Here is a 71,921-nt window from a genome sequence, read left to right as displayed (position 1 = left end):
TTTATGGTGCTATTAAATTCAGTGACACTGGCTAATGTCAACTGATGAGTCCAACTATAAAATTATGGTAATGTAAGAGAAGAGACAGCAGAAGAGACGGCAAAATTCAGCATATTGAGCCAGGAGAGCAGAACTGCCACCATCCTCCAGCCTGTGCTCTTTTGTGGCATATAAAAAACCCCACCTTGCCCCATCATTTTCCCATTGTAAGCAACACGAGTTCTGTGCAAATATCTGTTTTACAACATGTTTATCACAAAGCAGTGTGGGCTGTACACCAGGTAATGTTCCTTCTCTGATTGCTAAACAAACACTTGAATTGTTGCTCTCTCTATCTAAAGGCAATCAGGGGCTTTCTGTTGCCCTCAGTGGGGTCAGGATTTCATGATGGGACTATTTTATGCCTCTGCTCTGCACTTGGAGCATTTGTTTATGATGACTTTACAGTGTCTCTGTATGATTCTGGTTGTCTTCTTTGGTCAAACTCTGACATCTCCAATATGCTAGAGGTACCTCCTCTACTCTCAAAGATTTACCAGACATCCCTTAGTAGTTTATTCCTATCATTTCCAGCTGCTTTCAATTTTAGGTAAAGACATCTCAGAGTCAAAATGTATCAAAGTTCACAAACTCAACTTTTATATTGCATTCTTCTGAAATGCCCTTCATTTTTTCTCTCTTAAAAGTGCTGTTTTCCACACATCAGCCCTCAGTTTTCCCCTCGGAATTTAGCATCAGAAAACAGCCTTCACTTTTGCCTCTGCATTGTCTCTGTGCCACAAACCCTATTCCATGTGTCTATCTCTCTATACTCCATGTCTACTAGCAGGCTTGTCCCTGTGACAGAGCTTTATGGAGGAAAAATTATGTGACAGAATTCCCTTTCCTGAAGCAATGAAAGAGATCCTACTGACCTCCAGAAACCAAGTCCTCTAAAGCATAGCCAATCTGTCACTTGGTAGAAGTGTGTGCTCAGCTGAGCCCTGAATATGGACTTAGGCTTCATGTCCTGTTCTTCCAAGTACATGACTTGTACACACCAAGACATGAAGTATCCAGAAAAGTACAATTTTCAATGAATCAGCTGGTCTTCTCTTGAGTGGTGCTCTGAAAAGATGTTTCAACCCAAATCTTTCAAAGAAAAATATAAATATGTCAGTTTATATTTCTAAGGCTGGACTTCTACAGAATAGGATGCCAGCTCCATGTGGAGTTGATGACCATGGCCACACTTGGTTTACAGCAGCATTGCTATACTAACTGCAGTGAAATGGCATCAGCCAACAGCAAACCCAACCCTACATCTGAATTTTGGAGGCTTCAGAGAAGCAGATTTGACTCTAATGTTTAAACTATTGTTAGAGTACTCCATTTTAGAAATTATTTTCTAAATGAGAAGCTGGCAAAAACCCACTCTCCCAGTATATATGTATTACATACAAGTTTAAGTAAAAAATGAGGGAGAGAGAAGCAGACCTGGAGGAGGTCCCAGAAAATGCTGTGAATGTAGGACCACAGGGGTAGTCCCATCCCAGTTTCCATCCCAGGAGTGAGCCTTAAGCCCCTGCCATGGGGTCTGCCCCCTTCCCACTCTTGCCTTCTTCCCTGAATGCAGCCTTTCCTTCTAAATGAAGAAAGTAATTGGACGCAATCAGACTTAAGTAGCTTCGTTGACTAAGTACAATATATACCAGTGTGGTGGTCTCCTGCTGCGGGGGCTCAAAGGGCCATGCTGTGCCCCGCGGCTCCCTCAAACACCCCCTTGTTCTAAATGAAACAGCAGCAGCCATTGCTTAGCTGCCCTCCATTGCTGCTTGGCTGGGGGAACTCCATGGGAGAGCAGAAGGTCTGGTTGCGGTCGTTCCCCACCCCAAATTGTTGCATTTTGAAGGGAGGGGCTGGCTGGTGGCACGTGGTGCTTTGGGACAGGCGAACAAGGCGATGTCAATATCAGACCAGCTCTGCAGCCTCCTGGGGACTCTACCCAGAAACAGCTAAATATATTTTTCCTAGTATATGATTTCACCACACCAGCAGAGAGATATCATCTTGCCCTTTGTGTTTCGGCTGGATGGCATTTTCTTCTTTCCCAAGAGGCAGGCAGCACAGCCCTGTCTCATCTGGCAGGGAGGAGTGGCACAGCCCTCTGCTGCTGCCCGGCAGCTTGCCCAGATCTCTGCCTGATAAGAAACAGGGAGCTGGGAAACACCAGCCTGATTTTCTGTTTCAGTGCCCAAGCTGGTGGTGTAGGTATGATGTTCTGGATTCAAGCTTGAAAGGGATTATTTTTGAGTACCAACTGTAGTGTTTATGGAATAGCACTTGACTTTGCTTTTCTTCCCTGTGAGCGTTAGGTAACAGGCATTTCTGTCAGTACTAATTTTTGTTTATTTTACTCATTATTAAATGTGAGCAAACATTCAGGTTCATGGATGTGCATGGATATATATATATATACTGAGCTTATACCTACACACACAGAAACTGCTGCTGTAATTAGTTCACTACTTGGGAGCCATGAGTGCTTGAGAAGAGAGGCAGGAGGAAGGGCAAGCAGCTGGGTGCCCCATGTCTGGAAAGGTCTGAGGTCACTTATGTCCTTCTGAGTGCACCTCATATCACAAGCTGATTTACAGATACGCTAATTTGAAAAGAATATAACTTTGAGTATTTGCAAGGTTTTTGTTTTATCGTCTTTGTCCCAGCTGAATCCGAGGTCTGCAGCAAGGTCAGGTCTAGTGGCTGGATTTACACCTGCATAGGCTTGGTCTTTACATGGCAGGTTGGGGCTCCTGTGTGCAACCTTGTCATAAAGTTTCCCTCATCCAAAGGCTCCATTGGTTGCTTAAATACTTCATTTGCATAGAAAATATCACAGAATTTAGTATATGAATGGAATCAGTGTCTCATAACTGTTAAGTTTTGGAGGATCAAATACCCACTGATTGTAACTCTAATCTCCCCAAAGATTTGACATATCTTGGCACAGTATTTTTGCAGGTGTTGATAATTAATAAAATTAAACAAATAAGATGCTATCTGAAGCAGTGATATGCCCCAGAAAAGAAGGGGCATGAAATGCTCCAAAGCATTAATTATTTCCAAATGTATGTGAGAGTGGTACAGCTGGCATTTGTACAGAGGCACCGTTAAAACCAAAGGGTATCATTTTAGGATTGGACCAAGTCATTTATTTTGGGGGAAGTCTTAAGAAGAATCTACACATTTGTGGGGTTTAAAGAGTTTGGTTCACTTCTTTATTTTGGATTTTTGTGTTCATTTTCATCCCCTTTTGTACTTCCTTGGATGAAATCCAAATAGGCAGAATAACTACAGAAAAGCTGTTCTCACCATAGGGAAATAATGTATTATGCTAATTCCAATTAAAGGAAATTTCTCAAACTGCAAATATAGGCTTCAAGAGAGAAATTAATAGTGTGGAAATTAACATTCTTGCCAGATTTCCAGCTCAATTCTGCATACTCAGGGGGTTTCGATCAGGCTCAGATAAGCATCCAAAATTTGGGGATGTTTATCCAAACCTTATTTCTGAACCTTCTGAGTTCACTCCTGACTAATCATAATGGATTTAGTGGTGGCAAGATATGAATGTAGAACGTTTAGCTTAGAAATTGGCAGCTCCTCATCATTTCACAGCTAGGAGCCTTTGACCAAATATCAACTCTGCTAACCAAAACAAAATAAAATAATGCCTTGACTTGGTCTCCAGCCATACCACCTTGTGCTACAGCCCTACAAGATATTCCAAGCAAGGCTGAGCCAAGGCAAGCTTTGGCTGGGGGACCTCGTGGGAAAATATTGATGTTACTGGAGGCATCCCCCATGATTCAGGAGGTGACTCTTTCCCTGGGTCAGTGTTGAACCTGCATGATGGTGACATGTACCGGAGTTGTTTTTCAAATTTTGGAAGTTTCAAAGGGCTGGAGGGTCATTAAATATCTTTTCTGAGAGGCTCAGATGTTAATCCCACATTCACCTGAAATGCTAATGCAGTAACCAACTACATTACACAGCCAATGATTTCCCAGCTGGAGGTGGTACTTCACTGGCTCTGGGCTCCATCCCTAGGCTGTTTGCCTGTGCAGTCATGAAGGATGTGAGCTCCCTGTAGAGTTTAATGTTGAAAGTGTTTGGAATATTTTTTCAATGAAATGAGTGGAAGATGACTGAGGTTTATGAATTAGCTCCTGAAGAAGCAGGGTTTTTTCTCTTTTTGTCACTACTTTTGCCATCACACCTTTCACTTCAAATATAGGAGAGGGGAGCAGCATCTTGCTGCCCTGCTATAGGCACCTCCCAACCCAATGTACGCTTTACGATAACGTAGCAAGCCATAATATTAGCTCAGGAGATAACATAGATCTATCCTCCATGGATATCACCCTTCTAAACACCAACAGGTTACCGCCCAACCACTCACCTATCTTTTTTCCCCATACATTTTATTTTAGTGAAGGGGTGTTACTCTAAGTAGCTGTATCTGATTTTTATTCTGGCATTGAAATTCATGTCAGGAATAAATCCATCCAAGTGCAAATTCTTCCCAAGTAAAGAAGCACTGAAGTGTTCAGTGAAACTATACCAGGAATGAATCTGACCACAGGAACTTGGATTGCAGATACATACTCTAGCACCTAAAACCCCTTCAGATTTGCTTAGATTTATCTCTGAATTACAGATATTAAACCTATAGGATTGCAATTGAAGACATCTCATTGAAACTTCTCTTTTAAAGAAGAAAACTGTTAATTGAGAGTAACAACAGGCATCATAAAACCACATTAAGAAATGTTCAAAACATAGTTAAATATAGTCCTTGTGGCTATACTAGAAAATACTAGGATTTTTTAAAGTTCAATGATTACTCATTCAAGACATTTTGTGAATACATTTTATAAAGCATTGCTTATATTCTTGCTGTTTCTCTTGCATTTTCCTCCTGAAATAATTCCTTTCTTTCTACCAAACCCTGTGTTCACCAATAGCATAGACGTACAACTGCAGAAGATTTTTACAGTAGCAATATAACAGTTTAAGCACCTGTTTCCGTCTAATGATTTGGTAAGCTGCTAGCTTTGATGTAGCTTATGCCACTCAGATGTCAATTTTTAATTCGTTAAGCCAATATATTAGCGAACTACTCCATGCTTTAAATTTCACATTTATCTCCCATGATGTTTACTCTTCTTTTTTTGTCCTTACCTTCTCCTTCCAAGGGAAATGATCAGCTCTTCATACATAGCTTTCCTTTCTTCCTTCCCAACATGAATTGATGCATAGCTTCTGTTTGAATTTGAAGTGGATATTCAGGTTGGAAAGTGGATTTTGTGTATATGTGTACACTTTAGCATCGGTGACCCACAGCAGTTGCATCACAATCATTCTGGCATCCTGCAGGATGGAAGCTTGCAGGGATCACTGCCCCATACACTCATTGAGAGGTCTGTAATGATGTGACCAAGGATTTTTGGAAGGAACAGAGAGAATATCTGTATTGGCTGATGCTTGCAGAAATAGTTCTTGGGAGTCATAGTTGTAGCTGGTTTTGGTTTTAGAAAAAGCAGAAACAGGAGAAAAACTGTTCCAAACAGTCATGAAGATGTGATGGCCTTCTGTAATTTCACGGAGAAAAATCGGAAAATCATATAACGTATGATTGTTGATAGCTGCAAGAGGAACAAATGCTTTCCATCCCAAAACACATTGTACTATCAGTGTTGCAACTGCTCCTATTTAGACATTAAAAAGAGGCCATTTTTTATTATGATTTCTGCTTTGGGCTCTGATCAGCAATGTAGAAAAAAGCAAGAAGGAGCATGTATGGTTGCTTATCCTTCCTTCTTGTTTCCTTTTACTCTAAGTTCTTGAAAGGTCATAAAATAGAGAAATAAAAAAGCTACTGAAGTGTGGTTTTGTTAACGTTATCTTTTGAACATTAAACATTGTTTCAAATTTCTTATGGTACATAAAATGTTTTGCCTTGCTGTATCATGTATACAGAACTTCAAAAAGTACATGAGACAGCTCAGAAAACGTAATGGATGTGTAGTAACAGCTCTTTAGATCTCTTGGTTTTAGCATAGCATCTTTTTGTTCCTAAAGGTGCTTTTAACATGATATCTGAAGCTATTTATGGAGTCATTTATTTTTGCATGGTGATCGGTCTTATTTTGTAGTTAGCCTACGCTTTCTATGTTGCTGTAGTGTGTGAGCCACCCTGAAATGCTGTTTAGCCTTCACCAACCCTTTTTGTTTTCCTTCCAGAAGGCATTCACCCTAATAACTTCCATTTCATGGATGCAGTACATCCTAGCTCCCTTTAGCACCTTCTGTAAAAATATTTTGAAATCGCTGCATCAGAACAGAGTTCAGTTCTTTTTGTTGGGCATTTTCAGCATAAAGAAGTTTTCCTGTTTGCCTTAAATTCATTCATCATATCAATTTCAGCTGATGGTTTTTAACCACTTTTGCTCCACATCCTGTTACCACTGCCGCACTGGTGCTGTGTAAGGGCTGCTAGCAGGAATGCAGCATGCCAGCAGCAGGCACATCTGTAGAGACCTGGTTTGCCCCATCTAGCTGGAGCTTTAGGCAGAACTGAATTGCTAAATCATTATTTAGCCTATCTGGGACATCTCCAGTGCATCCAGGCACAATTTATTCTGATGCAAACTGGTGTGAGCTCAGTGGGAACAGCAGGTTCACTAACACTCTCTAATTCACTATCATTTGCATATATGCAATCCAGTGAAGTTAACAGGATTTCCCTGATATGCTTGCCAGCAGTAGCAATGGCATTGGTTTCCTCTAGTATGTCAAGCAGGTCGTTCTTAATCAGTCACCGTCGGTCTTTTCGTGCCAGCTGCTCATTCTGTTGCTGTGTGTGGGAGCAGCTGCAGCGGGGAAGGTCTTCACGTGCCAGCATGGGTCCTGAAAATCTCCAACGGTAAAAAGAACAAATTTCAATATTCAGCACAAAATTTTGTCCATCCTATATCTTCATAGGCCAGCACGGAGAGAAATTTGAAGTTATGGCCACTGCGTGAGAAATACCCAGCTGCATTGTCTGCACTCAGTCCCTTGCAGTGGCAAAGCCTCCTTGAAAAGTTGGAGCAATGGGGTTACAGCTTTAACGAAGGAGGTTTATGAACTTTATCCTCATGTATTAACAACCCTGTGTATCCTGTGGCAGTTTTTTGCACACTAAATTCCTTGGGACACAACTAAGCATGAGCCCACTGAAATTGTGTGCAGGGGCCAAAGTGGGTGGTTCTGGTGGGACCCTGCTCAAGTGGCCCAGAAGCACCGGGAAGCTTGGAAGCAAAGGTACAGAGAAGAGCTTGATAAATAAGATGATGTGAAACTGAATCACTGCATAGAGATGAATCAAAATTATAAAATCAATAGGTATTGATCTATATATATCACACAAATAACTGTGCCTGAAGAGATGCCCAGATTTAACACGCTGATTATACAGCAGTCAGTAGAAATAACCTGAGATCTGAAGAGCTATTACACATTAGTTTTTCAGTGCTGCAGCTGGCGCTGGTAATACCTTAGTTAAAGTTTCTTTTCAGTTTTTTTTCCTGCATGGAGTTCATGGTAACAAGTATATTTAATCAACAAACTGAAACCGAAGAACAGATTTTTGGCTTACTCTTAAGCCATCCAAAGCTGGAGTCCAAATGCTACAAATTCTTCTAAAAATATACACCTTTCATTTTAACTTCCATTTGCTCTTACTATTGGCCTCGCGCACGCAAGCCAAGGTCACTGCACTTCAGATGTGTCTGCTGGACACTCAGCTACTGAAAGGAGTTGAAATGAATCACTTGGAACAACATCATCCATGGCCACCAAACCCTTCATGTGGCTGCTTAGAAATCAGGACAACAAAGTCTTTGTTATATTCCATTCATATATATCCCATTTATATCTTATTCTTTTAGTACCTCTTAAACTGGTGGATCTGTACTGTATCAAAAAAGAACAAGGTTTTACTGGAGTTTTTGGATTTCTGGTCAGGCTTTGCATCTGGCATTGACATTCCTCCCTCTTTCCCATCAGTAAATGTACTAATGGAGGAAGGATACACTTAACTCTTAGTGTGGTGAGTGGCTATCGTTATCATTGCTTTCTTCATGATTATCATGGTGCTCCTTGTTCCCACATTTTGCCTGCTAAACTCAGGTAAAAGCAAATGTGTAAAAAGGCTTCAGATCAGTTACTTGTCATACATGGGCAAGCACAGTCTGAAACTGCTGCAGAATTACTTCCCATCTTAATTCATGGATTGCTGGTGTTCATTTTCCTTCGCTGGATTAGATTTGCTGAGTAGATTTCTGGGCGTATAAGTGATATTTTGGAATGAAACCCTCACATTTTATAAATCATTCAAGCCAATTTAGTTTCTTCTTTCTGTAGAAATATTTCCTGGTTCACAACAACCCACAACTGATTTCCGTTTGAGAAAAAATTAATGAATTAACTTAGAGAATTAAATAACAATTAAATAATTCTGAAGTGCTAATGAGCACTCACAACTCCCACTTTTATCTTTTATAGCATTGTTAAATATACCACAAGCACTAGGGAAAATTGTGGTCATTCATATTGTGACATATATTCGTACTTTATCGCCCAAACTCACAGATTTCCTTCATGCAGTGCATGACTGATTTGAGCTACCGTTCACAGTGCCTGGCAGGAGAGCTTCTACCTTCAGTTTATTTCTGGAGGTGTCACAAGTATCACATTTAAATGACAGGATGCACAAATTTCTGGCATATCCTGTGGTCCTGCAGGTTCCCAGAGCACCATGCTTTGGTTTGATCCAGACCTTGTCCAGGAGTGCAGCCCTGACGTGCTCCAGCATGCCAAGTGCCAGCACTATGCCCCAGCCCCCTGGTCCTGGAGCTGAAGGCAGTGGGGCGATCTAGGACTGGCTTTCATCTGGAGATGAATCAGTTCCTCCATCTACAGCCCCAGGGCAGCCCAAGTCTGGTCTGAACATTCTGTTCGATCCTGGGACTACACAGTAATTTCAGGTGGAAACTGCACTCTCTCTGGGCTTGATCAGTGCTTCTGGCCACCAGTTCAGCTCATAGGTAGCCAGCTGTCTTCTGTCAATGCTGTCTTCAGCATTTTGAGCTGCTGGTGAATATGGGACCACCTTCCCAGGCCCAAATCTTACTATAACTCCTTGAAAAGCCAAAAGAGGTTACCACCTTTCTCAGTCAATACATCCTACAAAATAGCTCCCTTAACCTCAGCAAATCTCCTGTTTTGCCCCCTGTGAAGATCTGGCCTGAAGGATGAAAAGGGAAGAGTTTTATAATGGGAAAGAAATCATATTAAGTACTATATTTATTATACTGGATTATCAGCTATACAAGTCATACAGTATCCAAAATTCTTTCTGGTGTAAAGATATCTATTCTTAACACATTACCTCATTTTGCTTCTCTGGACGCAAAAAATTGCAACCTATCTTGAGCCATGCCTGCCTACATTTTGCAGTCACTTAGTAAGGTTTAGCAAGGGCCAGTGTTGTGGCTGCGGCACTCTCTCCCACACTCTGCCTGGTGGGGATTGTGATCCATCTCATGTTCAGCACTTGCATGATTGCTAGGTGACTCCTAGCAACAAGACTCGACATCATGAGCTCCGTTTCACATTTCTCCCACAAAAGTTAAAGGCAGGGTTTTATGTATCCTCCCGAAAACTGCTTCTATAGGAGGAGCTTTCATTTATGCTACCAATCAGCACAATGTGCTTATGTTTGAAGATCTGTTCCAAAGCATCAGCTGTCCATTTCCAAAGCTTAAAATACTTTCCTAGCTAAAAAAGAGTCATAAAGTACAATTTCTGCAACAGATGAGCCATATTAAAGCATACAGAGCTGTTTTAACTGGCAAAGACCAGGCAGACTCCCCCTATTTATGCATGAGAAGACTTAAACATCCGTGGGCAGATAGGAGTTTCTGTTCATTGCAATTAAAGGAAAGAAGTAAAAAGCAACTTCTCAGTGAATGAAAGTTATGGGAAAATATTGCACGAGGCTCCTTCCCAGCCCACCACCGATTTTCTCCATAAGCAAATCTCTATATTCCATCTGTCAAAACAAAATTATAATCTTCCCGTCCAGCACACTTTTTACCCTGTCCATGCCAACTGTAAGCATTTCAGGGCAGAGACTCTTGTTTATTATTTTTCTACCTACAAAGAGCCCTAGTTTCAACTGGAGCCTCTAGGTGCTGCTGTAATACTAATACTCATAATTCTGCTAGTGGCAAATTTAGTCCAATATCTTAGGCTTAAATAAATAATATGGAAAAATGGTTATAAACCAGTCTCCATCCTCCTTCAAATTCTGCAGGTCATTTTGCATCTGCAAAACTGAGTTCATGGATTGATATGCATCTTAATGTATTGTATCTTGGGAATGTTTTCTCTATGAATCTCGCAGAAAATCTGCAGCATGACTTGTGGATAAAAAAGCTACAGGAAAAAAATGCCTGGAGCTGTACCACTTACTTCCCTCCTCTTTCACATGCACACATGCCCAACTGCCTTTTTTTTTCCCCCTTTTGTTTTATCAGTGTTGTGCTAAATTACCAAGTTTGAAATTTCTTCAGCAAATAAGGGATGCATGCCAGAACACAAGTGCCCTGAGGGATCTGAGTCTTAGGGGAAAAAGCCCTTAATCTCCAAGTTTATAGGTAGCAGCACTTTCTTTGAAATTGGAAAATGTTCAACTCATTTAGGAAAGAAATCTGCCACAAGGATATGCTCATGTTCACAGCTATTTCATTAATAACCCATTGTGATCAATGGGTTATAGGACAGGTTTATTTTGACATCTGTATCAAATACATTTTGCCCCCTGCCCTAGAGATTTTCCCAGTGAGCAAAACCTCCTTGTTGTGCAAAATCTCTTTAGTGTAAACCAGGTAGCTCTCAGAGTAAGAATTTTCAAAATTAATCGGGCATCTTTACCCATGTGTGACAAATTTATGTGGAGCAGCACTTCAAATATATGCCCAGGTGGGCTGCTGTGCACACCCAGGGCTAGTTAAGCATTTACTGTTTGGGACTCTGGTTTGCACACCCAAAGTGGGTGCACACACGTTGCTCTGCCTGCTGATGGGGGGGAATCTGGCCCACACACATGCCACCTATGGTCCAAATACTTTGTGATTTAATCCCAGGGAGATCACCAGAGTACAGGGTAAAGATCAACCTTGCATGTTCCTCCACCAGCTGCATAAAGTAGGATTCCTGAATTCCAGTCCTCAGATTTATCTACCAAGGATGACTCAAACTGTTGACGGGGATTTTAACCTATTTATAGTTTCATAACAAGCCCATAACAAAAAAAAAAAAAAAAATCTCTCTTCTACCCACATGTAAATAATATCTAATGCTACTGTCAGGGTTTGGCAGGGCAGTGATGTTTCTGAGGCAGTTTGGATCCTTACCTTGCCTTTAGCAGGGTATCTCTCTGCTCGTAGGCAAGTGCCTTGCAATAGGAGGAGGATTAATCATCACTATTAGAGCCCCTGCTTGCTTCTGCAACCTTCTCTTTCTAGGGATGATGAGTTAATTCAGCTGGAACAATGTTAGTTCATCAAGGTTTGTGGTTTATCTGAAAATCGAATTGCAGTAATTTCATATGCCAGCTGACTTAATGCCTGTTTGGTTCAAGTTTTAGACAACTCTGGTCGATGATCACAATGAGTTTAATACAAAACATAGATGGAATGAAACTGTAACATAGATGCTTTCAGGCAGGTTTTTCTTCTCCTGTTGGCTGTCTGCGTGTGTTTCTGCATGTAGGATGTGTATGCATCTCTTCTGAGCCTCCCCTAGAACCATCCACACATGCACATTTAAAAGCAAATGCAAACCTGAAAATTTTAAAATGAGTGTTTGACTTTTTATTGGGTGATAAATTGCTTCTTACTCTTATAAAGTCCGCAGGTGTTTATGTCCACTCCTGTATGCCTAGTTAAAACTTTGGCTACAATAGGAATGCTTTGAAAATAGCCAGTCACTCCTAAAATTGATTATTAAAATAGAATTACCTGTTATGCATCACATTAATCCTTGTAGTGTAAAGTTCTGTTGCTTAACCCTTCCAACCCCTTTTGGCTTGGCATTTTCCCTGCTTTGGTATCTTCTTTTACATCTTCTTGCTTTGCAGATTCTGTTGTCAAATTCTGGATAGTGCTGAGACCCAAATGGTGCCTCAGATCTTGCCGCCACAAACCCTTCCTGCGGGCTTTTCCTGACCCCAGGAAGGGTTCTGGGGCTGGAAAAAGTCTTCCAAAGCAGGCCCTCAGCCTATTCAGCAAATGAGAAGGCTTAAAAATTAAAAATTTGGAAGAAGTGAAGAGTTAATGAATCCCTGTTGAATTCTCATGCATGTACATACAAAGGAAGTCTGCAAAATCCTTTTACTGTTTCCTACCTCCCGGGTATGGTGCCTTCTCAGGGACTGTTTTTTAGAGTTCTTCCATTTAACAGCAGCTTCTGCAAAAAGTTGTATTTCCAGGCAGAGAAGCAGTGTCTATATCAGGGGGGATCCTCTGACCCCCCCCATGTAAAACCTCCATCTGCAGGGTACCACTGATCGACCTCTGGATGAGCAAACTATGGGAAGCAGGAGTGGGCACAAAACTGATACAGATTTATTCGGTTGTATTTCAGCAAGGATGAATGAAAGAGTGCTAAAAACCCAAATCAGACTTTTTTTGGTTATGTTGGTAGGTTGTAGAGGGCCATGCTTAATGTCTTTGAGTGGTTAACAGAGAAAAGAAGCCTTCCAGGCTTCCCAGCAGATGATGGGAGATGCAGAATAAGGGCTTCGCCAATGGAGTTTCCCAGATTCTCCAGTATTTTGGCTTTCTTTTAAAATATGAGTAAGGTAAAGCACAGGAAAACACACAGTTTCTAGATGAACAGAAGGCGAGCACCCACATCAGTCAGTCACTGCCCTAAATTGCCCTGTCTCTAGTAGGTGTTGAAACAAGCTGGCTAACGTGAGTTTCTACCCCAGCTTTTATCTTACCACACACTTGTGCCATACTCACCCAGAAGGGACTGTCTTGCCCTTCAAGTGCCGTAACCCTGAGCACAAGAAGGGCCTGGGCTGGATTTGTAGGCTTCCAGACTCTTCTGTAATGGAAGTAATGAACACTACAAAGGAAAACAGCAACAGTCCTTCCACATCCAGCACCAGAGTGCACTCCCTGGCAGGGAAACCTGGGGGAAGATTTGGAGGAAGAAATCAAGTTTTTCTCCTGTTGCAAGGAGTGTGCTCACAGCTGGGGGTGGACAAGCAGCATCGCATCCCTCAGGATCAAATTTTGGGGTTGGCTGTGAGGGACATGGTTTATTTGTAGTAAAGCATTATAACCAGTCTTCCTGCTGCGAGGAAAGGCAGTTTCTACAGAGTTTCCAAGCGTTGCTTTTCAAGGCATGAGCAGAGTCACTCAGGCAGCTGGATACCAGTCACTGGCCCATTTTTACACCTTCCTTATTGATGGAGAAGCTGAGTCAACTGTGATTTCCCTTCTGCTGGTATGCAATAATGCCTGAGGTACACAAAGATTCAGGCTTGAACCTCGCAGCATGGCTTGGTGCCTGCCAGAATACTCCTTCCCACCAGGCAGCCCCTGCACGGGAAGTTTCCGCATCAATCAGCTGTGGTGGTGCCCACACCTCACATGTGGATGCTTGCTCTGGTGCTTGGCACACCACCAGGTTTGCATGTGTGAGAGCTAGGCAGCACATGAGGGCAATGGGTCTGCTGGGATAATGGATACACCAGGATAAAGGGAGATGAGAAAGCAGGGTTGGGCTGTCAAGCTCTGATTGGAGTAAGAAGGAATGTGCTGTTTTAGAGCACAGATTTTAATAGGAGAGAAAAAGTGGAGCCTTTCTGCTCAGTACTTGGGTAACGGTTTGGCTTCTGCCAGTAGTAGCATCACAGCTGCTCCAGACCATGAGAGGATGCAGGCAGGCAGCAGCACCCATGGGAGCATGGGGACAGCTTCACCCACACCCGGGCCCTACCCATGCTGGGGCACCACTCGCACGTGCCTGCCGTGCATCTGCTCTGCATGAGCTCTGTGCATTCGCTGTACGTATTTATTTATCCCAGCAATAATTTATTTATCCCTGCTCTGTGCCAGCGGGGGTTCATGCAGCCATAGGAGGAGAGCAGACCTAAACATGTGCTGCCTCTGTGCACAGCTGGGGACTCTGTGTGCTCTGCAGTTCCCCCAGCACAGCCCTTCTTTCCCCGCAGGAGTTGCAGAGGTCCTTCAACTTTTTTATCACCTGCGCATGCAACACTAACTTTTTTTGCAAGGATATGGGGTCGTTTATTTTTCTTCCCCGAAGGCAGTCAGTATTTTCAGCAGGGGGTGTGTGTTCTTTTGAACACTCCTCATTTCAGACTGGTAAATGCCCCTCGCTGCCTGCCTGTAGGTGGGGAACAGCCCCGCTGGGTGTCCTTGCTGTAGCTGAAGGGTTTGGGCTTTGCACCCTGCAGCTGCTGAAAGAGGACCCCCTCCGCTGGTGGGGTGAGCCCCGGGGGTCCCCAGATCCCCACACTGCCCTGGGGAAGGAGGTGCTGGGTGCAACAGAGCACTGATCCCTCCACATCCCACAGCCAGGCTGGGGAGAGGAAACCCACCCTCCAGCAGCGCCGGCAAAACCAGCCTGACCCGAGCAAATGAAAATAATCAAAAGTAATTAGAAGCGTGCTGGACTGCTCCTCAGAGATCTGTGTGAGAGAATAAACATGCCGGAGCCCTCCGAGCCACTGCAAAGGCCCATGTCTGAGCTGTTAGGTGCCCTGACCTTGTCCACATAAAGACGTGATTTATGAAGTGCAGGGCACAGCAGCAGGGCTTCTGTCTTCTCCAGAAGAACCAAATTACTGAGGTGGAGATTAACATGCTTTCAGTTGGGCCCATTTCCAGACCAAGGGAAATTTTTTATTTACATTTTTGTACCTTTAATTTTCTCCTCCTCTGCCTTACTCAAAACCTGCCGTTTGGCTAGGAGGGATAAGCAGTGTGTGAGGGCAGGAGGGGTGACTGGGACAGGGCACCAGCACAGGGAGCTATGGCAGCACTGCGATGCCCACCACTGCTCCTTCACACAAGGACTTGCAGCTTGTCCCGCTGAAACAAGCAGCAACACTTACAGTTTTGCTTGATTTTACTTTTTTTTCTTCTTTTTTTAAGTTGCTATCCACAGCACAGGGTGGGAGGAATTAGTAAGAAATTGTGTCGCCTTTCCTGCTTGTTGCCCTTTCCCAGGTCTGTCCTGGAGGGTTTGGATATGTTGGAGGGCTGTTGTTTTCTGCGTGTTTGTTTTGCTTTGCTTTTCCTTTCTCTGTCCCTGCACAATACACTTGCCCAGTATTTTAAACACTCACGGTAGTGTTAGTCAGGATGCTCAATATTATGTTTAGTCACCTTGAGAAATATAACATTAAACCCCACTTAAAAATGCGGTTATGAGGTGGCTTGCTCTATAAACGTAAGGATAATATTAAGCCTAATATGAACATTTATGGTATTTTAAAAAATCACCAGCGACTTGTCTGATTTTTCACCATTGTCCTCTGCAGTGTTTGTCCACAGGAAGCCCATTAAAAGTGGACAGTGCAGTTATTTTATCTGGCTTTGGCTGAGCTGCTTTGCTTTGCTTTAATGATGTGCTGGAATGCACGATGCCCATAGGGTCTCCATTATGAGAACTTTTACTTCGGGGACGACCATGAAGTTAAAGGCTTAAAAGAGGCATCAGTTTACAGCCTGGTGGGAATTACTAGCAGACTCAAGTACTAACTCCTTACTGCCTCCACTAATATAGCGACTTATTTTAAATAAACAATTGCAAAAGGGACCCTGTGGAAATATTCGGGCTTCTTGAAGCGCCTACTAAACCCTCCAAGGGGAGAGAGAAAAGGCTACAGATACATTTAAAAGATTCTTGCTTGAAAGAAGGAAAATATATGTATGTGCGCGGAGCTCCAACGTCCCCTTACGTGACCGGCGGCGAGGCGAGGCTCGACCTCCCTCGCTGCCCTGCCACGAACCCTCCGGCTCGGGGGCATGTACCTTCCTGCTCCTCCTCGGCCCGCGCTCCCCTCTGCCCGGCTGGGTACAGCCGAGCCGCCGGGACCAGTGCGTGAAGGGGAATTCCCAAAAATGTTCCCCCCCCTTCCCAAACGGGCACCTCCGGCCCCGCTCCCGCTTCGGGCGCGTCCCGCGGCGGCCCCGGCCTGTGTCCCGGCGGCGAGCGCCACCTAGCGGCTGCGGGCCTTGCCGTGGCGGCGGCGGAGCCACGGTGCCGGCCAGCCCCGCTTCGCCGGTACCGGGAGGCCCTTTTGTTTATCCACCGGCGTTTCCTCCTTTTGTGGCAAAGCTAGGAGGGGGGAAGGGGGGGGCTCCAGCTCCTATCGGGGCCTCTGATCAGGCCTATGGGCTCGAGCAATCAGTTTCCCAGATTACTTGTATTTAATACACAATGCATCATAAAACAAATCCCTCATCCTGACAGGAAGAAAATAGAACAGCTCATAGCTCGAGCTGGTCCAATTTATGGCTAAATTAAAAAAAAAAAAAGGGGGGGGGGAGAGAGGGGGGGGGGGGGAAAGAAGGAAAAAAAGCTCCCACAATGGGCGGGCAGGAAATCACTGGTCCGGCAAACCGGGCGGTTCTCAGGCCTGGGCGCTACGGGAATCTCCCACCAGGTTTTTCGAGGTTATTGACAAAGGGGTTTTTTTTTTTCCTGTCCTACCTACCACCACTGCGTGCGGGGTTTCCCCCCCCCCTTCTCTCTCCCCTCCCCGCCTCGAACAATAGCTATTATCTGAAATAACAGTTCAATGTCACAGATAACAGGCCGCTGAGACGAATTAATCATCATCTCTTGTCACCTGGCTTCTCGCCCTCACCCTGCCCTCCTTCCCCGTCCCCCTCCGCGGCCCCCCGGGAAAAAAAAATCGACTTTTAGTCTGAGAAATATATCTGCACTTCAGAAAAAAAAAGGGGGGGGGAAGTGGGTGGCACTTCTGGATGGTGCAATAAAACACACGGTTCAGCCCTCTTCTCTTTTTTCTCCTGCTCTCCTCCCCAGAATACACCTCTATACGTGTATCTGGCCGTAGTTGGCCCGGCTGGTCGCGGCTTTCCGTCGCGGGGGGATGCTGGGCCGGTTTGACGGAGACCTGGAGCCTCGCGGGCAGGAGCGGGCCCGGCCACCGCCGCGGCCCCCTCCGGCAGGTAGAGCCCAGCCTCCCGCCGGCTCCATTCATGGGATTCGTTACCAAATAAATGCGGGGTGGGTGTGTGTATGTGTGTGTGTTAAAAAATAACAATCGTTTAGGAAGCGCCGGAAAAGGGTGGTTCCGCGACCCCAACCAGGGTTGTCGGGCAAAAAACAACCCAAAAAACCCAAGAAGTTGCATTTCATTTAAAATTATTATTAATAACCGCAGTGGCGGCGATGACGAAAACAACTCGGATAACAAGCCGGGCTTGCTGGCTGCCGGAGCGCCGGGAGAAGCCGTCGGGGCGAGAGCTGCGCGGCTCCCGCTCGCCGCAGTCCCGCTGCGGGGCCGCCGCGACGGCGCTCCTGGCCGCGGGGAGCGGGGGGCGAGCGGCGTATAAATAGAGGCGAGCGGCGAGGGCCCGAGGCACCGCGTACCGCCGTGGAGCCCCTGCCGGCCCCGGGAGGGGGATGCGGGCGGGGGGGAGCCGGCTGCCGGTGTGCCCCCGCGGCGGGGCCGCTCCTCCACGACCTGGCGGTGACCCCCGGCCGCGGGGCCGCTGTCGCTTTAAGCGCGCCGGGAGCGCCGCCGCCGCCCGGGACGGAGGAAAGGGGGGGGACGGCCGCCGACGCGGCCAGGGCTGCCCCGCTTTAAAGAGACAGTGCCCGAAAGGGGAGCGGCGGGCTGGCAGGACCCGACGGGGTGGGCGGGGAGGGGGGGCGGGCAGGGCCGCGCCGGGCCGGGCGCTGCCCGGGGGTGCGGCGGGGAAGAAGCGCCGCGGGCAGGCGGCGGGCGTGAGGAGGGGGAGAGCCGCCCTTCCACCACACACACACACACACACACACACACACACACACACACACACACACACACACACACACACACACACACACACTTTTTTCCCATCCCCGGCGGAGAAGTGAAAGAAGTTTGTTTTGCTGAGCGGTGTGCGGTGGGGTTTTTTGTTGTTGTTTTTTTTCTTTTTTTTTTTTTTTTTCCCTTTCCCCTCTTGAAACGGGTTGTGTGGTTTTTGGTGTTTTGGTTTTGGTTTTTCTTTTTCCTTTTTTACCCCTTTCCTCCCTCCTCTCTCGATAACTTTCTTTGCACACACACACACCCCAAGCCAGCCGATAAGACCAGGAGGGGCCGAAAGGGGAAGGTGATGGCGAGCCGGCAGGAACCCGCCGAGCTCTGCCGCTGCTGAGCCCTCCGGGGCGGGCAAGCCCCTTCCCGCCGGCCCGGGCCCCCGCCGCCCCCCGACTAACCGTGGAGCGCACCGCGACCGCGCAGCGCACGCCGCAGCCCAAGACCCCGACGGCCGCGGCCTCCGCCCGCGTTTGACGCCAAGATGCTGCTTCCAGCCGCCTGAAGCATATTTTTCTCTCTCCCCCCTCCTCCTTGCCCCCGCGGGCTCCCGGCGACACAAGGTAAGATCGGCGACGGCGGCGCTGCCCACGGCCCCGCGGGACGGGCCCGCGCTGCCCCGTCGGTGCCCGCCGTGCCGCCGGCCCCGGGCCGACCTTCCTTCGCCGCCCCTGGCGTTGAGGGCTTAGTCGTCCCCCCCCATCCCGAAGCAGAGCGGGGATTGCTTTGAAAGGGAAAATGAAATGCTCTCTCTTCCAAAAATTAGTCGGCGGGGCAGCGCGCGCGCCCATGGGGAATGGAACTCCCTTTGCGCGGCCGCGGGGCCTCGGGTTTGGGGTGGTGGGGTTCGGGATTGGGCTTTCCCCCCTGGTTTTTTTTGGGGAAAGCTGCTCGAGAGGAGAAGCTCGGCAATGCCCGGCGGGCCTGATCCCGGCTCCGGGGGGGCGGTGACCCGGGCAGCGGCCGCCGTACAGGGGCTGCCCCCGGCCCCCCCCTGGGGAGAGCAGCTCTCCGCGGGGCTCGTTTAATTAATGAACGTGCGCGGGCTTAGGCTGTCTTGTCAGCCCATGATAGGAAACTTCCGCGGGTTTTCATTAACCCAGTGACACACCGCGCCGGTGTTCCCGTCCGCTCGGCGCGGAAGGCAGAAGTGATCTGGGGCTGGACGGGGATCCGGACGCTTGCCACCGGGAAACAACCTCCCTTTCCCTTGGCTTTTCCTTCGGGGCGTGTGTTTTGAGGTGTTTGTTTATTTTGTTGTTTGTTTTGGTTTTTTTTTTCTAATAAACCCTGGTGGTTTGCAGCCGGTGCCCAGCCGGAGAAGTTACAAATGTAGCAGTGAGTTTCCTGGGATGCTGGAGAAAGTTTAGGATAGGCCGGTGGTAAAGCTTGCAAATAAGTAATGATACTCAGTGGTATGTAACGATTAGCAACTTGTCATAATATTAGAATAGAACATCCTCTTTAGCTTGTCCACAAGCAATCTCATTACATTTGTTTATTGTCTGCATAATTGGAACCATTTATTGGTATGTATTGAATCCTGCTATGTTTTGCATGAGTGTTTACATTGTTTTTTATTTATTTTCTTTAGTTTGGCATAAGGACTTCCATTATTTGCTTCAATTAAGGGGAAGGATTTAAGTGTTGCACAAAATGGGTTGTTTGGGAAGCATACTACTAAAACAAGATAAATAACTCTGCCTTTCCAATAAAGTTAGATTCAGAACAACAAATATGAAGAGTAAATGGTGCTACAAACAATGTAAATCCTGAAACAAAACAGAAGCTTCAAATGAAGCCAACATCACCTGTTTTAATGCTTTTGTTATAATCCTTGACAAAGTCATATTTAATTAAAATCATAATTTCAAATATAGTCAGTGATGAATGCAAGGAAAATCAGATCCCTTTTGAATTAACATAGTGTTTCTTAGGAATAATTAGTCAACATCTCAATTATGTTTAAACACTTGTCAAGACATTTTTCAGGACATTTTTTGTCCTTTTATTATTGTGTATGTATTCTGACTGTTCCTAAAGAAAAAAAAAAGGTCTCACTAGAAAAGCATATTTCTGAATAAACACGCCCTGATGATGATGATTATTATTATTATTATTATCCGTTTGTTTATCTGGAAGCCTGTGATTTATCTTTTGACTAGTATGGCCAGACAGTGACAGAAAGATTTACTCTTTCATATTCTTCCTTTTAGATCTTGGATGAGTTTTGCAATGTGAAGTTCTGCGTAGATGCCAGTCAACCAGATGTAGGAAACTGGCTCAAATATATCAAGTTTGCTGGATGCTACAATCAGCACAACCTTGTTGCATGTCAGATAAGTGACCAGGTATGTGGTGTTCACTTTCTGGACTTATTTTTGTAAGGAACTTCAAGGTGTCAATGTTAAAAAAAAAAAAAAAAAAGGGAAAAAAGCAGCAGCAAGTCGCAACAGATTTTGGCCCATTTGCTGTTACGGTACAAGATAAGGCACAGATGTGAGATGCAGAATGGAATAATTTTGATTATGAGCTATAGGTAATATGAATTTTTTATTTTTCCACATTGTTGTTCAATTAATAAATTTTATATATATAATTTTTTTTTTTTAATTTATTTTTTTTTTTAATGTTGTACCTGGTAAACACTGGGAGTGCTTTCTTGGGAATACAAAGCCAGTAGTTGCGGATTGTGAATTAGCAGCATTTTCTGGCTCCTGGTCCAGTCTAAGTTGGACTGTTACGTTAAACCATTGAGTTGATCAGAAGCTGTAATGTGAAATTAATGGAAAGAGTGGTGGGGAAGACACAAAACTGATAATGCTGCCAATGTAGTTGCATGTTTGGGGCTTTGGATTTGAATGCACATGTGCATGAATATTATTACACTTTCCCATACACTTTGCTGGAACTCGTAATAGCAGGATCCTCAGTGTTTTTTCTTTTCTTTTCATTTGTTACACTTAAATCCACTCTTTGTTTGGCTGAAACATTATTTATCCTTGTGTGTTGGAAAAAATGCTGGGATAGGCAGAGGAAGAGTGCAGTGAAGCATTTTGTTTTCAATTATGCTGATGAGTTATTAGGTGTTTCTTAAATCAAGGTTTGCTTTAGTCTGGGGATAATACATAACATTATGAAATTTTTTAATGAGTGGAGTTAGGTTAAGAAAGCTAAACTCCTCTAAAATAAAATGTCTAAAATAGCAAAGCAACAACTGATTGTGAATTCTTGTTTCCAGTTTAAACTTTGCTACCTGCAAGATAGGATTTGATTCATTTAATCAGTGTTTCATTTTCCACCACTTAATTAACTGCATCAGGTGAATGCTAAAGATTATCTTTAGCTGATTTAATCGCCTTGACGGTGTTGAAAAAAGAATCACAATCAGACACAAAGCTTCAATTAGAAATCATTCTTTCTAATCAAATTCCTTACGTATAGGAAATGAATGTGAGACAGCCTGCTATTTCCAGCACAGCATTATGTATTTCACTCATGCGAGATAGTTGATTAAAACTGGTTTAAATAACTTTTTCAGAAACTACGAGAAAAGGTTTTTTTAAAATTTTCGACTTTTACAGCTCAGCCCTGAGCACATGTAACACAGAATAAACCAGCAACTGAGATATAATTTCTTTTTTATATAGCAGTTGGTTTAGCTAAAGAAACCATAAAGATTATTAGTAAATGTAAAATACATTTTCCAAGCTGAAACATGCTTTACCCTGAAAAATTATAAATTTTCTGAGTGCAGAGCATTTATGGAACAGTGGTATGGAAACAAAACTATACAGATTAATTGAAACAGCAAATTCAAATATTCTATGTTTAGTAAGAGCTGGCATAGCTAGAAAAGATTAGAAGTGGAATCATGTGCATGGGTCAAAGTAACTTATTTTCTTTGCATCAGTATTGGTTATCTGCAACTGAAAATACACACTAGGCTGAAACATCATCATTTACCTCTGCGATGCTGACACGCACCCGCATTTTGACGGCTTTAGAAGGAAAGTTATGGCGCTTTTAACTCTCCTTTTTTAGTGTTTACATTTCTGACATTCGGTAATGGTGGCTGTACTGCTGCCAATAATTTCTTTCATTCACTGGAGACTTGCTATTTATTTTGCACTGTATCATGCTGTTCATAATTCCATATTTTTATAGCTTATTGTGGCTGAGATTTGCAAATTAAGAATTTGTTGTCCTTCAAGTAGCATGTTCTGAGCTGGGTGCTGTCAGCAAGAGATTGTTGTTCATATGGCCCTCTGGAAACGCTGCACATTTACCCACAAAACTGTATGTGTACTCCAACATTTTATGACCAGAGCCTAAAAAGTTAATGCTAAAAATGTGCTCTTGAATCTTAAAGTGAAAAAGCATTTCTAACAGCTCCTCCTTCTGCTTTCTTCTGGCAAAAGCTCACCAGAGGTAATATAAAATATAATAGGAAGGCAAACTGGGAAATGGACATTACATGGCCAAATGTGTGCATGTACAAGGAGTGACAAATGCAAGTCAGGACTGCGCATGCATGTGTGCCTGTGTGTAGACCGCGTGAGGCTGCCTTTGGGTCACTCTGCCTCTGTAGCTCCTAGAAAGAAAGGGGGAAAAGCAGATAAACAAGCAAAAAGACACCCCTTCCCCCCAAACAAACAAACAAACAAAAAAACCCCCACAAAAAACCCCAAAAAAACGGGTGGGGAAGGAGGAAAAAGAAAAACCAAATGTGAAGCCTGAGGACAAGTATCAGTGGTTGCAGCTAGAGCTGGAGGGCAGAAGCAGTGCAACCTAGCTGGGACAGGAAAGCCCAGTTCAGCTGGAGCCACAGCCAGTGCTGGGTGCAGGGGTGAACTCAGTTAGGGGGAACCCTGGTTGGTTCTCTCTCATTCCCCAGGAGTAAGAAGTGCCTCCACAAGCCTTGGTCATGCTGGGAGCATCCCTGCTGTGAGAGATGCTGCTCATTCCTGAGGCACAGACACTCGATCAGCAGTAATTGTTCACCTCTAATTGCTTTAACTCATCTGTAAAATTCACAAGCAAACATTGGGCTGTACCTGAAAAGGTAAAAGATCCTGCCAGCACTCTCAGCCTTATGCTGCCCAGAAGCTTATGCTACTAAATTCAAGCTTGACTGACAGACAGGTATGATTCCCAGACTGCTTGAGGCAGGATTTAGATGAATCTCAGCACGATGTGTAATCTAGTCGCTCTGCTAAGCTCTACCTTCTGTATTTAACAAAAAGAGTGAAAGAAAAACATTTTTTGTTGTTTTCTCTATTAGAGTTTTTTCAGAGACATACCACCCCACCCCCTGACTCATGGTTGAGGTTAGGTTTCATCACTCAGGATCACCTTTACAAAAGGCCTGGGCTCTTTCTTATGAATGTATAAATGAGCTTTGCTGAGATGAACAGCTCGATAATGGTGGGATGCAGTCAAAACATGCACACTGGATGCAACTCATGTTTCATTTGATTGGAGGTGGAGTAGGGCTTAAAAGGTGCATTTTTTTGTTGTTTTTTTTTTTTTTTTTATTTCAAATAAGGTTGATCTAGGATTTCTTTTTGCTGTCTTCCTCTTGTCTCCTGTCATACCCAATCTAACCTGAACATATGTAATTCAAGGTGTATCTGAATTAATAAAATTCCACAAACAAGGCATGCTAATTTTTTCCTTTTCCCAAAGAGACTACAGTGTGTGCAGAGCTGCAGAGAGTCTTGTCACTGCTACTGCCCTGGAATGCGTTTTTTCAGCTCATAGTCAGTTAGGATTCAATACCAGTTTCTGCTAACTTGGATGGCTCCCCTCTGTTATCATTAAACATCTATTAGTTCAATTTTTTAATGACTTCAGAATGATTAGCCCTGGTAGGCTTTCTGTCATCACTGTCGTCCCAGTAAAAGCATTATTTTAAAATATATATGTTAATGAAAGTACAGTTGCAAATACAGCAGTGACTATAGCAATGGCATGTCAGGGGCTGTCACATGTTCCAGGTGCTTTTTCAGGCTGGGATCACGGTCACCTTGAAGCTATAAAAATATGTATTTTTTTCTTTTAAGAAACATAGCTGGTAGCAGTTCAAGTTAAAACTCCTGAATATTGTTTTTATCTGGCTTGTTGCTTGCAGAGCTCTAGCAGTGATACAGCCACATAACACTGTGAAACTGCTCTGAGCTTCCAGTTCTTTTCCCCCTCAACAAAGCAGCTCCTGAAGATTCCCTTTGGTTTATCGATGGAAAACTCAAAGTGGATCAAGATCAGTTTACTGAGGTTTTGGTTTGCTGAATGTGCTGAGATAGGTTTTTAGTTTTTGGTTTTTTTTTTTTTGTGTGTGTGTGTTTTCTTTCGTTTTCTTATACTAAATGCAGTGGGAGAAAAACCAGTAGTACTACACTCTTTTAACAACATGCCCGATGTCAGTGATATAAACTTACACGAGTGAACCTACTGCTGTAAGTTTCACCAGATCTGATCACATCTTACACGTTTTACAAACTTTTTTAATCTGCAGACACAGCTTCATGTTTCAGATTTTACTGCCGCTACCTCCCCTCCGCGGCAGGCAGTTTGCAGGCAGAAAATGGCAGAGGCTCCTCCAGCAGCCCTGGACACACAGCCACCTGCAAAAGTTGTGTATTTAAGGAATAGTTTTGAAGCTTTGTTGTCAGAGAGTGAAATTAAGGTTTTGCCTGTTGTAGGTCAGGAGGGCACACGCATGCTGAGCTCATACGGTGCCCTATTCTGCCATGATTATTTCTATGATTTATTAGTTTATTAAGCAAATACAGCTTAATCCAGCTCCCACTGAAAATCTGTCTCCAGTGGAGCAGGGTCCCGTTAGCTTAGGGCTGGTGGAATGAGGAGCTCATCGGTGGTGACTTTCCACTTACTGCAGTTAGGGCTGAGACTGTGGGTGAAACTCCTGCCTGATTTTCACATCTGCCTGTGTTATCTGGAGCTTAATGCACTGGTTGTGTTACTGCTCTCACTGTTGGCCTGTCCTGATGTGACCTAAAATGAATTGTTTAGAACCAAAACCAGCAAGTAGTTGTTGCCATTTCTGCAAAATGATAAGCTTTTTATTGATGATCATGTTCAATGAAAGCAGTAAGGCATGTTGTGTCTAAGCAAAATGCCTTTTTTTGTGATGAGAGCTGTCAAATCACACTCGTATGCTTGCCAGAAAGAGTATAGAGGATTATAGATGTCAACAGAGCCAGGACAAGACTGCAGCTCACTGGACAGTTTGTGTGGTTCATGAATGAAGGCAGGATGTTGGAAGACAGCTGCATGGTGAAGTCAGAATGGGTGGACACACGGAAGTTGTGATCTGGTTTTGGTGGTCAGCGGCCCCCAAGTTGGAGATTTTGAAGGGCCAGAGCAGCTCGGCTGGATGTGACAGTCTCTCACCCAGACCTGTGGCTTTCAGGAAGGCTAAAATTCACCTGCGAAGGAAGACGACGTAAGTATCACAGGGGAGGTGGCCTACAGACCCTGAGATGCTGAAGAGGGTGCCCTGTGGAAGGACATCCTGCATCTCCCTCCTCGTTTTGGAGGAGCAGGCAGCACGTTTTACTTCTGAAGGTGGCAAAATGGGGATTTCTGGTGCCATTTCAGGAGAGCGTCCTCTCTCTGGCCCCTTCTGCTTAATCCACTTTGTTAGTTTAGGGGCATTTTGGAAGCAAGGAAGGAAAGGGTTTGCAGTCCTGGTGCCGAGGTGCTGTGGTGCTTCCTCACCGTTTCAGCAGGGTGAAGGGGAGGGTCCTCTCCTCCCCACCGGGCTCCCACCCGTGCCCCCGCAGCCGCTTGCACACAGGCACTTGCTGAATTTCGCCTGTGGATTTTTGCTGAAGTTTTCTTTGGGCCTGATACAGGTCTCAGAAGGACTCCTCTACATTAGGCCTTGAAAAAACTCCAGTTAGTTTCAATTTATCATTTGCCTGAGTATGGCAAGAAGAACCTGGCTCAGGTTTCATCACACAGTTCTACAGCTGCAGAAGTTGTTCTTCTAAAATTGAAGAACCGGAGCTAAAATTGAAGCTTCACTGTTTGGATCTTTTTCTTTCTTCTTTTTCCCCTCAACTGCTTAATTATGGCTCGTTATGAAGTTATGCATCTGTTTGTCCTTCTCATTTTTCTGGCAAGCATAAATCCTGATTTTGATCATGCTCCTTGCTTATTATTAGTTTTGGACACTTAATTTGTTTTTCTTTTGAGGCAAGTTCCATTCTTGCTCCAAAGCAGCACAGAGGTGAATGCCAGTTGGCAGTATGCACACCAGCTTTCTGGGTGCTTGCTTTCCAGCCCCAGCTTGGGGCATGCTCCTCTCCACTGCACTGGAGCCTCCAAAGGTGTCTGAAAGATGGGGCTGGTGCCTTACTCATAGTAGACATACCCATGGCTTGTGCCAGAAGTTGGGAGCCTGTCAAGTGCTGGATGTTGGCACAGGAGTAACAGTGTGGCACTGGTGGGCTTTTCTGGGGTTCACTCCACCTTTGGGGTCTTCTGTACCTTCCCACCATTCCATGCAGACTGAGTCTTCCGCTTGGTCCTCCTGCTTGCATTGGTGGGGTGCAGGACAAAGCCACTCAGTGCCTTCCCTGAAGTGCTAGCTGTAGGGTTAATACATTGCCTGGAGGGTTAAAGTACAGAAAGCACTGATTCGAAGCAGCATCATCTGCCCTAAAATCTGAATTTGCCAGGCAGCACTGGGGTATGTGGAATATTTTTCAAAGCTCTTGCGTACACAGGAACAAAGACTTTGGTTGGATGCAACAGAATACAACTCCTCTTTGGGGTTGAGCATGACAGATGCTTGCATAACAGCTAGTGCCTTTGCTCATGCTCATCATCTGAAGTGTCACTTTTTCCCCCCAAACCAGCATCCTTTGGTAAAACTTTCCTGGGGGCTGGAGGGCACACTGTGGGGGAGTGAAAAGAGGGTTCAGACAGAGTAGTGCAGGTCTGGCTGGGGCACATGTGATGGCCGGGGTACTTCAAAGTGTGCGGATGGCAGCGGCCAAGTGTGCGGCCCCGGGCCGAGCTCGAGGGGAGTACGTTTTCGCTATTATTTCAATTATTACAACTTCCTGAATAGGTTGAAGGTCGTTCATAATTCACGCTTCTGTCATCTTTACACATGCCAAATGCAGTCTATTAAGCATAAATAAAATTTCAAGTGCCTGACCAGGAAAAGTAAACTGGGATTCATAACAATGAGGCCTTATTCATCCATTTAAAAGTAAATTGTGTGTGTTCCTTTTTTTTCCCCCCTTCCCTTTCCCTTTACAGCTTTGCAGTTTGGGAGCTTTTATTTCTGCTCGGTAGCATAAATATATGACCTGCGGTGTAGGCAGGCACGGAGGACTGATGAGTTAGGCCTCCCCCAACTTCTCCCCACCTCAGACCCCCTGAACTTTGAAAGTGTTTCCAGATCTGGATCCGATTTTGCTCTTCCTATATAAACTGCAGTCACACACCGCTGATCCCAGGGCATGTGAAATGTGCATCTGGACTTTGCTTTTATTCCCCCCCTCCTCTGGTTGTTCCTCTACTGTGCAGCAGCTCTTCCTATACTTCTTAAGGCAGACTGCTGTGTGCTCTCACGTCGTGAGCACAGCTTAGCCCGAGAAAGTCAGGTAACAAAGTGGGCTTGGTAGGCTGAAGAACTGATAGAAAATTGAAACCTTTCATAAATTACCAGTAGAGTCAGGGCTGCATCCAAGAAATCTTCAAGCTTTGCAATTGAAAAGTCCACTTAATTTACATTAGTGTTTTCTAATACAAAAACCACTGCCTGTGGTAGAGGTTGCTGTTGTTGCAAAACAGGGGCAGCCAGGAGAGGACCTGCAGGGCTGTGGGGTAATTTATGAGCTTTCCCATCTGGGGGCTTGCAGGACCTCCACACTGTCTGCCCTTGGTAGGCTGCTGCTACCTAAAAACTCGGGCAACATAGTTAATTTCAACAGTTAGCTTCTCACTTTTTCTCAGACTGGATAATTCCAGGAAGTTTTAGGTGGGAAGAGCGAGAAAAAAGCTTTTCTTGTGAATTAACAAGTAACAAGCTCTTAAAATCAAATTAAATTTACCTGCACGATCATTTTGGTTGAAAGTTGAATATGTTTTATTTTAGATCCACACTGGAGTGCAGTCTGGTATATAAACTGTTAGTGCAGACTGGGGTTTTTTATACATACAGAAATTTAAAAAACTATTTTCAATAATAATAATAATAATTGAAGTTAGTATTTTAATGATAATAATGTCAAAATGCCAGAAATCTGGAAATCTGTCACTTGGACCTTGTTTTGAAGAGCGTTAGTTCTGAGATGCAAAGTAAAGAAACATCACTTAACCTAAAACATGGTGGGTTTTATTCCCACATATTCCCACATATTCTATCTTGTCTCCCTGCTGAAGTGCAGAGGCTGGCTAGGTAGTTTTTGATGGGTAGTGTAAATCATCTCTGGTATTTTTGAATACCAGCGCAGACAGGACAATTGGCTGCAGAGTTTACACCCAGGTTAGGGATTTTTCCCACAACTGCAAGAAAGATGCTGCACAGCGCTTCACGAACAAGACCCTCTTTATGCCTGCGTATGGTCCACGTGTCCTCACTTTGTGACGAGAGGTGAAAAGGTCTATCAAAATACCTTTGATGGAGGAGGAAAAATACTGGAGAAGGCTTCACTGTGGATTTTGTTCACTCCTTGGTGTGGATGCACTGCTGACCTCAGAAGAACAGCTGAGTTTATATGATTGTGACACAGAACCTGGGAGCACTGAGGCAAGTCCTAGGCAGAGCTGTCCTGGGCAGAGCAGGAGCTTTGGCACAGTCCCTCTGAGATGGTGGAGGTCCCACCTGGCCGTGCGGTGGGCCTGATCCTGCTTCCACCTCAGGGAGGTCTGCAGAAGTCTCTCATGTGAGTATGCAATGCCATACACACATTTTTTCCACCCCAAAACCAGCCAGCAACTAGGCTTATCTTCCACAGATTGGACTTCAGCTTCCCATTCAGATGTGTAGAGGCCATCATACTTCTGGAAGAAGAAAGCCATTTTTCAGTGCATTTATCTTGATAAATGGAAAACCAAGCATCACTTAAAGCAGAGATTCACTGGGTGCGGCGCTGACATCAAATCTGTTTGTGGGCATAAAAAGCTGTCTTCGCTTAAATGTGTTTTGGCCTTTGGTCAAGTGTGCGTTGCCTCAGCTGCATCTCCAGCATGCCGAAGCCCACACAGCAGCCCCGCGTCCTTTGGCACCAATGGCGGTATCAGCTCCAGAGGGGATTGTGATACCAGGCATTTGCTCAGCTGCATGAAGAGATATGCACGAGACCCTGCCATGGCTCTCTTGGCCCCTTGCACCCTTCAGAATACTCTGTGGAGTTTGAAATTCCCTTGACAAGGGGTAAAAATGGCAAGTTCTAGCAGACCTAGCTGACGGTTCAACCAGGGTGGTATGGAAGAGGAAGGAGGTGCAGCCTGGCCAAATTGGCCTGCCTATAAACTCCTTCTCCTGGATTTTATAGGGAAAATTTTCCATAAGCAGGGAGTTGGGGGTTGTGGCACGGGTACCTTGTACCCGATGTTTTTTGCCAGCATTCTGGCTCCTGGAGAGGGGTGAGCACCACAGCACTGGGATATGCTGGTTCTGGCAGCCTTCACTGCTGCTCCCCTGCATATCTCCTCCAGAGCGTTGTGTCGGACAAGGTGAAGAACAGAAAACAAATCCAAGGAAATGCGTCTTTTTTCGTTATTTTTAGGCATTTAGCTCGTATCTATTGGCAAAGGCCGCTTGTGCAGAAAGAAACGATTAGGCTATACGGCCACCTCCTGGAGGACATCGGTATGTGCTCGGCTTCCCGGGCGACCCGATGGGTGGCGGTTCATGTGCGACTGGGCAAGGAAAATACCCACGCATCTCTAGCTACCGGTACCTACCTTGTGACACATGCGCCTGTCTGACTTTAAACAGTGGAGGTGATTATCTGCCTTTCTCCCGGTGCACTGAGTATTGAGAGTTAAGAGTTTGGGAGCAAAACCTTTAAAAATACAAGTCCAAGAAAAATGCAAAGGCATCATTTTTTAGCTTAGGAAACATAGCTGTCATGTGTTTTTGTTTAACAAGGCCTGAGGAAGTTACTAACTTATTTGAGCTGCTTTGTGGAGCTTTTTAGTGTTCTTCACATTTCCTGCTGAGACAGAAAGCAGCCACATGGATTTTGGGAATTTCCTTTCAGCAGAGGCTTGCGGTGCCAGTGTGTGCTTGCTCTGGGTGCATGGGCTCAAGGGAGTGTGGCCTCTTTGCCCCCACTCCACCCTGACCCTCAGCCTCCTGCTTCCCTGATGGGTCTTTCCCAGAGCCCAGAGCCTGATGTCACCTGGACTGCGGGACCAGGAGACACCAGCCGGGGTCACCAGTACCAGCTTTTGGCTTCTCACGATTTTTCTTCATCCAGGACTGATTTTTCCTTTGATTCCTGCTTGAAGCTAAGGAATAACCAGGCATGCTGGTTTGCATAAGCCTCTCACCTCAAAGCTTTCTGGACTGCATAGATAATTGAAACGGGGTTGGATGCCTGTGGCTTAATCAGCAACATGTTCTCAGATCTGCTTTAGTACCTTTTCCCTGTGCAACAGGAGTTACGTCCCTTACATGGATCACTCAGGGAAGCATTTTATGGCTGCTTTGTACATGGGTTTGGTATAACTAAGCATGCAAATTGCTGGTGATATTTGCAGTCATCACACAGCTCATTTTGCAACAGAGGCTGTTGAAAGCAATCGTCTTTTTTATGCTCAGAGCCCAAAGCCTTTGGGTTGGAAGGAGCCATAGTCGAAGTCAGCACCTCTCCAGCAAATGGCAGCCAGGAGCCACACCAGGACAGGGTCTGGACGTGTGGCTTTGATCCTGTGATACTCACCAGCAGTGGTTTATGCCTCTTTGCCTGTTGTGGTAATCACATTGCTTTCTCTTTTTTCAGATATTCTACAGAGTGGTAGCAGATATTGAACCAGGAGAGGAGCTCTTGCTGTTCATGAAGAGTGAAGATTATTCACATGAAACAATGGCTCCAGACATTCATGGTTAGCCACTTCTTATTGTCTAATCTAATAGAAAGTATCATTGAAATTAAGCAAAAAATTAGGGAGCTGTCTCCTCTGTTGGAATCCTTTTGAAATCTGGGGCAGCTTCACTGCAACCCGGGAGGAGAGCTGGACCACGGTTGTATTTGTCTATCTCCTGCCTTACTGTTTCTCTGAAAGCTGTTCAGTGAATAAATTAGTGTAATGTTATCACAACTCCTTCAGTCCCTCTGAAGGGCGAGTCTGTTCTCCAAAGTGATGCTGATACTGGTATTGGGGGGTTCTCTGTTTGTTTTCTTCTTCACTCCATCACTTCTACACTCCAACCAGGAGTGTAGCTTCACTCAGTGTTGCATTTGAATGCAACTGAATGTTGCTTCATTTGACGTTGCATTTTCACAGAACCACAGGATAATTAGGGTTGGAAGGGACCTCTAGAGATCATCTAGTCCAACCCCCCTGCCAAGCCAGTGTTTCCTAGGGCAGGTTACACATGAATGTGTCCAGGCAGGTTTTGAATGTCTCCAGAGAGGGAGACTCCACAACCCCCCAGGCAGCCTGTTCCAGTGCTCTAGCACCCTCAACGTAAAGAAGTTCTTCCTCATGTTGAGGTGAAACTTCTTGTGTTTTAGTTTGTGGGCACTGCTCCTCATCCTGTCACTGTACACTACTGAAAAGAGTCTGGCACCATCCTCCTAGCACCTGTCTTTGAGATATTTGTATGCATTTTCTACCTGTTAATCTGAGCAGCTCTAGTTTGCACAGTTGATATTTCTCAGCATTAAGTCCCTGCAACTCCTAATGTTGTTCAGGTTTTACCTCACTTACTTGAACCTCCCTGGCAGAAACAAGAGGTTGGCAGATTTTAACAGGGTAGTAGTAAGGCTTAAAGATTGAAATCTGATCACTCTGTGTGTATTGCAAAAGTAGAGCAAGAGTCCATGTCCTCATCTCTAGGCTTTGCTGCTCCTGCAGGACCTGTACAGGCCCTGATTATGGGTTATTTTTTGTTACTTAGCTGAACAACTGTTATTCTGTCACCTTGAAAAGAGAAAAATTTGGTTGTTAATGTTGCTGTCACTTGTGAGAACATTTGAGCCATTTTTCCTCCTTGTGTTCATTTGTTACTCATCCGACTCACAGATCCTGGGTCTGAAACTCCTGAGCTCTTGCTCAGGTTTGTCCCCCACCTCCAAAAGCTCCTTTTGCTCTGCTGTCCATCAGGGTGGGTTATACAGCCACAGTGGGGACTGGGTGTGGGATATCTACTGGATGCCTGTTAGGTTGTGGTTTATGCCAATGTGGACGTTTTACAAATTCTCAGGGATTCAGGGACAATTTTTCCCAGGGCAGGAGGTATCAAGGGCTGCACATTCTTGCAACTGCCTGTACATTTACTTCTCAAGAAGAAGTTGGAGATTATTCATTAGTAATTTTGTTTAGTTATTGCTAAAGATGTCCCCCTTTTCAAGCATAGTGTTTTCCATGCCTAGCCCCTATGGTCAAGCAGCTAATGTATTTCCTGGCACTAGAGGGAATCTCTGCAGTCACATGCAAGAATATGTCCCACAGGGCTAATTTAGAAGTAGACTGAGCCAAAGTATTGCTTGTGGTCAGTTGGCAGTGGAGCCCTATGATGCTTTCTCTGCAACAGCTGTCAAGTCGTAACCAACTACATACATTAGAGATTTCAGCCAGACTCCAGTCAGAAAGCCAGTGCCTTTCTGACTCATAGCCCCATGGCCTTTATATCTGTAGGGCAGGTAACACTCCAAAGTGACACTCTAGTGATCTACACTCAGTTTCAGTAAGAAACACCTTATTTATGAAATTTAAAGCAAGGGCCCCAACTTCATGTGTCTCTGGCTTACTTTGACCAGGATTGAGTGCTGCGAAAGGACTCTGATGGAAATGAAGTGACTTTTCAAAACTGTAAACACCCTTCTGGCTATTTTAGATGCTGATGTTCATGTCTAAATTAGTCTTCTTCATTCAGAAACTTGGAGACTGGCAGCCTCCACTGAATATCCACCTAAGAGTCTGTAGTTCCCCATTTAGGATAGTATATAAAGACACTGACTTTTTTCCTAAGCCAGTGTTAGGAACCCCTGTTGGGTGTCACCCAGGGAATTAACAAGTAGTATTGCACTGTCATCTACTGTAGAATTAAAATATTATTATGAAGTGTTCTAAGCCATCCTTGTTTCTTTTGAGGTTCTTCTCTCTTTCACTGACTAGACATTTATTTAACCACATTGTCATCAAACTCCTGCTGGGATGGTAGTTAAAAATGACTGAAAAGTGATGCAGTCTCCCTATGCCCAACCCTTTTGTCTTCCAGAGGAGCGCCAGTATCGCTGTGAAGACTGCGACCAGCTCTTTGAGTCCAAGGCTGAGCTTGTGGACCACCAGAAGTTCCCCTGCAGCACACCTCATTCTGCCTTCTCCATGGTGGAGGAGGACTTCCAGAAAAAGCTTGAGAATGAGAATGACCTTCAGGATGTGCATGAAATCCAGGAGTGTAAAGAGTGTGATCAAGTCTTCCCAGACTTACAAAGGTAGGAGTGGATGCTTAAAACATTATTGAATGAGACAAATTCTGTAATGGCTTCAGTCAGATCGTGCAGGGCATCAGCTAAGGCAGAATCTGATACTTTCATTTTATATACAAACCAAAGATGAAGATTAGTAAGACTTCTGTGCCAGTTGGTGTTTTATGGCATAGAAAACAATGGAGTCTCAATAATATCAGAAATTTGGTCCTTATACTGAAGTCCTTTGTGGGCACCTTAAATTAAGAACTAGATCTTCTAATGATCAGATCTTTAGCTGCCATGAATTGGGCTTGTTGCAGTGAAATTAGAGGAGTGATTATAGTTCAGATCAATTAAGCTCTTTGTTTTTAGGTAAAAATAACTCACAACATCTCCAACTGGTGTTCACTGACATTACAGATTTTACTTTTGCAAACAAGCTGTGCTAGTTAGAGGCATGTTCTAGTTGTGCTGAGAGAGTTGAGGTTGTTCAGCCTGGAGAAGAGAAGGCTCTGGGGAAGCTTTACAGCACCCTTCCAGTACATACAAGAGGTCTACAAGACCTACAAGAAAAGCAGGAGAGGGACTTTTTACAAGGCCATGTAGGGATAGGACAAGGGAGAATGCCTTTAAACTGAAAGGTGGTAAATTTAAATTAGATATTAGGAAGAAATTCTTTACTGTGAGAGTGATGAGGCATAGGTTGCGTAGGGAAGTTATGGATGCTCCATCCCTGGCAGTGTTCAAGGCCAGATTGGACGGGGCTTTGAGCAACATGGTCTAGTGGCAGGTGTCCCTGTCCATGGTAGGGGGGTTGGAATTAGGTGATTTTTAAGGTCCTTTCCAACCAAAATCTTTCAATGATTCTATGATATAAATGTCTATATGTTAATATATGTTTATAGTTGTACTGTCTTGAAACACTGGGGTTCATCTTTTTATTATGTATGTGTGTATGTTTATAAACAGATAGACCCGTGTGCATATGTACCTGAAATATGCATAGAACGTAAATAGAAATTGTGACTTTTGTATGCTGAATATCATTTACTTATTTCCTGTCGCTATAATTTTTATGGCTACTTAAAATACTGTATTGCAGTGAAGATTACAGCAAATTTTGAAAATTACTGAAAGGTATTGAGGTTACACAAGAGCTTCTGCAGCACTTCCCTCACAGATTCACATCTTAATACTTTTCAGGACCAGGGAAAGGTTGTCCCCAGCCAACATTTGATAATAATGCTGAGGCAGCTCAACAACAAAATCCTGGGCCAGATCCTCCACTGTGATAAGGCAGTGCATTCTTTAGGAAGCTGGTTTATGGCAGCAGCAGACCTGGGCCAGTATCTTTTGCTTTTAACCAGAGTCTGTAGCACAGCTTCCACACTCCCGCGGTGACTTCTTTTCTCTCCACATCGTGTGGGCACAACCGAAGTGACTATTAGCTGCCCTTTTAGGGACAGCAGTGTATTTATTTGCATTGCTGAATAATCATAAGCTCCTTAAATATTGACTTGTCAATTTAGAGTATTTTGTGGATTCATATTTTTCATAGAAATTTTTACTAGTCCATGATTCAGGGTGTTGTGGTGTCTGTTGGAGGTTAGCATGGATTTGTGCATGCCCGGGGTTAAACCCATTGGACAACTGCTCCTGGATCCTTCAGGTGCTGGTTCTGCAAGATTAAGCCCTCTCTCCCAAAACACGGATGCTCCTTAGGTCCTCTTGATGGAGCAGAGGTGGCTCGGCATCATATGGGGTGTCTTCAGTCAGTGTACTGTATGACCCGATCCTTACACTTCTGCAAAATTAATGACACCAAAATTAAAACATGATGTGCCAAACATTGCGCCCTGCATACTAGGTCAACCCAGTTGAACAGGAATTTATGCAGGCACAGGGTCTTATTCTCCAGCTATTATTAAGCAGTATGCAGCTCCATGTGCCTAATTTTCAATCTGAGTGATTGATTTGGAAGGGCTAATGTAGGTAGATAAAGTCAAAAGGGTTGCAGCAGTGTGGGTGAGGTGGGAGTCTGGATTGTAGTATTTTTCCATGTTGTGAGTTATTCAGTGTTAAAGTTCTTTTCTGCCTGCAAACCAGAGGACAATATCTAACATATGGGAATCATTGAGGAAATGTAAATTTAGCTTAAAATATTAAATATTGAAGAGAAAGGGCAGAAAACAAAGAACGAGGCATCATAAATAGATGGGCAGTACTGTGAGAAAGAGTGAAAAATGAGAGAGAATGCAGTCATTCTCCGAACTCTTGAATTATTGAAAGGCTAATAACACCACAAAGACAGTTCACAGCAAAAAAGTACCAAAGTGTGCTATATCCAGATTATATAAAACAAAAGGCCTGAATGAGACATGCTTGAGAGTGTGCGTGATTAAATGGAGAAAGAGCTGAGCAGGAAGATGGAGATCTGAGGGGCCAGGACAGCCCAGTGCTGATGGCAGATCACGTAGCTGTCGCAGGCATCTGGGAGCTGGTGCCGGAGCTGGGGACAAGAGTCTCTCTGGTCTTACAGTGAAGTTGTTTACCAGTGCATAATGGAGAGTCAATTGTTCTAGAAGTAGTAGGAAGGGAAGCCGGAATTATTTTTCTCCCCCAAAGGAAGAAGACTGAAAGGAGTTAGAGGTAAAGAGCATCCACAGGGTGAACGCATTTCCGTTACCTGTGGTTGAGAATGGAGGTTGTTATTAGGGCTGCACAACCCAAATGAGACTGTAAACCCAGCAGGTTTTGTCCTCTGCTTCAGCAGAGATCAGTGGGAGCTTCACTTAAGGAAAGATTGATCTGCTTTGGCATCCCAGGCTAAAAATCCCAGTTTGCAGTGCTTTTTTTGTGAATCTACTCTTACATTATGTAGTGATCCTCAAGCAGCAGTGTGAGTTACAACTCTGTATGTGACCAAGCAATACAGGTGTTTAGAAATATATATTTTCTACAAATGAATAATAAAACAGGAATTGAGAAAATTCAGAGACAAAAATGAATTCAAAGATGTGCAGCAGAAATTGTGTGGAGATTGAATACCCTACTAATAAATGAATGAACAGCTATACAATTGAACACAGTTAATAATAATCAAATATAACTTCTGTCATAGTGTACCATATTTAGAGGCTTTTTATGCTCATCCTGTCCTGCTCCAGTGGAGTTTCTCCTCATCTATTCCTGTTGTAAGAAAAATTGGCTCCCGTTAGAGTAGAATTACATCAGGTGGTAGGATCCAAGGTATGCTTAGAGGGAAAGTCGTAAGGTAGAAATAATTCAGACTGCAGGGAAGAATTACCAGAGTGAAATACTGAGAAGTGTATGAAATGGTCTCCTTAGGGAGCAATGGCAGCATCATCTCCTGGAGCATTTGAAAGTGGCCTGGCAAAGCATGAGAGGATGTGTTATTCTGGTAGGAGTAGGATGTTCTGCCTCCCGGCTGGGGTGAGCCTGGTACTTAAAGGACTTGGGTCCATCAGGATTGGGCCTTTGGGGCTTTTTTAATTTTTTTTTCCCTGTAATTATGTGCTCTGCTGTCTCCTCTTCCTATAAACCAGTGATAAAGCCACATGTGTGTGGGACCTCACTGAGCCCTGTTCCTGTTTCTACAGCCTGGAGAAGCACATGCTGTCACACAGCGAGGAGAGGGAGTACAAGTGTGACCAGTGCCCCAAAGCTTTTAACTGGAAGTCCAACTTGATACGCCACCAAATGTCGCACGACAGCGGGAAGCACTACGAGTGTGAAAACTGTGCCAAGGTACAGTGAATTTGTAGGCTGCCTGGCACTTCTTATGCTGCTGGATGCACGGGAGCATGGAAGTGGGGATGCCTGGGGCTGGGATGCTGGAGGGAATAGAGCTTCTGCCGTGCTCCAAACATTTTCTCAGGGGTTTACAATTCTACTTTGTACATATGTTATTTTTCTACCCCTTTTAATTTGGAAATGGCTGTAGAGTTTGAAATGAGCACTGATGCAGGTTGTGGAGCATCCCTGAGCTCTGGGCTTGGTGCTTTGTGAGGACTGGTGGGGTGTAAGGAGGATCACTGAGGGGCAAGAAACCCTGGGGAAATGCAGGGTGGATGGGTCCCCTGGGCTGTGTGCCAGCTCTTGGTGCCAGAAACTTCAGGACACTACTGCAATGTATCAAAATAAGAAATAGCGATGGGCACCAGCTGTGCAAGGTGAGCGCAACTGTCTCATCTCTAGAGCATCTCTATCACTTCCCAGCACTGGGCTTGCTGTATAGATCATTTGTATAGGATGTGGTGCTCTTCACTGCCTTTTGTCAGATTCCCAAAGCTTGAGCCTTTTGCATGAGGACTTTCTTGGTTTTAAGTAGATTTGCTACAATAGTGGGAATTTTATACTGAGCTGACAGTTGTAAGATGCAACTAAGCCCTGGGTGCTAGGACTATGTCATGTATAGGATTTCTTGCTGTCACACACTCAGTTTTTGCTATGAAGTTGTTGCTATGAAGTTGCATTAATACTTAGAGGTTTCAAACAGCCACATTTTGACTCATTTTTTGTGAAGTCCCTGACCTCTCAAAAGCACAGTTTCTAATGGCAGGGTCAAATACAGCTGCTGCAGTGGCTGCAAAGGGGTTAACAGATCCACCAAATACTTGGCTGATCCTGGGAAACTGAGGCCCAATCCTGTAGGCCCAGCTCCCATTGACATCTATTAGTGAGGTTTTTAATCTTAAAAGACTCCCAAATAGCTCTAAGGTTTGAATTTTAAAAGACTCTTGTAATAACTGGCTTCTTCAACAGTCAAGTTTCTTGGTTAATCAGTACTCATTTCCTAGCAGGTTTTCACGGACCCCAGCAACCTTCAGAGGCATATTCGTTCCCAGCATGTTGGGGCTCGTGCTCACGCTTGTCCAGAGTGTGGCAAAACCTTTGCAACTTCTTCAGGCCTCAAACAGCATAAACACATCCACAGCAGTGTCAAACCTTTTATATGTAAGTCTTCAACTAAACGTCTTTGGTTAAGTGTTATGTCTTTGTCATAAAGCAGCGTAATCTGGAAGCAGGAGGTTGTGTTGTGATCCTTTTAAGTTTCTCACCAGTTTCATGGGGGCTGTGAGTTACTGTATGAGTTCTGGGTAGTTTGTAGTCCAATGCAAAGCATTATTTTCATACAGTTTTTCTTTTCAGGCAGACACTGCATACTATATAAATGTACCTGTTGTCCTTGGGTTACTTTTTCCATGTACAGAGGCAGAGAGCAAATGGGGAGTGAGATTTAGCAAGAAGGAGCCGTCCCAGTCTTGGTGGCTGCAGCCTTGTTGCTTTGCACTGTGTCAAGCCGGCTGCTCTCCCTCCTGCTGCTCTGCATCAACAGTGGTCCCCATGCTGCACCCTGTCCTGGATCCAGCCCTGCTGTGTTGGCACAGGAGAGGAGGTGGCAGTGCGAGGGTGGTGGCAGTGGTTGCCACCACAGCTGGGACACACTGGGAATTAGGAAAAGCCAGCAGTATCTGGAAGGCAGCTTTGCTTTTGGAGTTAATTTTGGGCTACAAAGTCTCCACAGCAGATGCCATGACTTTTGCTTGAGTTGGAAAATAGATCTTAGAGGCAGTAGATTTCAGTCAGAGGAGCTTGCCGCCCTCCTGAGGCTCCTTTGCACGCCCCAAATTGAAGTATCAAGTTGACCTATTAGGTCTTCACCGACAGCTGCTCCAGCCATAAAACCTGCCTCGTATGTGGGCCTGTCTCTGTACTGGGCTGTAAATTGGATCCTCAGAGTTTCATGGGTTGTGTTTACTGCTGAGCCAGATCCTGCTAGGTAACAGTGCAGGTTGCTTTCTTTCCCTTTCACCAAAGCAGCAGAGGCAGAAAATATTTAAGAATATTGTTCTTGGTAGTGTTAATCTTCACCACAGTCTTTTCAGGCATCTGCTATGGCTTGAAAGGCATGTTGTGACCACCTCCTCTACTTGTCTGTTAAACTTCTTCATCTTCTGCTGCTCTCAATAATAATTTACCAAAATGTCAACACCACACTCGAACAAAGTGTCAACTGCACACTAAGATAATTCCTCAAGAGGAGTATTGGTTTGCAAGCCTCATTTGTGTGAAATCTGTGTACCCAACATTGGGTTAGATAATAACTTTGGTTTGGGCTTCTTCAATGAGAAAATGTATAACTAGATCCAGCAATAAATATCACTAATAATTTTTAAACCTGATTATAACTTAAGTAATTACACTTAAAGATTATAATTATTAGAGAACAGTAACTTCTGGCTAGGTAGGGAGACTTCAAATGGTCCTGTTGCAATGCCCTACATAAAAGTCTATAAGTGGCACCTCTTATAAATGAAATAATCTCTCAAATGCTCTTTGTAACTATTAATTCTGATAAACTAGCAACCAATATTCTTCATATGTACAGTGTGAGGGATGAAAACCCATTGAGTAACCTATGAGTAACAGCCATGTAATTGCAGAACAAAAGGGTTTGGAGACCACATGTTTGGTAGGCTTTGCTGAGCAATGGGAGGGAGGTAGGGTCACCTAAAGGAGATATCTATTTTCCACCAGAAGGCCACACACCATGATTTACTCCTACCAGTCTGTTTATGGCAACTGTCTCTTATTACAGTACACCACCCAAGCTTGAGTGAAAACTCACCAACACTAAGATAATTACTCACTGCCTTCACAAAATCTCCAGCCTCTCCAAATAGAAACCACATGCCATAATAGACTGAACATATTCAAAATAGTACAGTAATTTTTTTAATAAGCAGAAAATATGCAAACTTAACAGCTGGCTAATTTGGGGTCTAGAGACAATTGCAGTACAGAGTGTGAGTAGGCATGAGATGAATTTTTGCAGTTTGGGAGCCAGATTGGGAGTTTGTTTTAAACTTGGGGTCTGTAGAGCAATAAAACCTGCAACGAAAGAAGCTTCTCTTAGAAATTAGTCGCTTAAAAGTATGGCACTGAGATTTAAAGGGTGTAATAAGGTGTAATAGGAGAAATCAAACCCAGCTTCTGTTGCTTTGATATGTGGAAGCAATTAAAGCTGATAACCATCCCCCATCTACTAAGCCTAAGCAAAACTTTACTTGGAAATAAAAGTGATGTGAGGAAAAGAGGTAGATCTTGTAGTACAAATTTATCTGAGTCCTGACTCCTGGGAATATCCACAGAGGTTGAGGTGGTGCAGTTGATTTAGACAGAGTCTCTGCACTTCACTGATTCCATGTTACACCACAGCTTCAGGCAATAGTCCGCAAGAGTAAGACTACTCTGGGGAGTAAGGGCTTCAGACCTGGGCTCAAAATTTCTTTGCCAACCTTGAGAGCCCGTGAATTGAGTAGACTGCTTGTTAAATGCAAGAGGCACCTTGAGTAAGTAGCACCTCATTAAACAATTTTAAATAACTTTTATGCTCAAAAAGTTGGTCTTTGGTACAATTGTTAATTGTTTGATTAAGATTATAATAATAAATATTTACGTATTTTAGCAGTATCCCCATTATTGTTTTGATTTAGTTTTAAAACTAAGATAAAATATATTTAGTCAAATGATTAATTTGCATCTCCTTTACTAGTTTGTAAGGATATCTTTCAATTGTAAATGTGTATTTTGCTTTTCTCCAGAGTAGAATATTTCTTGGTTCTGTTGATTTTTGAGCATGTTAACGGAGAATAATAATTTAATAATGTACAAATGTTCTTTAAGGGAGAACTTCCCAAACTTTAGGAAGACCAAATCTGTGGCAGTACACCCCTTTTCACCTGCTTGCCACTCTAGCCTACTTGAGTGAAGTGTTACATTTAATACAGTCATGTGAATAAGAAGCAGGCCCTCACGCAACCTGTTAGAAGATCAAAAGTTAACAAAACATTATTTGTTTTGAATTATATGTTAGCCTAGCCTTGTAAATGTATGAATTGGAGATATTTTCTTTTTCTTGAAAAGTATATATGGTTGATGCTCTGCTGGTTATGTGTTAGGCATAACTCTATCAGTGTTTATTGATAGAGTTATCCTGCTTTACACAAGGAAAGGAGTTGACCCATAATATCCACATTGAAGCTTGTGCAAACATATGGATATGTCATTCTGAGTCACCATTCTGTTCAGTTTGATCTTGATTTCTGTGAGCAGCCTGCTGGGAACAGGGGCAATTTTTGTGTAAGACCTCAACAGTGAAGGTAAGGGGCCTGATTCTGTACTGTGAAATGTGGAGGTGACTCTCATTTGTGGGAACAGAAACTTTACGCCTACAATTAGGCTAAAAATAGGAGAAAATAGCAGAAAACTGCAACAAACGAATGACGAATAGTTCTATATAAAATTAAAAAAAAAAAATAGTTCTGTGTTAAATAGGCAAATAAAATGTTAAAAAAAAAAGTCAAACCAGAAAGTACTTATCCAGAGAAAGTCAAGCATTTACAAGGAACTAGAATAATACTCCCTTCCCTACCTTCCCTTCCCTTCCCTTCCCTTCCCTTCCCTTCCCTTCCCTTCCCTTCCCTTCCCTTCCCTTCCCTTCCCTTCCCTTCCCTTCCCTTCCCTTCCCTTCCCTTCCCTTCCCTTCCCTTCCCTTCCCTTCCCTTCCCTTCCCTTCCCTTCCCTTCCCTCCCTTCCCTTCCCCTCCCCTCCCCTCCCCTCCCCTCCCCTCCCCTCCCCTCCCCTCCCCTCCCCTCCCCTCCCCTCCCCTCCCCTCCCCTCCCTTTTCCTCTCCTCTCCTCTCCTCTCCTCTCCTCTCCTCTCCTCTCCTCTCCTCTCCTCTCCTCTCCTCTCCTCTCCTCTCCTCTCCTCTCATTTTTTCTTTTCCTTCATGTCTCTTTTTTGTTTATATACCCTCTTTTTTCTTTCTTTTTAATTTTATTTTTAATTTTATCTTTTTTCTTTATTGTTTTTCCTTGTGAATGAAGATTTCTAGCAGGAACAGTAACTGATACACAGCAACAAACATTCTTCCTGAATTACCACATTGCAAATTTCCTGTGTTTGAGCCCAATTCTGCACTCTTTACCCCACGAATTGTCCTAGGGATGTCAACGGGACGTGAACAGGGAAAACGAGTAGATCAGGCAGCATCAGGCCTCAAACAATAGGAGCATTGTTACTGAGATATGAAGCAGCCTGCTGAAGAGGTAAACAGTTAAGAGATGACAACAAGTGGTAAAGTTTCTCAAGGGCAGAGATTTAGAGGAGCAGGAAGGTTAGTGCGGGCCCCGGTGCGAGTAGAAGCTAGAGGACGTGATTGCAGTTCATGGGAACCAAAAGTGCAGGATGGGATACATTCAATTCAGTTTCCTTTGCAGGCTTAAAATAGAGGCATTGTAAATTATGTCAGTCTGTCTCGAACCATGAAAATGATTGTTAAAAAGGCCTCAGAATACACAATGTGTATTGTTGAGTGGCTTTGATGTGTGAAAGATGAGAGCTTATGATATAACACAAATTAAATAAAAATAAAGTGGCCACATGCTTTTTCCTGGCTGGGGAAAAAAAAAAAGAAAAAGAGATTTATTAGAGAGGGATGACACTGCTTACCAATAATGCTATTGCTTTGTTTTTAAACTGTTAGAAGCAAGGTAGGGCAGAGGTACAGACAAATTTTAGCATAGTGAAGAGACAAGAAATAGCGCAGCCTTGGGACTTGCCTGGTGCCCCTGGTCATCCCAAGGATACCAAAAGGGAACATAAAAAGGCACTGGGGAGCTGAGCATTATCCCTTTCCAAACTACATTTTAACTTACAGACCTATAACTTGGTTGTTGCCCCAATTTGCTCCCTAAGGTCTGTAGCAGCCAGAAGGTTAGGGACCTGCAAAATCTCGTTTGTTTCAGTGATGTGATTCACTCTTCATAGCGTCTCACTTAGCACCACCGGGACAACTTTCTGCATCCTGCTACTAAAAATGGTTGCTGGAAGCTATGCTTTGATCTGCCAAGTGTGCAGGTTAGATCAGGCCCATGAGCTTGAGGTAGATCTTCTCCCATCTGTGGTTTTAGGCTTTCTCCAAGTGCTGCTTTTGTGAGGCTGAAGCTATTCTCATCCCAGAGGAGTTTGAAAGGAAATCCATTGAGCTGTTTTGAGCATCACACATGCAAATAAATACAGCTGTGTTCTTTAACAAGTTGTTGTTAAAATAGAGTGTATTTTTTCATGTGCAAGAGACAAATAAGCAACATTAAGACTAGTAAAATGATTAAAATGTGGAATTTAGAGTTACAGCACCCCAGGCACCTGTAGGGACTGTATGAATTCTATGAATAAAAGTGCCTTGGATATGTGAGGTACTCTAGCCTGGACTTTCATGAGATTAAATTCTTAATTGTAAGTGGAAAAAAAAAAATACTCTTTGTTAATAAGGTTATGCACTTGAAAGTATCTGGTTGTCTCCTCCTTCACTTCTTTTGTATCTTTATGGTCTTGCAGACTGAATGCTCTGTGAGGCAGCTCTGTCTGTCTCTTGTCTGGTCTTGCAATTATTTATTTTAATGACTAGCTTTCCACATGGTAATAGTGATCTAAATGGATGTCATTTGAGAACACGAGTGCTTGCTGATGCGAGAGCACTGTGGGTTCATACAGTGTTATGGCACTGAGACGTGGGTCTTGGCGTGGCTCTGGATGCTAATGCAATATGGAATAACGTTACCAAATATGCAACACTGTGCAATGCAAAGAGAAAATAAGGAAACTTTGTCTTTTAGTGATTTCATACCTTTTCTGGTTTATTGGAGTGGGTTTTAGTGCTGTCTTTAGACATTTGTCTGCTTGGATGCCTTGCTTTGGAAGAGTACAATAGCTTTTTGTACATTTGTGCACCCTGACTTCTCCTTATGGCTTCCTAATTGACATTTGGTGGGTAAAAAAATGGTGGTGTTTGCAAAATTTTGAGAATGGGGGAAATTACCATAAAGCCTGAGATGTGTTGTTGTTGTTGTTTACATACAGGTGAGGTCTGCCATAAATCCTATACTCAGTTTTCAAACCTTTGTCGTCATAAGCGCATGCATGCTGATTGCAGAACCCAAATCAAGTGCAAAGACTGTGGACAAATGTTCAGCACTACGTCTTCCTTAAATAAACACAGGAGATTTTGTGAGGGCAAGAACCATTTTGCAGCAGGAGGATTTTTTGGCCAAGGCATTTCACTTCCTGGAACCCCAGCTATGGATAAAACGTCCATGGTTAATATGAATCATGCAAATCCGGGCCTTGCTGACTATTTTGGAGCCAATAGGCATCCTGCTGGTCTTACCTTTCCAACAGCTCCTGGATTTTCTTTTAGCTTCCCTGGTCTGTTTCCTTCAGGCTTGTACCACAGGCCACCTTTGCTACCTACTAGTTCTCCTGTTAAAGGACTACCGAGCGCAGATCAGACAAACAAAAGTCAAAGTCCCCTCATGACAAATCCTCAGATACTGCCAGCTACACAGGATATTTTGAAGGCACTAAATAAGCAACCATCAGTAGGGGAGAATAAGCCAGTGGAGCTTCAACCAGAGAGGTCCTCTGAAGAGAGGCCACATGAGAAACTCAGTGACCAGTCAGAGAGTAGTGACCTTGACCTTGACGATGTCAGTACCCCCAGTGGCAGTGACCTGGAAACGACCTCGGGCTCTGATCTGGAAAGTGACATTGAAAGTGAGAAAGAGAAATTTAAAGAAAATGGTAAAATGTTCAAAGACAAAGTAAGCTCTCTGCAGAGCCTGGCTTCAATAAATAATAAGAAAGACCACAGCAATCATTCCATTTTCTCACCATCTTTAGAGGAGCAGACTGCGGTGTCAGGAGCGGTGAATGATTCTATAAAGGCTATTGCTTCTATTGCTGAAAAGTACTTTGGTTCAACAGGACTTGTGGGGCTGCAAGACAAAAAAGTCGGAGCCTTACCTTACCCTTCCATGTTTCCCCTCCCATTTTTTCCAGCATTCTCTCAATCAATGTATCCATTTCCTGATAGAGACTTGAGACCGTTACCCTTGAAAGTGGAGCCCCAATCACCCAGTGAAATAAAGAAGATCCCAAAGGGAAGCTCTGAATCTCCCTTTGACCTCACCATAAAGCGTAAGGAGGAGAAGCCACTTACTCCTATACCCTCAAAGCCAACAGCCCCCTCTGTGACAAGCCAGGACCAGCCTCTAGATCTCAGCATGGGCAGCAGAAGTCGTGCCAGTAGCACAAAACAAGCTGAGCCTCGGAAAAACCACATCTTTGGAGAAAAGAAAGGAGGCGACCTTGAGCAAAGGAAAGCTTCGGAGTCCTCCTTGCAGCATGCCAGGCCGACCCCATTCTTTATGGATCCCATTTACAGGTAATGGACTGTCTGCTGCCCTTCAGCATCCTTTGGTACAGGCAGCTAGGTCTGCCATGGCCACCTGCCCGTGGATGCAGAACGACTCTGATCCCCTCCCACTGTCCCTGGGGGCATCATCCCACCACCAGGAAATGGGGTGGCCCAGGCTGCATGCTGACCTGTGCACTCCACCTCAAATCTGAGCTGCTCAGAGCAAACCCTGGGTTCGGTAATGCCGCATTTGGCAAGTCTTCATGACTGCCCTTGTTGCCATGAGTTATTAGCTTGACATGCAGAAGCTGAATATATTCCCTTACCCATAAACTAATTGGCATCAGTGTTGAATGTTTGTATATTTATTATGTATTTGATATTACTGGTTTGTCCCAAATTCATTTTCTTCCAAAATGCTGCCCACTTGCCTTGGCTGTCCTCTGCCTTCCCATGGAAATTGCAGTGCATCTCACCAGGGTGCTGATGAAACATCACCTTTCTAGTTCCTCCTGAATTGAATAGGAGTACAGCAAAGAAACAAATTTGTCCTAGGGTGTATAAAAAGTATGGAAATCGAGAGTGATTTCTGCCCTTTTTTACCATTATTTCAACAATGGGTTGATTTCTCCAGGCATGTTGTTAATATAATTGGAGATACAGTGTCCTTGTGTGTACAAAGCATAACCAGTGGGCTAGTTAGTCTGATCCACTTTATGAAATCAAGGGGAGCCTTGTCGTTGGCTTCAAAGGGTGCATAAGCAGACACTCTTAGTGAGCTGAGGTTTTAAAAAACAGTGGTAAAATCCTGATGTCTCAGTATTTCCCAGTAGTGCTGCTATGGATCTCTCTGGCATCTGGATTTCACCTGCATCCTGTGTACGTCAGCTACTCTTTGCCCTTCGCCATTCTGCTCATATATCTGTAACCAGCCAAAGTCATGCATCTAAATTAGTTTAGAGAAATATTAGCCATAAAAATATTTGTCTGTAATATAAATGACTGATTTTACAGCCTATTGTTAAAAATTGTTAAAAAAAAAAGTTGCTGCCATGTAAATGATGTTAATTTATTACTTTATCTGAAAAAGAAGTGCTGTGGGCAAAGTTTTTGAGGAAAGCTTTCACATAAGACAACAGGTATGCATTATGAAGAAACAGGATATGATGCTATCTACTGAGATGGTTTTATTCATGTAGATTGATATCTGTAGTAGACCATAGGTTTTCTTTGCATCATATTCATTTTAAATGCCTGAAGCAGTGGAAATAATGATCCGTGTTTTATGGTCCTGCATTACAAACTAATGAAATCTGTACAAATTCTGGCATTAGCACAAGGCAAATTGTTACCAAGGCTTCCTCCTTTGCTGTGAGTTACATCTATATATGGACAACAGTATCTATCCCTTAAACCATCCACATCAGTAACAGAAAAAGTTAAATTTTCTTCAATTTCCACACTGCTTCTGAATTATCTGCTCTGTGTTTCACTGCCTAAATGCCCACGAGTTGATCACAGTCTTTGTTCCTGACATGTCATATTCAGCGTGTTCCTACAAGCCTTCCTTTCTCGCTGTCATAGTGCACAACCATGCATAAGATGTCTCCAGGGTGGTGGCTGTGATGTCTTGCATACGCAGACTAGAAGGGACCCATTGCTCAAGGGTCCCTGTTACCTTGAATTCCTCTCCTCTGAGTTACCTTATTTCTTTATAAAAGTGCTTGGTAGTTAGTCACTGGTTCCTAATATAATTATTAACCAGTCTTTTGAAATGGGATTATTTCCTCTCTAAATGGTATAATCTCCCTTCAATGGCAATTCACAGCCCCCCCCCCACCCCGAGGTGATGAGTTGTATGCAGGAATCGAGAGTTGACTGTACTTCCTTATCTTTTACCATTATCTCTGAGAAAAAAAATCACTTGATGTATAATTGACTATTTTAAACATGAGTAGCTATATGATTATTAATATCTGAGACTGATTCATCACAAGCAAATCTAATTTTAACATTTACAGAGTAGAAAAAAGAAAGTTAACTGACCCACTGGAAGCTTTGAAAGAGAAATACTTGAGACCTTCCCCGGGATTCTTGTTTCATCCACAAGTAAGTATTTTGGGAATTTGGATGTTGTAAACAAGCCTGTTGACGCTTCAAAGCAGGTGCTGAGAAATGAATGCAGTCTTAGTCATTTTTGGATTTCCTAAAACACATAGCTTTTGCTGTACCATTGTGGTGGAAGAGCATAAGCATTGTTCTGAGCTTCTTGATGTTTTGCAGATGAAACAACATGTTTTGATTATAGAGGAAACCAGATTCAAACTACATGTATGGTTTAGAATTGTGTTCCTCTGAAACCACAGCGTAGCTACCAACACTTGCAGCTACCTGTGTCTTCATCAGCACTCTCCCATGCTCTGGGCCATTGTGGTGGAGTCCATTGACTACAAGGAGGCAATGTAGATTCAAAGTTGGGCCAGCAAAGCTGAGAATCCCAGTTGTCAATATTTAAGGGCTCCCAGAAAAGATATAAAAAAACTTCTACCCAATGCTTTTAAGTCTCATAATGCAAATGCTTTATCTTTTTTTTGGTAGCCATTGTGGGCTACAGTGTGTGCAATTACTTTGTAGGATCCTTGCTTTCCCATACCTGAAGACATGCTATATGAGAGGGCTGCTGTCTTGTTCATAGGCCATAATCCTGCTGCTTATTTGCTGAAAAACAAACATTTGGGAGGGTGTCCCTAAAATGGTATAACAACTGCAATGTGTATGTAATACAAAAAGAGGACCTGTATGTAAGCTATACGTTGCTTTTCTTCAACAGCACCAAACCCTCATTTTGGCTTCCTCCTCCTTGCTCAAGGAGATTTTGCTAAAAATTTGGGTTAAATCTTATGCCTAAATAAAATTATATTTGCAGATTTGAACCCCTTACTGAATATGGGCTGTTTCAGCCTAACAAGAACACCCCATATGTATGTTGCATTTTAAGCACACACTCAGGAGCTGCTGTCTCTGGTTCAGCTTCCTCTGAATTCCTGAACAAACCATTCCAATAATCTGCCACCACTTGCCTTTTTTTTTATTTTTAATAAAGTCAACAGTTGTTATGTCCTGAGTTGTATGGAATATATTCTGAAATATGGGACTTCTGGTGAACTGGGAAGAGTAGCTGATGGCATATATAGTTGCAAGATGCACAAACATAATGCTATTGCATTAGTAGCGACTGCAGAAAAACACCCCATTCCAGTTCCAATGCCTGAAGAAAGTGACAGATCTAGTAAGTATTAAAATCAGTGAGAATTTATGTACAGGATTTAACAGCAACTCAGCACCTCTTGCTGAGTTACCTTATTTGCCCAAGTTGCAAAGCAGCAAGTAAAAATTCCCATTTCATAGCAGATAGTACTAATGCACAAATACACAGACAGGAGCTACATCCTCTTTGTGTTGCCTGGTGTAAAACCAGGCTGGTTCCTCTCCAAGTGAGTCAGAGCAGTGAAGGGCTGTAAGTTAATAGTAAATTATTAAAATGAGGGCATTTTAGGTACTGTATTGATGGAAGAAACAGTATTATTTTGCTTTGTGATAGCTTGCTTTTCAGGAGGTGTAAACTGATTGTTGTTTAGTGAAACTGGATTCAGGGGGCTCTGAAGGTTTTCCCTCAGGTAGGTCTGATGATGGCAGTAGGTAGCATGGTTGGTGGGTAGGAAAGGAGGCTGTTTGGGTAAAATGCACCCTTAGGAGATGAATGGTGAGTGGGGAAGGAGCTGGATACTCTTCTGTGTAGCATTGCATGACTCTGAGTTACACAGGGAACTAGAGGAGGGTTAATAGGAGTTAGGCGAGGATACTGTAAGTGTGCAGGTGAAATGGAGACATTGGGCATTTTGCCATTAGTGGACAGGATGCCGGAATTTCACCCTTTATGTTTATTTCACAGAGTTGGTGAAATCTATTGCTGGTGCCTGAGGAAGGTCCCAGCTTGGTCACCAAGTCTGTCGGTGTGAGCAGGAGGTGTCAGATGCCACCTCCTGCCTGCAGTGCCGGCTGAGGTGGGGCAGAGCCAGCACCCTCTGGCAGGAGGGAGGGCTGGTTGTGCACTCACGTGGCTGAACCCAGTCCTCCACATTTATCATTGTGCAACAGAAAAGAAAAAATCCATGGTAAAGACTGGCTTTCATTGTATCACCTACCTAGCTGCTAGAGATAATGTCTTTAACTTGGTGCGAGATGCAGGGATACAAAGGTCATGAGTGTAACATGCGCTCTTAATACATTGTAAAAGAAAACTAAACCACCATCACATCCTGTCGAAAAGGTAATGCCAAAATCATCTTTCTTGCAGACTTTAATAGAAAGGAGTCTCTTGTTCGGAAAGGCAGAATTTGGCTCGGTATTTATAGAGGACTGGGGAACAGCTTGCAAAAAAGCTGTTTTTCCTTTATAGTTCTGTTCACCCCTGTAAAAGTACAGGTGTGGAGTGTACTGCAAGTTTTAATTTTCTCCTGGCAGGAATAATCTGTAAAATATGAACAAAATTATTATTTGTGTCCTACAAGTTTGTGTTTCTGTAGGTAAATTTCTTTCTGAAACTTGCCATCTGCTGAAGCAAGAATTTTTTTGTTTGTTTGTTTGGTTTTTTTTTTTTTTGGTTTTTTTTTTTGTTTTTTAGCTGGATAATATGACAGCTAACAGACGAATCTTTAAAATAGTTTTCTGAAGTAGGGATTAAAGACATAAACCCTCCAGTCCTTACTCTGTCCCTGCCTGGGCAAAATTCCTTCCAGTGGCAGTGGCCTGAAAGCTATGAAAATTAGACCATTTAGTGTTGTTTCACAATAATTTGCCATTGCAAGGATTACGTTTTTAGGGAGAGAATATCCCTATGTAACAAATCATTCAGACTAACATTTTTATTAGTATCTTTAAATAAAATCTTAATTAGTAGATTGATTGCAATGAGGGTTCCAATGCAGGAATAATGTGTTGTTTTTGTTTCAATTTTGCTCCCAGTTCCAATTGCCTGATCAAAGAATTTGGGTAAGTTAATGGCTTATATTTTTGATTTAATAATTGTGAAATAAATTGCGTAAGAAAAATACAATATGAAAGATAACTTACCACTCAATTACGGAGCATGCCACACTTTCTTACAGAATATTGTAGCTGTAGCAGATAAATATCCTCTTATGTCAAATTGGCTTTATTTTTACCTGCCTAATCCTGCTGGTTTTATTTGGTGAAGGCGATGGGAGCTTTACCTGAGTGAGGGTTTCAAAATACAGTCTTTGTTTATATTTAACTGAAATTGTTCCAAGCCTTTGGAACAATTTGGAAATCTCTGTTTCCTTCAGAGATTGCAGTGAAATTTTCAGTCTGAAGTCTTGTTAGATTGCGGTAGTTATAAATACTTAATCTTCATTTCAGACATTGAAATACATGGCCTCAGAGGACTTCACATTTCTATCTCACATCAACTTCAGTGGGAGTTAGTCACTTTAATAGTGCTGAAGTTTTGAGCTTAACTGACCCATTTATTTGACATGGTTTTGGGTCACATTTGTCCTGTGTGTATACTTACATCGTCACCCTTATGCAAACAGGAATTGTACTGAAAAGTACTATTGGATAAATTTGATCCTTCTCTTCTATTTTTATAAAGCATTATTTTTAGTACTTTTAAATTGTTCACGAAAGAAAAAAAGATCCACAGCAACTGCTTTTGCAGATGCAACTCACATAACACCGTGTTTTGCTTTTGCATTGCTGGCTCCTCAGCTGCAGCACTGAACCCATAAATACTTGTCCCAGATTTTTCCCAACCTTCAGGCTTCAGAGGGGAGAGCTGGAGCCAGCCGGCTGTGGCTCAGGTCCTGACTCAGTCTCACTCACCACTTGCAGTGCAACGTGGACTAATTTCACAAGACAAAGCCAGAATTTCGCAAAATGAGATCTGAGATCTTCCCACGTGTGTCTCTACGGGGCTAGTTCAGGAGTTCTCAAAGGTGCTGCCCCTGCTGCACTTAGCCCTTCCCACTGTCATCTGTGTCATCCATGGCACACTTTAAAAGCAGTGATGGACCTTTGCTTTGTGTACACATGGCTTTTAATCACCTTTTCTTCCTGTAAGGCAACAGTTTATGCAGCTGCATAAGATGTGCTAGAATCCTGACATAAAAGGAGTTAGGCAGGCACCAAAGGACTCCTGCAAGCACCCATAGATGCTGAATGAGCTCAACCGGTAGGAGGAAGGGTTAGATACCAGACTTAGAGAGCACAAAAGGTCATTCTCAAACATTTTCTTTGCAGTAGAGGGAATCCAGTGTAGCACATGAAGGGAGCATGGTAAGATTTGTGATTTGGCCCAGGCACCCTGAATCCCCAGAAAAGTGGCTCTGTTTGGGCATATTTGGAAAGTTGAAAACTCCGGTGCTGTCTTTTTCTTCTGTCTGCTTTCTTTGACATTGGCTTGGTCCTCAAATTTCCATCATCCTGCTTTTTTTGCGAGCATATGTCTCCTGGCTATGCTAGTGCTTCGAGCAGCTGCAGCAGAAATAGGTATTTAAAATATAAGGTGCCTAGAGCAGGATGCTGATTCATGGATAAATCTTCATCTTGAGAGATTTGAACACGTCACACAAGCCTTTCTATCTCAATATGGCAGTTGCATGTGCCATATATTTCAAGATTATTTCAGATTGTTTTTAACTGTTTGGCAGGAACTCTATAGTGCAAATCAATGGCAACGCCCTCTCTTGAATAGATTGTGATTTATTTAGTCTGCAAACTCTTTCATGAAAAGGTTGCTATAAAGTGGTTCTGTAATTAGAGTCACACTTTATTTGCACTAGCTTTACGGATAATCATTGTAAATAATGAAAATAATTTTACAAATAAATCAAAAGAAATTTGGTGAGTGCATTAACAAAGGTTTTATTTTACTGGACTTATTTTAGGACTCAATCCATTCTGTTAGGTCAGCTAAATCCCCACGAACTACATGAATACAAATAGAGATATTCTGGAACCGTACTGCAAATCAGCGGGAGTTTCTTGCTACTGCTTCATAAAGCTCAGCCACGTGTGATAGGTCTCTTGAATGTGAATATAGCTCAGCCAAGTTCTATGGCTGGACGTCCAAATACACCCAGTTTCGAGACAACAAATTCACAAGTCATAGTTCTTCAAGAAAGCATTATAACTTGAACTGGCGAGGAAGAAATCTTGAGCTTTAGCAATTGGGTTTTCCAGATTTCTTTAAATAACACGAGTAAAAATAGAAAGCAAACATTTGAGCAGCTTTTTTTCCCATGAGTTACGGCCATAAAGTCGGTTGGTTTTGCGATAATAGCAATGAAGGAGTTGCGTTTGTAAAACATGAGGTCATGTAATTCATGACATTGTCTGCTAGATTATTTCATATCATCAGGTTATTCTTAAAAACCAGCAACAACAAACCTTTGCTTTATTTATGCCACTTTTTCTTCTGTTGGTTAATAAATTTTAAGACAAATGTTCAAGGCCCCTGTTGATGATATCTAGCGCATTGAAATGTTTATAAATACTTGTTTTAGCCGATTATGGTAATGTCTGCATTTTTGAGTCGGAGCTGGGGAATTGTGACTGCATATTAGTTTGCGTCAGAAGGAGGTTAATAGCCTCTCAGGGAGCAGGAGGGAGGTGGAGGAAAGCTGCTTCCTTTTCCAGACATCTGGACGCAGATAGAATCAACAACTCTTATATATGTAAATCAAAAGTTACTGTTCTATATAAAATACTGTCGTTCACTGATCTCAGATTAGGAGCAGACATGACTTGCCCATAAGGCAATAGCTGTATGTAAAGTATGTAATAGGATCTTCTCACTCTTCTGACTCCTCAGAGAGCTTTCATGGACATGGCAATTACACTAATCTCATCCTCGGGGTCAAGCGGTGCCTTCCTCCCCATGCCCTGTTCAAGGATCACCGCAGCCCTTGGGCACTCAGCTGGGGTGCAGACCCCTCCTGAAAGCCCAGCAGCTTAAGCCGCACACCTGCCTCCATGGTGGTCCCCAGGACCATCCCTGGAGAAATTAGGTGTCCACAAGCACCCACCTAACTTCCCAGGACAGATGCTATCCCTAACAGCTTGCTCCAGGAGTTTGGTGGATTGCTGATTCGTAGCATCTCTATGGTCAATGCAGTTCCTATGGAGGCAAGACTTGCTTTACCATCAGTAATAATGGTGTTTTGAAGGAATATGAGTTGCTTTGGTTGTGTTTCAGCTGGAAGAGGGAGTTTCATTGATGAAGAGGGGAAGTCGTCTTCTGGGTTAATGATTAGTCAAAAAAAACCCAAACAACAACAATCGTGGAGAAAAAAGCTAAGAATAAATTCATGATGTTTACCATCACTGAAGATTATCAGTGAGTCCACCTTGTGGTGGACTGGGCTCTGAACACTGGCATATGTCTGTAAATTACATGGGAAGAAGGGTGAATAGGCAAAGAGTAGAGTTTGAGAAGAGTATTTTATTGAGAATAGCTAAATCCAAAGCTGACTATGAAGATTTTGCAGAAGATTCATAGAAAGGTGAGTCACCAGGGATTAAAACAGCAATAAAACAGCAATAGAACTCAATGTCAGTAATACCGAGGAGAAAGTGTGACTCTTAAACCCATGTCATTCAAGAAAAAAATATTCAAGTTCATAGTTTTATGAAAAATATCATCTGAGTGCTTAGCAGAAATGAATTGAAAACATTATTATGTTATACCGCCTTCGGGTCTTGAATACAATTGAAGACCCTCTCAAAAAGGATATAGTACAATTAGAAAAGACAGAGAAGTGCAACAATGATGATCAGAGGTAGGGAACAGATTCCATACAAAAGGGACTAAGTACATTTTGATTTTTTTTTTTCCCCTTGGAAAAGAAATGCCCGAGTGAGCTATGTCCCAGCTCTAAGAGGCCATGAATGGTGAGCAGAACTTGAATGAGAAATGGTTATTCGTTAGTTTCAACAATACTAAAAAACAAAATGAGGGGCGCCCAGCTAAATTATCAGGCAAATGGTTTAGAAGAAACAAAAGCCAGTGTCTTTTCATATGCACGTAATTAAATTGGCAAACTCTCCTTGATAAAAATATAAATGGATTGAAAAAGGCTTTCGCCAGGTGAATGGGAGCAGCAGCCACCAATGGCCATTCAACACTGTAATCGAGATCCAAGTCCCAATTAAGGTTCTCGCACCTCTCGTTGCTGGTGCGTGACAGAAGACACTGGGGTGAAGGTCTGTCCCTTGCCTGCCCTCCTGCACATCCCCTGGGGCCACTACTTGAAACCAGGGTATCAGCTTCCCAAAAATGTGTGTCACAGGTTTATAATTCCTGCTCGGTTTGATGCTGAAGTTAGTCCTCAGTGTGACAAACCCCAGATTTCACGTTGCTCAGTTAATATTTTGCAGGTAGACTGATGAGCAGGGGCTGTCTACCTGTGTATAAAGTAATTGAGAGCTTGTGGGTTTGGGCTGGCAGGATTTTATGGGCTGTAACAAGCCCATGCAGCCCAGGTGCCCATCTTGCAATAGGGAATTACACCCCAAAGGCCCCAGGCACCAGTGGCATGCTTAGGACTTGTAAGAAAATGCCCCAGTTTTTGGTTCTTGTGACCCCATCTCCAGCAGATGGTACCAGTGGAGTGGCATCTGCTTGTATCAGCACAGGCTTGGGGCCAAGCACTTCCTGTTGTTGCTGGTGCATTTCTTGAAAAATATAAATCATACCAGGTAACTACATATATCAGTCTTAAAAAAAACCAATAGTCATTCCTACAGTGAGAAACATATTTTTGGAAAGCAAGTAATACTTTAAAATAATTGGACGTGCTTGTGCTTCCTCTGAATGAGGGATTTAAGATTAGATGCTGATTTCATACCTATTTTCGGACTGATGTAATCCTGGAGGCAGTGTTGGAGGTAGTGCTGATCTGCACTGCCATACATTAGAGAAGAATCGGTCTCGATTTCTCCTCTGCAAAATCCTGGAAATAAGAACTAAAAAAAATAAGCATGACTAAGCCATTTCAAATCTAAAGGGGAAAATAGTTGTCATAATGTATTATTGTAGGGAACCATGTACATGAGAAATGATGATCCAAAAATGATTTAAAACCACTAAATAATGAAACTGACTTGAATATTAAATATACATAAATAAAACATTTATTATACTTCTCAATGCCCTTATTATTCTTCACTGTAAATATGTGCTATCATAACCCATGCACTGTCTTGTCACTGCTAATCAGCCTGAAGGCCAAAGGTCATTTTTCATTCAAACCATTTATTTTCTGCAATTACAAAATAGACGAACGAATTCTTGGGAGGAACAATTAGAAAGAATTAAAGACAGTGGAAAGACTATTATAAAAGCTTTAAGAATCAATTCTGACTAAAGAAAAAGATAAAGTCGTATAAAAAGAAATATATGGTAATGTTGAGTTGGTATGGGTTGATAATGACATCTCAGTGCTGAGATAGAATTACCTTCTCTCCCAGCAGCATCATCATTACATATCTCATGCCTGTGATCAGTACATGTCAAAATCCTTCATATTGACAAATGTGCTGTCCACTTGCATCTGTGGAGAATGTTTTAGCAGCTGAGTGATTATGAATCAAACCCCAGAGCTTACAGCCCCTACTGCCTCACAATGCTTTCACATTTGTTGTCTGACAAGTAAATGTATCTTGACTTCCCTCTGAGATTTTTTTTTTCACCGGGTTTGATAAAAGACATTTGGCAAATTGGCAGTGGTACCCTGTACATTGCAATTTGTACTCAGCATTAGGAATCTGAGCATGAAATGAGAGGGCAAGCTACAGGCTAAAGGGAAAAAAAAAAAACCAAACCCACAACCCAAAGCCAGAGCTAACCAGCATGTGAATAGTCATTCCAGGAGACAAATACACAGCTCTGCCCATTAAAATAAAATTGAAAAAAACCCAAAACCCAAAAAGACAAAAAAAATCCAAACAAAACCCCACCAAAACCAAACCCAAATGTGCAATTATTCCCATTAAATAAAATTTTAAAATCTCAACAATCGGAGCAGTCTCTTATAGATTTTGAAGAAAGGGGTGTAAAGGTGTTCTCAGCTAAGGAGCATTCAGCATCTTGTCTTTCTTGTAATTTCCTTCTTCATTACAAGCAAGGTATTGCATAGGGCTCATGCTGTGGTTTTTATGCTCTGTAGGTGAGATCTTGGGTTTCTTCTTTTTTCATTTGTTTGTGGTGTTATGAAGAGGCAGATGGTTACTCTTGCCTGTCGGAAGGCTCAGCAGCAGTCATGGACTGTCCAAGTGATAATGTTTGAGATTTTGGAGCAGTTTTTCGTGGTTAGATCAGGACATCTTAAAGGAAACCATTCTCCAGAAATTATTTAATCCCTCTCCCTGAAAATTACAGACAGCTAACCAAGAGCAGAGATATCGCAAAACACATAGGGTTTACAAGCAACTAAAGGAATATTAAAGAGGTTGGAATATTAAGAGGTTGTAGAAAAAATAGGATAGGCATCTAACGGGTAATGTAAACACATAACACCAAATCCACCAAAGCTTCATTTCTTATGGATTTATCTCATAGTCTTTGACTGTGATGGGCCATAAGACTGGACCGAATGCTTGCTGGGACATTGATGGAGCCTCTCTGGTTCTGGCTTCTTGGTGCCCTTGGTTGAGCTAGAGTGTTCATAAGGTTTCCTCTGCAATATTTGTTCTCTGCAAGTCCTTTAAAAAGACCCAAACTGCAAACATTGAGTTGGTGGTGGGATCTTTATTTTTTCTGTTGATTTGGTCCAAAATGGCCCATGGTTTCAGTAGATGGGATGCACAGACTCACAGGTGCAAACTCACAGACCATGACTGCATAAACTGGAATTTTATAGAAGCTGAGGCTTAAAAATAAGAAGAAATGAACACTGGCTAATTTAGATGTGTGGAAGCAGCTTTCCATTATAGCAATTAGGATGGGAGTTCTGCTGTACACTGGCCTTGTACAGAAACAGCACCCTGCTGTTACAGTTATAGGCATTATTCCAAGTGGGACAACATTATGGCCACCACCTTGCCTAATGTGCCCATAATTTTTCAGACTGCAGCTCTACGTTTGCTTTTTTTTTTCCTTCCCCTTCTTTTGGCTCTTGGCAGTGTATGTTCTTTGTATTCTGTATTTCCAGTGAGGGCAGACAGACAAAGCAGTATTTACCATTACAGGTTCTGTGCTATGTTCTGTTGCAGATGTCAGCTATAGAAAACATGGCTGAAAAGCTGGAGAGCTTTAGCACCCTGAAACCGGAGGCCAATGAGCTGATCCAGTCGGTGCCGTCTATGTTCAACTTCCGTGCGCCACCGAGCGCTCTGCCAGAGACCCTGCTGCGGAAGGGCAAGGAGCGCTACACCTGCAGGTAGCCCCAGGTCCACCCCACGCTACTCTCTCAGGCTTCTGAAATGCCCCCTGCTCAGATGGTTGATGGGGATCGTGGCAGGTCTTTCAGGGCTCTTTGTGCCCAATAAAACATGGAAAGTGTTTTGCTTTGGGGATCTTACTTACTAAATTATTGGTGTTATGAAACAAAGAGCTTGCCCTGTATCATACTGGTTTGATAAATGAGGTGGAAACTATTATATAATCAATCCTTTTTTTCCAGATTTTCTCATAACTTTCATATGCACAAGTGTGCTTTCATTATTGCTTTTTTTGATCATAAACTACAGAGATGTTTTTTCTCAGCTTCTGGTTTTAATATGCAAAGGGATCAGTGATAAAATACATGACTTATTAGGATTTCTGTGTACAGACTTAAAAAAATACAATGAAGATAGTCATTGTAAGTGCAACCTGAATGAATGGGAGCTTTGTTGAGGAGAGTAGAATTATCTGTGTGGGTATTTTGAAGGCTTATATATCACATTGTGAAAAAATAAATGGGATGTTAAAAGTGAAGGGATGCAATCTTCAAAGTCATCATGTGAAGCGACCACTACCCTCATTCACTTAAGTGTTGTGTGTGCTCTGTTCCCATGCAAAAAATGGGCTGAATGTCCTTAACAGAACTGGGCTGATTATAAACTGAATATTAATATGTTACTTGAACAAAGGGGGAGGGCTCATGATAATTTTTTTTTCCCATTATTTTTCCTGTAACATATTATCAAGTTTAGAGAATGGTTTTTAAATTGCATTATTTAGATCTGTGTATCATCACCAGGACACGCAGGTGTTTGACACTGGCATATCAGGTTTATCTGATCTTTTTGAAAACATGTCACCTTCTTTCAAGACATGTTGTTATAGAAACATACCTTGATGGATTAGGTGTTTGAGTCTTGTCTGCTCTGATCCTGTTCAGTGCACAGAATGATGTCATGTTTGCTGACACATAAAATTGGTTGAGAGATTTGAAATTTGCTTACATGGAAGCAGAAGTCCAAGGCTTAGTAACAGATTGTCTTGATTCCAAATCTGAATGTGACCAATAATCGCATAGTGAGCTTAGAAATTTGGGGTGATCTTTAAAACTGGTATGCTTTCATATATCCTTTGCTTATGCACAAGAAAAGCTGGTCAGTGCTCACAGTTCTAGTCCCATTCTTCTGTGGTTGTGTCAATCGCTTTTGCTCAATGCTTTTATTGAAATGTTGTTACACTAGTGCCATGCCAGTAGTACCATATTTTAGTAATTCAATTTGGGCTGTGCATCCGGTGCAGCCCAAATTGGGATGAAACCACTGCATTATCTTATCAAACCTTTTCTTATCACAGATACTGTGGCAAGATTTTCCCGAGATCTGCAAACCTAACACGCCACCTGAGGACACACACTGGAGAGCAGCCCTATAGGTACTGCAACCCCTTATCCCATCTGTGGCGTGGTCAAGGGAATAAAGCAAGGGAATGAGTGTTCAACAGCCTTGCTCAGCTAGCTTTGGTGCTTGCTCCTTAGCATTGATGACCCACCATTGTGTTTTGGTCTCAAACAGGGTTTTTTGCATTCAGTGCTGATACTCACTATTGGAGCTGTGGTGTTGGGGGAAGGTCTTGGTCCTAATTAGTGAAATTCTTTTGGCTTACGCAGCTGCCCAGGCACTATCCGCAAATCCTGCCTTTGCCTCATGGGATAGCTGGCACTTCTGAACCAGAATGATTGAAGTGATTTTCAGTAGGACTCATGGTCGTATTTTCCCTTGCAAAAAAATTTTCTTTTTGGTAGGAGCTCTGCGGTATTATTTACAGCCTAAAGTTGGGTGTTTTGTCAGTCAGCTGATTTCTGGAAGGTCCCAGTTGTAAAGGCGTTACTGTATTTATTTGTTTCTTGCCTAATCTGGATCCTTTCTGAGGTCTGCCTAACCAAAACCCACGTTGGTGTACTTTCTTGTTGATAAGAGTATGTATGTGTTATTGTGTCTATGACAGTCACATGCAGAAATGTGTGAATAGAAGTGTCACCTTATTGAAAATGAAAGACTAGTTTAAATCAACTGGAAAGAAGCCACTTCATGTTCCAGTGAAACAAATGCACCAATTTCTGCCATTTTATGAGCTGTGAAGAGCAGAGTAAGCTCATTGTTTGTGAGGAAACAATGTCTTTTGCCTCTGGTCTCTTTGGGAAATGAGATTCACATCTAATTTTATTGAAGGAAGGTCTTGATGCATGTTATACCTGTCCACTGCATAAAAGCCATGAGCAATTAGTAGCATAATGGACGATTTCAGCACTAAAAAAAAATTTACATCGACAAGCCTAAGAGAAGCATGGGAGAAGTAAAAGATTGCAAAACTAAAGTGATGAAGACTGCTGGCTGGTTGCCAGCCAGAGAATTTGAAATAGTTATAGTATGACTTAGTAATGACTTAAAGAGCAATACAGTAAAGGCTTTAGGGACTCCAAATTACTACAGAGTATGAAAATTGATGCCTCTGGTACCAGAGCGATAGACTAAACCACTCACATTGGCACAATATTAAAGGTTGGGATTGTTTATTGCTGTTTTTTGCAAGATAACCAAATTTCCTCTGGGATTAGCAATCGAGCAAGCTAATTCCTCAAGAAAAGATTTAATCACACAGTATAATTTAGAATAGAAAAAGAAATAGCCCTTTTTACCTTATTTGAGCATTAGAAGAGATCTGTTTCATGTTTTTTCCAGAAGTGTTTAATTGTATTGTATTGGCAGCACATGAAACAATAGTTATTGCTCTACTGTTTTCAAACTTCCCAACTTTGCGTGCAACAGTTTCAAAAACATGGGAATCAATTACCTTAGCTAATTTGATGCCGTTAACTCTGAAATATTATGCTTATTACTGAAGGCAGTATTTAAAATATAAAACCTAATGTGAGTTAAAGCTAAAAAACCCACCACAGAATTGACGTTTCCATTCCAAGAATACAGCTCTCCAGTTATTCAGCCAAAACTTGTCTGGATTTCAGGGAGGGTTTTGCCTTAATAGGGACCAGTGAACCACATTTGGGTACTGAGGCTGAGTCCAGAAGGTGCTTCATGTCTCTTATGTCAAATCTTACATTTCCATCTACTAACAAACCCTTTTTTACCCAATTGTTTTGGTTTGTTTTTTTTTTTAGATGCAAATACTGTGACAGATCCTTTAGCATATCTTCTAACCTGCAGAGACATGTCCGTAACATCCACAATAAAGAGAAGCCATTCAAATGTCACTTGTGTGACAGGTGTTTTGGTCAACAAACCAATCTTGACAGACATCTAAAAAAGCACGAGAATGGGAACATGTCTGGTATGTATGCCTTTTCCCTCCCCACTATGCCCTACGTACCACCAGTGTTCATACACGGGGACTTCATGTTCACTTTCAATGCTACTCAGTGTCAATAGGCACACGTTGCTCTGTACCGTCTGCTCCAATGAGTGGGTGTTTGGAAAATATGTAAGTGCCTAAGCTCTACTGACATTTAAAGTGCTTTGAAAATCCCGGTATAAACTCTACTTTTGTATAACTTAACACCACTGGATGATGTCTTCTCTTTCGGTTTTAATTAAGCCAACCGTAGCATTTTGAGAACAGGCTGGGAAAATTGGTTTAATCCCACCTCTGCAATCACTTGGCTGTCAATAGGAGTCCTAGATTTAGAGTCTCAGAGCATACTCTAAAAGATTTTCTTGGCACCTTCTAAAATATTCCCACTGTCAGGAGCTGAAAAGCACTAGCTATTATGGAGGTAATGGTGCCTTCCAAGTCTCAAAGCAAATTGGTCACTGCACAGCAGCAGCAAAGGCAGTGGCAGGTAGTGGATGTCATTGATCTGGTTTAGGTATCTGCAGGGTTTAATGAAAATCTTGTCTGCAGTCTTTTGAGTATACACTTTACTCCTTTGGAAATAACCAGATATATGCAGTGAATGCATAGCTGTCTTTTCCTCAATGCTCAAAGACATCTGTGAGCCTGGGTGATTATGTCAATGGCTGTTCCATAGTTTAAACAAATCTGCATAACTGTAGCTAATAAAAAGAAGTTCTGTTTGCTCAGTTCAGTCGTTGGTCTAACAAAGTTATTGACCGACAGTCTTGGAGTCATAAGGGAACAGGAGGGAAATGTTGAAACAGATACTTGGCAAAAGTGATTATGAACCATTGAAATGGCACCCAGCATGCAAGCGGTCATTTTGGCTGCAAACCACCTTTGCCCATAGATAATACCACTTCCCTTCTAGTTACCAGTTTTATGGCCGAAAGCTGATAGATCACTATGACCAACTTTTTCTGACTCTTGCCCATTTTAACCATTGTTTCAATTTCAATTTGATATAAATGTTTAAACATAGAAAATGTAAAAGACCAACAATAGAAGTCCTCTATTTTGCTTTAAGGTACTGCAACATCTTCACCTCACTCAGAACTGGAAAGCACAGGGGCAATCCTAGATGACAAGGAAGACTCTTACTTCACAGAAATTAGGAATTTTATTGGAAACAGCAATCACAATAATCAGTCCCCCCGAAACTCAGAGGAGAGGTAAGTCGCATCGGGTCTGCATTCAAAAGGTGTAACTCTTCAGGTTTGCCAGCTTATTAAACCTGATTTTTCACTTTTGATGATGTCTGGAGTCAGAGTTACTTCAGCAATCTGGTTGCTTCAGTGTTCCACTTGCTGTATTACAAAAAGAAGCATGTTGATTCCCCCCACATCGTGCATGACCATATTGCCAGTGGCAGATGCTGGAAAGAAGGTTCCATCTATGAACACATTTCTCCTTGTATCAGAAACTCTCAGTTCCCAGTTCCCATCATTGATTTAAGTCTGTTGAAAAATTCCCTCATTTTACGTTCATGGCAGAACAAGTGAATTGTGCATCCTGTGGCTAAGTGTAGAGAGCCTTAAGATTTAAATGCAATTTAAATGTGTAATTAATAAAGTAGACTAAGCTAAATTCTTGGATCAAATGAAAGATTATAACTGAAAGCCCTTTCCTGTAAGTAACTCAATCCCAAGAAAGATGCTGACCAGCAAAAAGCCCGCAAGGCTGTGGATAGGTGTTGGTAGCCCACCTGTACTCCAGCATGTGAAAGACTTTTTCCTACTAAGGTTTATTAGGTATACGGGTGTTTGAATTCTTCTGAACTAACAGAAGAGAGACCACTTCTTAATATTTTCAGCTAACAAAAATACAACTAAGCAGAAAAGGCTGTAGCAGGGATACGCATGTCAGCTATACATATTTTTTTGAGATTGGCATTGCATTATGCATTATTTACACTTTTGAATTGGCATTAGGTTATCAGCATCAAAAAATTCTTGCTGTCGGTGACAAACTTCACTGTCTTCTCAATTTCCAGATGCCTTTGTGAAGGGATAAAAATGGTGGACATAACATAATTTCCACAAAAGTATTGGATTAAGTGATTACATGCATATTCAAATTTCATTCCGTCTTGATTGGCAATGAGGGCTTGGGATTTTTTCCTTGCACATCTGGTCTCAACATGTCCTCTGACAGGAAGTCAGCAAAGTGGAAAGGTTGCTGGGTTCTGCAGTGTTTCCTTTCTAAATTTGGCACTTCAGACTGCTCTTGACGGATATTTTATCCCTGGCAAATTGCTGCATTTGAAAGCATAATTAGAGAATCTGTTTTCTTAATCACATGGCTTTTGTTACTTTGGTTGTAGTCCATCTCCCTTTCATTTCTAGCAGCCTCAATTGAGCATAACGAGCAAGTTGGCAGCCCAAACCGTGCTCAACAATTTCTTATTTCTGCCTATTTAAATAAAAGATGATAAAGAGATATTGCTCTGATTATCTTAGAGGGGGGTGGCTGCTTCAGCTCTCCCAGCTCTGCACAGCCTCAGATTTTTTGATACTTGTGGTATAAACAGACCATTCCCTAGCTGGCTTTTTTTTTTTTTAATGCAATACTTAACTCATGACAATCTACTGGAATTTGCTCGGAAAATAGATGAAACTCCATTGTTTTTAGGAAAACTATGCTACTGTTGTATAAGAAACCAGCTTTCATGTGTGTATGCTCCATAAGAAAGTATATCTGTTATAACAGCAAGTCAAATGTTAAATTCTAAATTCACTGCTAGGGCTCATCCTTATCTTGCCCAAACTTTTGGTTATATTCCATATTGTCCTACACACTTTGAAGCAGATGGAGTCTAAAGAAAACTGCGGGTGGACAATAAAGTTTCCATTTTTATAACTATATTCCTGGAAGAGTAAGGACCTTTTGCACAATGAGAACAATAGATGAATCAAGGCCTCTGTACTACATAATGAGCAAATACACTGGTAGCATGAATTTGTGTGGCTCCACTGAGTGCTGCCCTTCTACACCACTAGTACCTCTGGCCATGGATTTGTTGATGCAGCAATGGTGCTGAACTTCTTTGGCTCTCATTTAATGTGGCGGACATGATGCAGCTCCAAATGCTCAGAATCCTACAAGGTTGAGGCCGTTAGCAAACGAGCCCCTAATTCAGCATGGATATTATGTCCTTGATAAAATCCCGTAGGAAGTAGTTAAGAGAAGTCATTGTCTGAAACCAAAGGACAACGTAATAATAGCGAGTAGACCAAATAGTTTTCCATGTGCGTATTGCTATAATTACTCATTTAATAGGAAGAAATACACTTGAAATGTTATGTGACCTTTCTTTTCATTACTTCTTACCCTTCAAATCAGTCAATAATGTATTTCAGTGTGGAGGCAATATTGTGGGCTCCTCTTCATATCTTTAGCTGAAGTCACTTAGGTTCCGTGTATGTAATACATATGTTCAGTGAAGTAGTATGGCTTCCAAATGGGTGGTAGTGTCCAAAATTAATTACGCGTGTAATTTTGACTTTAAAACCCTGAATGCAGTATTGGATGTCATTTTTGAAAATGCCGGATCTGATTTTCAGAGTTTCTTGGCCCCTAGAGCTTCTGCTAAAAGGCGGTGAGTTGTTTTGCACAGACTACATATGTGATTGGAAACATGAGATGAAATAATGCATGAGAAAATTTGGAATGGGTATCTGAACATACCTCCACTCGAACAGTAGTTTTATCAGGATAACTGGAAAATACCATGCGCATGGTACTGTAACGTCCCACTGATTTTTTAGTACAAATTTCGCCAATTTTCTGCCTAAACGTCTGAAGCTAACCAAGATACAAAATACAGAAATCACTTTATTCTACTGGAACAGATAATTTTGGCATCTGCCTCCAACAATCTGCTGGTGAGGAGCTTTCATAACTGATTTGTGATTATTGCTGGGGTTTCTTTTGGTGCTTTCAGAATGAATGGCAGCCACTTTAAGGATGAAAAAGCCGTGGTAGCCAGCCAGAACTCGGATTTGCTGGATGACGAAGAGGCAGAAGATGAAGTAATGATGGACGAAGAAGATGAAGAGAGTGAAATTGCAGGAAAAGCAGTCAAAGAGCCTGTTACGAGTGACGTACATGAGGGGACTCCGGAGGAGGATTACGAGGAAACAAGTACTTTGGACATGAACTGCAAAGCTTCCCCTGGCAGGTTGGTTCCTTCTGAGCATGGGCATGCCCGATATGTGGAATAAAAACAATAAACCATACAAGAGTGCCAGTGCCAATCTGTGTGCTGTGGGAACCGGTCCAAAGTAGCCAGCTTCCCAGTTACGATAGCAACATGTGTCTGTGTTTGGGTCAATACCAGCCCTGTTTTCAGTCTCTTCATGCAATCTGTAGCCCTTAAGAGGAAAAATAACTGTGCTCAGGGAGCTATTGTCATGTTCTGGGTGAGACAGGAAACGTTCACGGAGAGACGTTATCTGCTCCATAAACTGACCTGGATCTTCCGTAATGGTTTTGTGGAGACATCAGAAGAGAGACAACCTCTCCCTCCCCTGCTCCCACTGCCCACCATCTCCTCTTTAGAAAATAAAGGGAAATTTATTTTATTTCAGGATCAAAGTTCCACAGGGCAAGGCGGTTTATGAATGTAAAAAAGGGGGTAATTCCTCAGATATCTAAATCTGAGAGAATGAGGGAATGCAGAGAGGATCATTTAATTGATGTTAAAAACTCCATGGTATTTTTGTAGGTATAAAGAAGAGGAGTATAATAAGACTGGACTTTCGGCTTTGGACCACATAAGGCACTTCACAGATAGCCTCAAAATGAGAAAAATGGAAGAAAATCAATATAGTGAAGCTGAATTGGCAACTTTCAATACTTCCCAGCTGCCAGAGGACCTAAAACAACCATTGTACAGGAAATCCAAGTCCCAGGTAAAAGCTTAACTCAGTTAAAATGTTATTGTCACCAAATACCTGGAGGATTAAACTGTTAGTGTGTGGCAGGCAAGGTTGTTTCAGCTTCGTCAGACAGGGCTGTGCTCTGCACCCGCAATCCTTACCCTGCCCCCACCCCCTCCTGTGCTCCCGTTGCACCTGGGAGACCTGGCAGGTGCTCTGGTCCCTGATAACGGAGGCGTTTCTTTTCTGCTATTTTTGTTCCTGCCTACCTACAGAAATACCATGATAAGAAGTAGTCCCACTCTGCTTTCAGACAGCTGGTGTGGTCACAGTGATGCTGTGGCGTGTAGCTGCTGCCATACAGGAATTTGACTTGATCTTCTAGCTGACTTGGCTTTTTGGTATTTGTTATTATAGTCTGTTGGATGTTACTGCCTCTTGGTCCTCAGCATGCTTTTCAAACAGCAATAACTAGGCTGATATCCTAGTGCTAGTTCTTGATTTTTTTTGAAACATTAATGAAAATGGTTCTTTTTAGGCCCTTAAAAAAAATCCATTTTAAAAACTCCAGAGTATGCCTGTAGAAAAGGTCAGCACTGGAGACTGTGGTATTTGCTAAAATACAGGACCAGCCAAGGAATAACGTGATTCCTCAGGCTCTTGAAAAGAGCCTTCTGTGCCAAGAATCTGAAGGCAAAGGAGACTCTGAGACCTTGTCTACTATCAAAGGTTTCTCAGAGCTTTGTGAAGCCAGATGAAAGCAGAAATTATTATTACTATTAGTGAGTCAAAAGCGTCAGTGAAAAGGTTGACAGTGGTTTTACCTAACGCATTTTGATTTTTTTAAAAAATAAGTTGAGAATAGCAGTTGTAGTGTAAATGATGCCCTAACTGTGTAGGATGGCACGAGTCCAAGCTCAGATCCATGCCGCAGGATCATGACCTATTTGTCCATCTTCTTTCCTCATCCAGGCGTATGCGATGATGCTCTCTCTCTCTGACAAGGACTCCCTTCATTCTGCATCCCATAATTCTCCCAATATGTGGCACACTATGGCAAGAGCTGCTGCAGAATCCAGCGCTATTCAGTCCATCAGTCACGTATGACATTGTGAAGTCTTACCGAGAGTGGGACCAAGTCCAAACCAGTAGCATGGCTCTTTCATGTATGACTGTTTAAAAGACTGCTGAGCAGAATGCCTTATAAATCTGCAGGGTCACTCATTTAAAGTCCGGTGACCTTAAACTGAATAATTTTAAAAAGAAAGAAACTATTTATTCTCAATATTTTGTTTTGCACAGCAAAGGCAGCTGCTGACTTCTGGAGGATCAATGCGACTTAAAAAAATAAAAGTTTCAGTGGATTATGTAAACCGGGGCCGGGAAAAAGTGTCTTCCAGTTCACCCGGCTTTGAGGGGCAGGGGCAAAAGGGTTAAGACTGCATTGATACACACATGGGCACTCCTTTAAAGTAGGAGCTGAATTGATTTTCTTTTTGTATAAGATAGTTTGACACAGGATTGGGAACAGTTGCTTTCATGTACAAATCTCTTCATTAAAGCTTTATGCATTTCAGCCCTTCAAAGAAAGAGAATAGTTCTACCAAATGCACACTATCCATCGTAAATGTAGAAAGAAGTAACAGGGAATATTTTGTTCTCTCCGTGATTCTTTTGCCTTCTCAACTGCATTGTTAAAATAAAGGAAAAACAAGAAAAAAAAAAAAAAAGAAAGAAAAGAACTCTGAGAAACAATACATAAGAGGCTTGTGTATATTGTAAACTATGAATATTCACTACTCCAAGAAGCTAAATCATCCAGATAATTCCGTGAAAGCACTGCGTTCATCGACAGCACCACTAGTTCAAATCATTGTAAGGAAATTTTAATTTTTGACAATCATGTCACTATTTTGTTGTATTGTTTCCTTTCTCCTCTACCCTCTGATTTCTTCTTTGTGTTGTGTGTACCATGTATTTATTTGTTTGCAAACGATTGTTTGTTGATTAAAAAAAGCACTGTTCCTGTAACAAACAGCACTGCTTCAGTCCCCTGCTGCGTTACGATGTAAGGCACCCATGTACTTCAAAAAAAGTGAACTGATCTCTGTATATGGGAGTGCAAAACAGTGTTTGAAATTTTCTTACATTCCTCTTTTATTTTATTTTTGCCTTTTAATGAACTAAATAACTACTAGATGCAACTTAGGGTTTGTTTTGGTTTTGGTTTTTTTTTTTGTATTACAGTAAATTGATTCGATTGTATAAACAGTTATAATTTCTTCATGAAAGCATGATTCTTCTGATTAAAAAACTGTACCCAATATTTTAAGCTGGTTGTCTGCGAACTTGTGTGATGTTATTATGTTCATGTTAATCCTATTTGTAAGATGAAGTGTTCCAAATTTATGTTTTAAAAAAAATAAATAAATAATGGAAGGTGTTCAGTTATTTTTTGGGGGTTTTTTTGGACTTTAGTGAGGGACCAGATTTATTTTTCCTTTTGTTTATAATCTCATTTTGAAATAATCGGCAAGTTGAGGTACTTTCTTTAAATGCTTTGTACAATGTAACTGTTACGCATTTCAGAGGATCAACTTAAAAAAAAGATAATAAAGGACTACAAAACTGAAGGGATCTTTTTTTTTTTTTTTTTTTGTCTTGTTTTTGCGTGGGTCAGGGAAAAATGACATAATTTGTCTGCAGTCTGGGGAGCAAAGACTGTCTGTTGGGTCATAGGGATAAGGGTAACCAGAGGATGGGACATTGCAAAGGACTCCTTTATGCATTTTAGGACCCAGTGCAAACTCTCACAATAGACCATTGGAGGGTTTTAGATCAGTCCTTTAAGTTTCAAAACCACCTTGGAAAAAAGAAATATTTAACTCATTTTACAGGAAGGGTTGGTGCAAGGTCACCTTCAAACACTGTTGTAAAGCCTTGAGCTTGGGCTGGTGATGCAACCACCTCCACCTGCTGTTCATGAAGATGACGTTGGGAAGCAGCTGGCTAATAGCAAAACATTGACTCACCAGAATGATAAAAGTCCATAGCTGAGAAGCTAAATGGACCTCTGACTGCACGAAATGAGCCTTTAGAGTCTTAAAAAGAAAAAAAAAAAACACCAAAGAAAATTTAGTTTGAATGTTCCCTTTGAAATTGGGTCCAAAGCCCAGCTTCTTCTGGACCTGCAGAGTGGTGGGAGGTGCGATGACCAGGAGGAGCCAGCATTGGCCCAGGTGGTGCACATTTTACTGCACTTCCTATCAGCAGAGGTGGAAGAATTGAGCTCCAAAGGAGACCATGGGGATGTCCCTGCCTGCAACCGCAGGCCAAGCTTGATCTTTGCAGCTGCTGCACAGGGCTGTCTTCAAGTTTAAGTGACTGGAAAGAGTGAATATGACACCCTGTAAAGTCTTTTTTTTTGCAGTGGGACCAAGGCTTGCTGTTTCCGGATGCTAGGGAGCTGGCATGAGCAGCAATGGGGGAGCACAGTGCTGGGTGTCAGTAACCCGGGTCAGTTAATAATGAACTGCATATTAAATCCAGCACTGTCTCTGTGGGAAAGACACATTTAGGGAATATGATTTGCAGGAGGTTTGGTTAAATCTGGCTCCACTGAAGCCAGAAGTACCTCCAAAGATGGAGGGCTTGTCTCCAGGCCAAAGGCAAGGGGCGTTCCTCTCTCAGTCTGTTTCAGTACATAAAGACCTCTCACAGCTCACCAGATCCTGAAGTTGTATTTCAGAATAACCTGTATGTATCATTCTTGTCTTCAGCCCAGCTATATAACCATCACATAGCAACAGGAGCACTGGCAGGGCTGAATCCAAACCCAGTGAGGACAGGTGTGGGTGCCTTTGATTTGCACTTACAACTCCTGAGCCTCATGCACAAGTTATGGCAAGCTGAGACCTACAGGCCAATGGTTTTCATGCAGGAAGTCTAAACCACACTTAGAAATTAAAAAAAAAAAAATCAAAAAAGCACCTGTGTGCATACTCTTGTACTCACTTCACTGGCCTGAGCCAATGGTCAGCTACATGCAGATAATTGCATAAATAGGGTATTATTTTTAGTGCAGTCAAAGTCACCTTGAAACTTGGGTTTAGGTTTCTGCCAAATAAAGAGAACAAATATATTAATCAAGTCAAGTTTTATCTGCAAACAACTTTCCAGATCGTTTTCCCCTTTAATTTGATGCAATGACAGTTCTTATCAGCTTTACCCTCACCTGCCCTAGATGAAAGGGGTTTTGGGAGGTGGAGAAAGGGTGGGACAGTTTTCCCTGGGTTTAATGTTCTGTGTTACAGTAGCACAGTAGCACACTCCCATCATATAACTGTCAGGGAAAGTACTCCTTGAGCTGAGCCATGGGGTTAGTTTAACCTGCTCATAACCAGGTCTATTGACCATCAGGGAGTGGCTGCCACCAACTCAAAATACCCAGGCTGACAGTCCTTTTAAGAGCCTTAAGCTTTGTATTGTCATGTCAATGTATCCTGCCTAGCAGCACTGTCTATGGGGTGCAAAGAGCAGAGGGGGCAAAACATATCACAACGGGTCCTTCAACTCCGTGTAGGTAGCTTATCATGGCCTTGATTTTCATTGCCTTTTCTCACTGGCAGAGTTATTCACCAAGAGGAATAGCTAAAAAGCAATCCAGATTTGATTAGCCCAAATAAACAAAGAAAACTGGACATTTTTTGTCTTTGTGTTATACTCTCCCTGATGGACCACACAGATGCCCTTGTCCAGATGCAAACAGATTGCTATGTGAGGACCAATGTTTCTGGCTTTCTGCTACAGTGATTTTTTTTTTTTTTTTTAAGAAAAAGATAATTTCAATACTTTTAAAAAAACAAACCAAAACCTTCAGTTTATTTCAGCATCATCCTACTGTTCACCTCACTGTAGTAGTTTTCCATAAGTCAGCAAATCATTCCCATGTGATTCAGCAGCCTTACTAGACAAAGGAGGTGCATATTGCTGCCTCAATTCCTATCTACAGAATCTAACAAAGCACCAGCATGACAAGATGATTAATCAATATTTCACCCTGGCCCAG

The 71,921-nt window shown here is 42.7% G+C and overlaps 1 protein-coding gene across 7 annotated transcripts; it reads left to right on the top strand.

Moving 5' to 3' along the window:
- Nucleotides 1-18,293: 18,293 nt before the first annotated feature.
- On the top strand, nucleotides 18,294-69,486 carry MECOM (MDS1 and EVI1 complex locus). Of its 7 annotated transcripts, none has more exons than XM_030494979.1 (16): nucleotides 18,294-18,747; nucleotides 20,401-20,535; nucleotides 31,180-31,282; nucleotides 33,624-33,840; nucleotides 37,437-37,584; nucleotides 38,640-38,793; nucleotides 44,764-46,126; nucleotides 48,121-48,208; nucleotides 51,125-51,151; nucleotides 58,394-58,560; nucleotides 59,919-59,996; nucleotides 61,741-61,910; nucleotides 63,001-63,145; nucleotides 65,917-66,153; nucleotides 66,700-66,886; nucleotides 67,826-69,486. In XM_030494979.1, the coding sequence occupies exons 3-16, from the start codon at nucleotides 31,234-31,236 to the stop codon at nucleotides 67,958-67,960; spliced, it is 3,165 nt and encodes a 1,054-aa protein (XP_030350839.1). In that variant the 5' UTR covers nucleotides 18,294-18,747; nucleotides 20,401-20,535; nucleotides 31,180-31,233; the 3' UTR covers nucleotides 67,961-69,486. The 7 variants fall into 7 exon arrangements, with proteins under 7 accessions (XP_030350839.1, XP_030350842.1, XP_030350841.1 ...); XM_030494976.1 differs by having other exon boundaries at nucleotides 18,299-18,747; nucleotides 38,637-38,793; XM_030494982.1 differs by lacking the exon at nucleotides 51,125-51,151 and having other exon boundaries at nucleotides 45,742-46,126.
- Nucleotides 69,487-71,921: the final 2,435 nt, after the last annotated feature.

The sequence above is a fragment of the Strigops habroptila genome, chromosome 8, assembly GCF_004027225.2.
Source record: "Strigops habroptila isolate Jane chromosome 8, bStrHab1.2.pri, whole genome shotgun sequence".
Classification (NCBI taxonomy): domain Eukaryota; kingdom Metazoa; phylum Chordata; class Aves; order Psittaciformes; family Psittacidae; genus Strigops; species Strigops habroptila.
The sequence above is the reverse complement of the archived record's forward strand: the minus strand, read 5'-3'. Positions and strand labels throughout refer to the sequence as shown.

Bases quoted from the DNA above. Each gene is read 5' to 3' on its own strand.
- MECOM (XM_030494976.1), top strand. From the start codon at position 31,234: ATGAAGAGTGAAGATTATTCACATGAAACAATGGCTCCAGACATTCAT. The intron at 33,841-37,436 runs GTAGGAGTGGAT...CTGTTTCTACAG, and splicing joins GTCTTCCCAGACTTACAAAG to CCTGGAGAAGCACATGCTGT. The intron at 58,561-59,918 runs GTAGCCCCAGGT...TTCTTATCACAG, and splicing joins AAGGAGCGCTACACCTGCAG to ATACTGTGGCAAGATTTTCC.